The following is a 72,089-nucleotide window of genomic DNA, read 5'->3' on the forward strand; positions in this document are numbered from 1 at the left end:
TGAAATTGGATCGCATCCTCCAAGTTGCGTAAATGGTTGTGATAATTGTACTCCTTGCACACCTACCCTTGTGTCAGGCTCGCCACAAGAAGAATCGTGGAAATGCAAATGCGGTGATAAGTTATATGATCCACCCAAGAAATAATTATCATTATGTATCTTTATCTTTCATTAAAATAAATAATAAAGACCCTTCCTAATAAGTTAAGAGTTTCTCTTTACGATATCTTTGAAATTTGTTTGTTTAAGAATGTTTGGTTATCTACGTTTTTCGTTTATTTTTCTCCTTGGAATAGTTTTATCCTCTTGTGTACCAATAAATAAATCTATCTACTATCTAACTAATACTATTAGATTGACCAATCTGACAAAAATACCCTTTGTTAAAATATTATTTACACAGAAAAAAAGACAATTTAGTAACTAACTAAATCACACTACTACTTTTCTATTGTCCAGTGAAAATCAAGGCTTTTGCCAAGTGTCACACTATTACTAACACAATTTCAAATTTCAAATTTCACTTTTTTCTATTTCCCTCTTTTCAAATTTGTTTTGTGAAAATTGAAATCACAAAAAAACAAACCCTAAACTTCTTTCTCTATCTCTTCCCTTGCTTATCAACTCATTCATCTTCATCTTCTCCCAACCCTAACAGAAAAGAAATTTCCTTCGTTCTCTCCACTTTCAAAACTTTGCCCCTCTTATCTCTCTTTTGATTTCTGCTTCAAGATGACCATACAACAATTCTCTCCCATATTATCTCTCTTTTCCGCCAACAACAACAATCTCTCTTCTCTCTCTCAGGTCTTCAAACCTAGCGCGACTGAAATTCACCGTTAAATGGAAAACAAAATGAAACCCTTTCCATCTGTCATTGCAATCTCTCTTTTCATGTCAAATTAGTCTTTTTTTCATGTCAACGAAGTCTTTTATCTTATGAATTAAGTCTGGGAAATGCACGTACCTCTCGTCGCTTCAAATAGGATAGGAAGTGAGATAATTGAAACTGAGCATGGAAAGAGTGAGATAAAGTTTTATGGAAACTCCTTCATAGCATGTAATATTGGAGGAAATATTGATTGATCCTTCAACTGAGACTGCTGGAGGAGGAAATATTGAAATATGATTGCATTCGAAGTATATTCATCATGTATACATATACCGATTTGGAAGCCTAGAACATTTCTTCTGATTGACATAAGGATTTTGTTCATGAAGTTGCTATAAGTGTTTCTGTATCATATATAAGAATGTTGAAATGTGACAAGAAATATAAGTGAGAGATGGATTGTATGTTTTTTTCAACTTTATAGATAGATAGATATTTGCAAAACAAAGCATGGTGGGAGGATAAGAAAGTGAAGAATGTACAGAGAAATAAGAAGAGAGTTATTTAACATTATTATTGATATGTAGAAATATTTTGTGTATTGAATTATTTATAAAGTTTTAGATTTTAATATATACCTCCATATTGTTCTTATCATACATAATTCATAAAGGAAAATTTCAAAACCACATTTGCATGTGTTCCTTCCAATAATGCTGCAACAACATACACAGTCCAGGACTTAATCACTCACCTTTAAATTTTATGAATGGACTAAAGTGAAATCATTGAACTCCAGCATTTTTCTATAGGAAAAGGATCATTCTCTAAATTTTTATCTACATTCTTCATACAAATTCTTCTTTCCTTACTTTATAATTTAGTGTCAAAATATTGATATAAAGCTTCTCATAGAAAATGGTCCTAATCTATCAACTTTAATTGATATTTTTTTTAGGGTTTATACTGCCCATAATTGGATCACAAACAGTGAGCATAACTTACGACAATAACAAGCAATATTTCAAATTCTAAGGATGCAGCAAGGTTGTATATCTTTTAACACTTAATTTAATAAAATGTTAAAATTCACGGGTCAGAATCATTATCACCATAATAAAAGGTATCTTACAAAATCAAGTGTCCTAAACACAGAGTCTATATTTCACGGGTCACTATCAACATAATATCGTTTTTAATTTAATCAGTTATTATCTTAATTTGAGAGACAAAATTCTTAGTTTTTAAATATTTTTCTCCATTAAGATTATTTAATACACTTAAATCTATACGATTATTGTTCAATTTACAATTAAGTATATTATTTCATATTTTTCATTTATATTTGAAATTTTACATTTGCATTTGTTAAAATTTTATTTTTTTCTCCAACTCACATGTCCTTTATTTAATGGGCCATGTTATAAATTTTTTTTCAACTCACATGTCTTTTACATTTGCATTGGTTGAATTATATAATTGGCCATGTTATCCTCTACTGTTGTTGGATCATAATTATTTAATTCAATATTTGACCCTATTTTGCTATTGTGTTCTTGACATATTTTAAACCTTTTTATGGATCATTATTTTAACTTAGAACCTAATTTTCATACTACTAATATCATATTAGTAAAACTTTTTTTTAATGGTTAATTTCCATTTTACATATGCAATTTAGTCAAACTTGTTTACTTCACATTTTTCATAACTTTCAAAAAATACTACACCAACAAATAATGCACCCAAACGTCAGCACGGGTCTTTTGACTAATTATTAGTTAAAAAAGAACTCATGTTCAATATGAATATACAATATTTAAAGATATAAATTTTTTATTATTTTGCTTAAATTATTATTTATTTAATAATTAATAAGAGTTTTTTGTCTTTTACATTAAAATATATCAAATATTGTATAGACATAAGTTCCTCCAAATTGCATAAATTGTTGTGATAATTGTACTCCTTGCACACCTATCCTTGTGGCAGGGCCTCCACAAGAAGAATAGTGGAAATGAAAATACAATAATAGTTATATGATCTACCCATGAAATAATTATCATCATTATGTATTTTTATATTTATTTAAAATAAATAACAGAGACTCTTCCCAATAAGTTAATAGTTCCTTTTTACGGTACCTTTAAATTTGTTTGTTTAAGAATGTTTGATTATCTAGGCTCTTCGTTTGTTTTTCACCTTAAGACTAGTTTTGGCATCTTGTGTACCAATAAATAAATTATTAATGAAAAAAAAACTCATGTTCAATTTTAATATCCAATATTTAGAGGTGTATATTTTTTTATAGTATTGCTTATACTTATTATTTATTTAATAATTAACGAGAGTTTTTAATCTTTTACATTAAAATATATCAAATATTCAATAGACATCAGTTCTTAATTCTAAGAAAAATACCGATTAGAACCACTATTGAATTGAATCAAAATTAATAAAGTAATATTCTTAACTTAGAACATAATATATTATTGGCTTAATATCCTTTTTAGTCCCGTACCTATGCCTCTGGGTCCATTTTGGTCATCTTCCTTTTAAAATTTTCAAATTGGTCCATTACGTTGTCTAACAGAAACAAAGTGGTCATTTCTGTCAAATAATGGCTAACAACGTTAAAATAGATGACGTGGATTGAGCTCTTGCTTAGTGGAATGTCTAGTCATCACAGTCTTCTCCTTCCATTGTTGCTAAAGCACATTTTATAATTTCCCCCAAATCAACCCTCCCCCAAAATCAACCCTAAATAAAATTGGTTCCCAAAATCCCCAATTGAAACCTAAATCGTTATCTAATTATGAGCTTTATGCGTGGGTCGTCATCATCAAATAGAAACCGAAGTGACTCACATGTATTTAGCAGCTCTAATCTTCCATGGAAGCCTCTATGTCGTTGTGGAGACAATGCTATACATCGTAAGGCAAGAACTGTCAACAATTATGGAAAGCTATTTTGGGGTTGTCAACATAATAAGGTAAGCTTTAGTTTCAGTACTGATAAGTTGAATGTTGTTGAAATGTTTAAGTAATGCATACCAATTTTTATTCTCAATATATACAGGGACATAGTAATGCTGGTTGTGGGTTTTTTCAATGGTTCTATGAAGAAGATAAAGGTGAAATTGAGCAAACCCTGATGAAGGTTCAATGGAAGATTGATGTGCTTAGTCAAGAGATGGAAGAAGCCAAAAAACAGGTTGACATTTTGAGGAGCAATAATATGGAATTAGAGGATGCTTTGAAGAACACCATCAGGTGGAAGAAAGATCTGGAAGTTTATGTTCTATTTTGTTTTATTTGTCTTAGTAATCAAAATATTGTAAGACATCTCAAGTTGTTGTGAGAGTGGGAGAATTTTGAGTTGTATATTATAGTAAAACTTGCATTGTTCAAAATATATTTAAGTTATATTCTTTATTTTAGTGTTTAAGTTATTCAAAATATGTTCAAAATGTGGACAACAAACCATAACAGATTTTTGATAAACCTTGAACAAATTTGATCAACACAAACAATGTTAACATAACACAATTTTTTACATACCAAAACATAATTTGTTAATGACACTTGAAACTTAGGTCTTAAAACAGACAATTCTAAACCATGTTCAAAACGCATCAACATTAATTTTCACAGACAATTCTAAACTAAATAACATAAACACTAGAAAATACCATAACATCAACTATGGTCTTAAAGCAGAAAGTACATAAATCTAATTGGACTTCTTTGTGTTATTCCTTTTTGTTGGAGTGGTCCTCTTTGTTGTAGGTCCAACTGCATTTTGTGATGGACTCAATCTTATGGTTGGTCTCTTTGAAGCAGGAGGAATTGTAACTGATGCTTATCTTGGCTTCTTATAAGGCAACTTCTATGGCCTTGTAACAGATGCAGTTGGTTGACTTTTTTGTGATGCACTTGGTTGAGATGCTTGTGTTGGTGTGGGTGTTGCCCTTGGCTGACTTGCTTGAGTAGGTGTGGGTTGTGCCCTTGGCTGACTTGCTTGTGCTTGTGTTACTTATGTTGGTGGTTGTATCCTCTTACAAGTAGACTTATTGTGTCCAGTGTAACACCCCATACATACATTGCCTAGGATATATGTATATGGCATTATAATGGTACTCGAAAATCATAAACATAAGCAGCAGAATAGGTAATGTTATTAGTACAAATACAAAGCCCAAACTGTCATGGCCAAATACATAAGTTCCCAACAAGTACTAATACATATCCAAGATACAAAAGATGATAGTACAAAAGGTCATGAACTACAAAAGAGCATATCACCAAGAAACACCATCTCGAAGCTAAGCCATCTAATCCTTTCCACGATCCTGCCTTGATCCATCCACATGTAAAAAGAATAATTGGAATGGGGTGAGATTACTAAATCTCAGTGAGTCTCCCTATCCTACGGGTTCACTCAGTTCTATAGGGAACATGCAATAGAACTGATTCATCGAGAATTCGGGTTACGTCACGGCTAGGTACAAGTACAAACAAGGGTACACCATCATTGGAAGTCCCATAACTGTCCAATGCGGCTGCAACAATAAACCGGCTCCAAGCCAAAACAACCATATGCAAACCCGTACTCGTGTACGAGGAATCCAGGAGTAAGTTACAGCCTGCTCATTAAGCTACGCAATCCATACCCTCGGTGAGTTACCTCTTGTGTCTATGCGTCAAAAGACTTGCACATGCACACCGCTAGATGAAACAAATCATTCCTACATGGAATTCCATTCGCGACGAGTAAAAGAAGTGACCTTGCCTATGTGGCATCACGACCCCATTGATCATCTATACGCAGATGTGTAACCACTACTGCAAATACGCCATAATGACTACACAAGCCCACTAGGTGAAAGCCTGATGATTATCTACATGACATCACTAGAGGTGAGTTTACCGAGAAGTGCATCCTATATGGTACCAGTACCTCACCATACCAAGCACGCCGATATGTTACATCAAGGTGGGAAATGCCCTTAAAGACCCTCACCAGCATATCGCAATGGTAGCTCAGGTGCGTAGAACATACCGAGAACGCCGAAGTGTTACATCAAGGTGGGAAATGCCCTTAAAGACCCTCACTAGCGCATCGCAACAGTATTAAGTGTTCTATGCGATTTACCCCCTAATGGCATAGGTCCACTCTGATTCAAGCATATAAATAAGGGTCTTAGTATCAGGATCCAGGGTGTTCATTTTGTACAAATCACTCACAAATCACTCAAGTATCAAGTGTTAAGAGAAAGACTTCGCTGAGAAATGTACGTATGACACCACACATTGAATATGTTTGTATTTCTATTTACAGAATCAAAGCATCTTTAAATTTCCTTTACTTTTTCGCTTAGTCTTTCTTGTAGTTTAAGTCTCTTTATTAATCTTCGATTAATCTTTACATTTCTGCACTTTACAATTATTGCACTTTACGTTCCTGTATTTTACGTTTCTGACAGTTACATTACTTTATCATTTCGTTAAAGTCTTTTTCTTACATTTATAACCAGTTTATGTTTCAGTTGTGCACATTCTATATTAGTTTATTTTGCAAGTACCTTGTATATTCGTACTATAACCAAGTTTCGACGCAAAAGACCTAAAACATGAATCAAATTATCTCAAGAGACAACTATTTGACTATGTCCTAGGATCAATCTAGTCGATCCTGCGAGTAACCAAAGTATATATTTATAGTTTGGATGACTAGCGGTTGTTTATCGGAAATCACCATAAACAAATTGGCACGCCCAGTGGGACAGTGTCAAACAGATTGTCATTAATTTGTTGTTTTGTTTTAGTCTAGAATATATCAAGACCTTGTATGAACCTTAGGAACGGTAAATTAACCAATAGTGCACCACCGATTCCTAAACGAAGGTACAACAAGAAAATGGTCAATTCGACCAGTGGAAGGGGAGATCAAGATCCCCCACAAGGGTCAGGAACAGTAGCAGCAAGTACTACAAATGTTTCGACTTCTATGTCACAAGCGCAGGAAATACCCGCTTCGACAGGGTCTGCGGCTGTAGTTAGTTCTCAAGCTATGCCCGAAAATACATCAGGAACAACAAGAATAGTTCTAGTTTCCAGTTCGACCTCCATGCCTCACTTCGCAGGCACAGCAGAAATACCACATTTTGCGACAAATTTCGCAAATCAACAACAAACCCTAAGACCTTCGTCATCATCATTCGAGGGTTGGAGATCTGGAAACCCATATGGAATGTCGTTCTCATATATGACAGGATTACATGGTGCAGGACCAACATATACTCAACCTGGTGCAACAACATTTTCGCCTAACGCAGGTTTGATAGGTCGAAGCGCACAAAATATAGGCCCATCGGGCCAAATGCCTCCATTAACGACCAGCAGTCAAGCAGTATTTATGCATGAGATGGATGCAAGTAACCATGATATGGTGGGTATTCTCGCTAGAGAAATGGGATCGATTTTTACTCCCTTGGTAGCAAACATTACCAGGACTAACCAGGATAATGAAGAAACATACAAAAAAATATCTTCACAAATAGGTCGAATGGCAGATTTCTTAGGAGTCCCTCAAACTAGGCGAAGAAATAACCAGTCTACCTATCGAGAAGGTGGCCCAGTCTTAGAACAGGTTCAAGATATAGTTCAGCCACCCAGGCAGGTACCCTTCGAAAGAAATCAAGTAATAGATTTAGAAAATCAGAATCGAGGGACCAATACTGGCCAACAAGAAGTTCCCCAGGAACAGCCTAGGCTAGTTGTAGTGGGCAGGAACGAACATCCAGATGAAGTATTACATAGGGTTAGGAGAGACAATTTAACAACAGAAAATAACCTAACTGCCATGATAGAGAGAATTATGGCCAGTAATGGCCTTAATATCGGACTTCGACGTCCAAATTACACTTCCCCTATAGCGGAATATATTATGCAAACGGAGTTACCAAGAGGTACCAAAGTACCCAAATTTACAAAATTTTCAGGGATACTAGCGAATCAACTGTGGAACACATAGCCCGATATTTAACGGAGACTGGTGATTTAGCAGGCAACGAAGACTTGAGAATTAAATATTTCCCTAGTTTATTAACAAAAAATGCTTTCACATGGTTCACTGCCTTACCCCTAAACTCCATAGATGCGTGGGCACACTTGGAGAGATTGTTCCATGAACAATTCTATATGGGCCAAACCAAGATAATTTTGAAAGAGTTGGCTAGCATTAAGAGGAAATTCACGGAACCCATAGATGATTATTTGAACAGGTTCCATTTGCTGAAGTCAAGATGCTTCACAGTCGTTCCAGAACATGAATTGGTCGAAATGGCTGCAGGCGGTTTAGACTATTCAATTAGAAAGAAATTGGATACTCAATATTTGAGAGATATGGCCTAACTAGCAGATAGAGTTCGACAAGTTGAACGATTGAAAGCGGAAAAGGCCAGAGCGAACCAAAATTATAAGAAGGAGAGAGTAGCTTATATCGAGGCTAAAGACGCTGAAGGCGAAGCCTTCGAAGATTCATACAGTTTCGAAGAAGTCGAAATAGACTTATCCGAATTAAAAGAAGCACCACCCTACTCTTGTACTTTTGACAAAAGTGATAAATTCCGAAAGAAAACTTATACTTTTGACGTCACTAAATGTGATGAAATATTTGATTTACTAGTAAATATCATGGTTTTTTAGGCCATAAAACCTCACAGTGCTTTCTTTTCAGGGATCTAATTAAGAATGCTATCAAGGATGGATGTTTGAAGTTCGCAGATAAGACAAAGAATCACATGAAAGTCGATGCTGATCCTTTGAGCGTCGCTGACACAAACTACGCTGAACCAGTTGACATCAATATGGTGGATGTGTCTGAAGGTGACATTGCTGAATGGGAGATGGTTTCAACTATAAAACAGGCTACTAATAGCCTAAATGACAACGTAATCTTCAATACTGATGTTGAAGAGTCCTTCGAGGCAAAAATCACTGAAGATCTGAAGGAGAAAACTAGCGAGGCCACTGAAGACCTCAGGGTGAAACTTCAACAGATACAGATCTCTGAAGCTCCCTCAGCAGGCGTCAACATGGTGAATGATAGGCAACCTTTATCTGAAATAGCGGAACTAGAGAAGTGTCTGCCGAGGGAAAAGGGAAACTATGGAAGTCCACAGACAGGTGGAAGTTTGAAAGATTACCTTTGGAGGTGTCATGAGAAATATGCTGGACGGATGATAATTTATCCTAGGTGCTCGATTATGCGGAATCGAAGGGTCCAAGCTAAGTATGAAAAGGCCCAATGAAATAGGATGCAGCAGCCCTGGAGGGAAGGAAACCAATTGTTGAAGGTTTATCCAAGGCCAGAAGAAAGCTTGGTGAGTTTCTTGGTTAGGTGTCACAAGGAAAAGACAGAGATCGTTATGTGTCCCAGATGTGGGGCAGTCTATGATAACCTTATGGAATAATCATTCGAAATGGTGCTATTCACCATTAGTTGGGAGACTCAAGGACTCCGTCCCAACATGTATGTATTCGACAATCGAACACCATCAAAAAGGCCTGATAGTCCTCATCCTAAAGCTCGAAGGGTGACATTCAAACTCCCTACAGACATACCCATGGATAGATGGACACAAGCTTGTGCAAGAAATAACAAATGGAGAAGTTGGGACCAATGTGGACGAACTGCAATGGCTTATAGAAAGCAGTTCCAGGCATCAAATCGAGAGATGTACAGACTGGAGAATTATAAAGAAAGAAACCCAATGTCTAGATCTCAATGGAGAAGACACCAAAGAATAAAGAAAGCCCAGAGAGAATACAAGGCAAAGGAGGCCGGAGAGTCTAGCAACACTAAAGTCCCAATGCAGGGGGCAAGGTCAAGCAAACCTCCGGTAGAACGCAAGTTATTCAGTTTTGAAAATGAGAAAGAAGAAGAAAGGATGCAGTCTAGTCCTTGGAAAGAAGATGATAGATTGACTAATGATTTCAACTCAGATGGAGTATCATCCATAAACTTCAACTGTAATGTGGTGTCGGTATTTCCCCACGAATTTTACCAAGAGACGGAGGTGGAAGACTGCGAAGAAGCTGATGTAGAAGAAATGGCGAAACACAAACCTGTGTGTTATTATGTGTTGAATAATGGGGCTGTTGAAGAACAAAATGAATTTTTCGAAAGGCCTGACCAAGGTATGAGGAATCATTTGAAACCCCTTTTTATAAGAGCTAAAATTGAAAATGTGGGCATTAACAAAGTCCTAGTTGATGGAGGGGCAGTAGTGAATCTAATTCCCCAATATATGCTGAAGAGGATTGGTATGTTCGATACTGATATAAGGCCTCATAATATGGTTTTGTCCAACTATGAGGGGAAAGTAGGACATACCTTGGGAGTAGTCCAAGTGAACTTAACTGTGGGTTCAGTTACAAGACCTACAATGTTTATGGTTATACCAGCAAAGGCAAATTATAACCTTTTGTTGGGAAGAGAATGGATCCACGGGGTTGCTGCAGTACCTTCGACAATGCATCAGAGGCTAACTATCTGGAGAGAAGATGGTATAGTGGAAAACATAGAAGGTGATCAAAGTTACTATATGGCTGAAGTCAACCAAGTCAACAAAACTAGTTTCGACAGAAACTTAGCCAATATAGGGCCATGCAATGCAGCAGAAGATATATACGCTCCAAATAAAAATGCTATGTATTATCTATCCTTACACCCAAACGGATTCCAGTGGAACAGAGAAATAATGGACGGTCCAGATGACACAGAACCGGTCGAAGGATTACCAGGGATATGGCCAACAGGCTGGGACGAAGATGGTAATTATACCTGAGTCATCTTTCTTCGAAAATATTTCGGCTTATATAGCCAAAAACAAAAGGAAAGCGGTCCTTGAGGCCGAACTAGAAAACATGGTTGTCGAAGCCATTCATGAAGAATCAGAAGTACCAGGCCCGGGGATACACTTTATCCCACAACCACCTGACGATGAAATACATGACGAACAGGTTTCAGGCAAAGAAGCAAGTCAAAGATTAGACGCAATCTATGATGAAGAACCTTTGGGGTTTGAAAAAGATCCAATAGCGCCAAATATAAAGATGTTAGCTCAAGACCAACTCGAAGAAGTAAATCTTGGAGATGATAGTCGAAAAAGGGTGACATACATTAGTGCAAAGTTGGAGCCAACCCTAAAGTCAAAAGTTATTGCATTACTGAAGGAAAATAAAGATTGTTTCGCCTGGGACTATGATGAGATGCCTCGTTTAGGGAGAGATTTAGTCGAACTGAAGTTGCCTATAAAAGAAGGGAAGAAGCCCATCAAGCAAACTCCCAGAAGGTTCGCACCAGAAATCCTCTCAAATATTAAATTAGAGGTCGAAAGACTTCTTCAGTGCAAATTCATTATGACTATGAGGTACGTCGAATGGATTGCTAATATTGTACCTGTTATTAAAAAGAATGGTTCTTTAAGGGTATGTATAGAATTTCGTGATCTAAATGCAACCACCCCTAAAGATGAATATCCTATGCCTGTGGCAGGAATGTTAGTAGACTCAGCCGCAGGCTTCGAATATTTAAGTATGCTAGATGGATATTCAGGATACAATCAAATCTTCATTGCAGAAGAAGATGTGTCCAAAACGGCTTTTCGTTGCCCTGGAGCAATAGGTACCTATGAATGGGTCGTTATGTCGTTTGGCTTGAAAAATGCTGGGGCAACTTATCAAAGAGCAATGAATTCTATATTTCATGATTTTATAGAAACATTCATGTAGGTGTACATGGATGATATTGTTGTAAAGTCTGTTTCAGATGATAGTCATCTTGATCATCTCAGTCAATCATTTGAAAGAATGAGAAAACATGGCTTAAAGATGAATCCCCTTAAGTGTGCTTTCTTTGTGCAGGCTGGAGATTTCCTGGGCTTTGTAGTCCACAAAAAGGGAATAGAAATTAATCAGAATAAAACGAAGGCTATCATGGAAACAAAGCCTCCATCCACGAAGAAAGAATTGCAATCGCTATTGGGAAAGATAAACTTCTTAAGAAGATTTATCTCCAATTTGAGTGGGCGCACGCAAGCTTTTTCCCCCTTACTTCGACTGAAGCAAGGAAGAATTGAATGGCATGCTGAACATCAAGAAGCTTTTGAAAAGATCAAGCAATATTTGATGCACCCACCCATCTTATCCCCCCCGAATGGGAAGAAGCACATGCGCCTGTATATTTTAGCCTCTGATAATACAATAGGTAGCATGTTAGCTCAAGAAGATGAAAATGGTATCAAAAGAGCCATTTATTACTTAAGTAGAGTAATCAATGATGCATAGACTAGATATAGCGCCATAAAAAAACTCAGCCTTTGTTTATATTTCTCTTGTATCAAACTCAAGTATTATATAAAGTCTCACGAAGCTTTCCTGGTTCTTCTTTGGGAGTTAGGTGGGCTAGTCTAGTCCATTCGACTGTTCGATTCCGGATTGCCATATCTTCTTCATCCACAATGCCTTTGTGTGGGAGATAAGTTTCGAAGGTGGCGTTGAGCCATAGCTGTAGTAGCCAGAAGGGTCCAGCGAAGAGAAGAGATCCTGATTTGTAGTCTTTGACGAGATCTGTTGCTTCGCCAAGATTTTCATAAAGGAACCCTAAGATTAATTGGCTTAAATTTAACTTCTTTCCAGCATTTATTTGGTTAGCCATACAAAGGTATCTGTTGGCCACTTGGAGAGATCGAGAACAAAAAACGCATCTCGAAAGCCAGAGTGCCAGAAATGCAATATGTTCTTCATCTATGACCTCAGTAGTCGTTTGGACATGGTGTCTCTGGATGATAGCAGTGTAGGTGGCTTTGATTTCATTAAATTGGATGGTATCAGTATCCATGTAGTTGGGATTGAAAACTTCCCCAGTTGGTCGAAGCCCTGTAATGACGGCTATATCGAAGAGAGTTGGGGTAATCATTCCACAAGGAAGGTGAAAGGTATTGTGAGAAGCATTCCAAAAATATATTGATGCTACTAAAATGGTTTGGTTGTATTCTAAACCTGTTTAGGATAATTGAATTAGATCATAAATCCCTAATTCTTTCCAGAACGAAACCTTTTTGCTTTCTACCTTAGTCAACCAAGCATAATACAGTTCAGGATCCTTTGCTAAAGGGATTGATCTAAATACTTTTAGGAAATTGGTCGCATAATTCAACCTAATTTTCTCTAAGGCTACGGTGGCTTCAGTCGAAGCGGCACCTACATTGGCAGTTTCAGCTAAGATTAGGTTACCATCTTCGTCTATTTTGTTCTTACTAACTAAGGGCCTAGTCTTATAGTAAGCAGGAAAGAATTTACCCAGAGAAGAACTACTACTTCCAGGTAAGGGACCCATAAATGCATGAGTTTTTCTAGAAAGAACAAAAGGGATGATTACCTGAGAAGCGTAAATGGCACGAGTTTCTGATACGTTTGGGTCTGGAATGTATTGTTGGTTACCTATCTGTGTAGGGCGTTGAAACTATTGAATGGGTTGGAGAGCGTTTGAAGTTCCCGACGTGGAGGTTTGAATGGTGGGAGACGCCGTGGATTTGATTGCTTCAAGAATTAGGTTAGAAACCAAAAGGGTTTTTGTGTGTTTAGTCGCAGAAGAATGAAAGACAAGGTTGTGTGAAGGCTAAAAGCTTGAGTATTTAAAGGTTTAGTAAGAACCTTTTCAAACATTTTTGAATAGAGGTCAAAAGGACACGCGGCAAGAGATGATTTAATCTAACGGCGGTTGAACAGTTGTTAGCCTTACTCCTAGTATCTAGGAGCAATGATCACGAGTAATGACAAAACGTGGGGATGCACGTTTTGAAGAGATGTTTTGGAAAATGACAAGACGTTTTGAAAGATAAGTCATAAATAATTATGACGTTAGTCAGATGTCTTGGAAATCTAAAATATGAGTAAAACGAAATCTCATCAAAACATTACACTTGCTCTAGTGGTAGCGAACTATACCTTGGATGATTAATAACCCTGGTTCGAATCCAAGTGTTGGCTAAAGATTTCGTTTAGAAAGAATATCCTTTGAAGAGTTACAATTCGAAGAAAGATGGTTACTGATGACCATTTCTGAGATTAAAAATGGCTACTGATGGCCATGTTTCGAGAATGTTGGTTTGAGTTGGAGTAAAAGATGGTTAGACTTGGAGCTAATTCGAAGAGTATTGTCTTTAAAAGACTTAAACGTTTTTGCGAAATACATAAAGTACTGAAGCTTAACGTGTTTTCGTAGCATTCTCTATTCAGATCACGTTGCCACGCGTCGAAAGAGGATTCAGGCGGGAGGATTTGAATTTTGAAGTAGTTTGTGTAACTGCACAAAGACAGATGGCATCCCAGGGATTCCTGTGGGCAACGTGGCATCAGATTAGTGTAGGACCGTTAGGGTCGAATTTAGTATAAATAAGGGTCTTAATGTTAGGATTCCGTGTGTTCATTTTGTACAAATTACTCATAAATCACTCAAGTATCAAGTGTTTGGAGAACGAGTTCGTTGAGAAATGTACGTATGACACCAACATCAATTTAAATACATTTGTATTTTCCTTTATTCAAGTATCTTTTCATTATTACTACTTTCATTTGCTTTCCGTTATTTATATTCCTGCATTTCTTTCATTGCGTCTAAACTTTCATTTCGAAGCACTTTACATTCCTGCATTTTACATTATTGCATGTTATATTTTTGCACTTTACTTTTTCTGCAATTTACATGCTTTTATTTATGTTTCTTCGAAAGTTATATTAACTTGTGTAACCAGTATTGTTTCAAGTGAACATTCATAAGATCGAATCACAAAACAAGTTTTCTCGAATTCAGAACAGGCAAATATGAATCGAATCATTTCAAAAGACATTTGTTTGACTATGTCCTAGGATCAATCTAGTCGATCCTGCGAGTAACCAAAGTATATTTTATAGTTTGGAGGACTAGCGGTTGTTTACCGGAAATCACCGTAAACACCAGGGTAATAGTTTTTCATGTAATTAATTTATCCATTTCTTTTAACTCACAAATGAACAAAAACTAAACAGCAACGCTTTTAAATTAAATTGTCTATCATGGCAAGGGTTCGATCCCCGTGGTGAACCTTTTAATTTTAAATAAAAGAAAATTTCATCATTCTAGGTCAATGGCAGCGCTTTTAAAGAACATCTTTAGCAGCGCTTTCCAAAAGCGCTTTCTAATGTGTGGCCTCTAGCATCGCTTTTATAAAGCGCTCTTGTACGTGTAACATTTAGCAGCGCTTTTTCTTAATTTAATATATAGTTTTAATTTTTTTTAACTTATAGCAGCGCTTTAGGGTAAAAGCGCTGTCTTTGTTGTGCTGCCTTAAACCAGTGCCTCTTTTAAGGACTTATAGCAGCGCTTTGGGAAAAAAGCGCTGTCTATGGTGTGCTGCCTAAAACCAATTTTGGCGTAGTGTATATTAATCCTTTGTCTCTATCTCGAATGATTCCCTTCTTAATAGTGATGCCTCGTGCAACTTCTGTTGATGATGTATCAGATGGAGGATTTGTATCTGGAGCATCTCTATCTTGTGAGTTTTCTTGTGAGTTTTCTTGATTACTAGCCAGTTGACCTGTTGTTAGCTGGAGATTTCGATTAAAGAAAATGTTTCTTGAAGAGTTGGAGTTCGAAGAAAAAATGGCTTCTGATGGCCATGTCCGAGGATGTTATTTAAGATGAAGATGATTGAAATCGAAGCTGAATCGAGATAAATTGTCTTTGAGACTTAAGCGTTTTCTCGAAATACAAAGAGTACTGAAGCTTGGCGTATTTCGTGGCATTCTCGTTAAAGATCACGTTGCCACGTATCAAAAGATATTCAGGCGGGAGGATTTGAATTTCGAAACGTTCTGTATAACCGAACATGGACAGATGGCGCCCCAGGGATTCGAAGCGTATGCATGTGAGCAATGTGGCGTTTCGTTAGTGTAGGACCGTTAGGGTCGAATTAATATAAATAAGGGTCTTAGTATCAGGATCCAGGGTGTTCATTTTGTACAAATCACTCACAAATCACTCAAGTATCAAGTGTTAAGAAAAGAGTTCGCTGAGAAATGTACGTATGACACCACACATTGAATATGTTTGTATTTCTATTTACAGAATCAAAGTATCTTTAAATTTCCTTTAATTTTTCGCTTAGTATTTCTTGTAGTTTAAGTCTCTTTATTGTTCTTCGATTAATCTTTACATTTATGCACTTTACAATTATTGCACTTTACGTTCCTGTATTTTACGTTTCTGAAAGTTACATTACTTTATCATTTCGTTATGGTCTTTTACTTACATTTATAACCAGTTTATGTTTCAGTTGTGCACATTCTATATTAGTTTATTTCGCAAGTTCCTTGTATATTCGTATTATAACCGAGTTTCGACGCAAAAGACCAACAAACATGAATCAAATTATCTCAAGAGACAACTATTTAACTATGTCCTAGGATCAATCTAGTCGATCCTGCGAGTAACCAAAGTATATATTTATAGTTTGGAGGAGTAGCGGTTGTTTACCGGAAATCACCGCAAACACCTGTGTCAAACAAAGTAAATCACATTAGTACACTATTAATAAGTTAACAATCTACACAAGTCAGATGGATTTCAAAGTAACCATGTACAAGTAAATCGGAATCGAAATCGGTGAAATCAGAATAACTGTCAAAAAAAGAAAGTTGTCGGAATTGAACGAAATTTACATGGCTATGGTAAAACGTCCTCACGGACTCAAAAATGAAGTCGGTTTTCCGAAATTCAGACCATAAGCCTGACTTTTGATTATGGATAGAAGCAAAACCGATAAAAAAACAGTCCCGAAATACAAAGATAAGTGCATGAACAGCTCCGGAATTGTCAAAATAGTATAGTTACATGTAAAGAAGTCAACAAACGGATACATGGTTCAAAAGTTATGTACAAAACAAAAATATGCACCAAAATCGGATGACAAGTATTGTAACAATCGGAATACAAATTGAAAAAACTATACAAATTGAATATATAACAATCGGTACAAATTGAATAAAGCACATTAGTACTTGTGTAAAAAAATAAAGTTGTCGGAATTGAATATATTTACCATTACCTTTTTCACGAACGTCTCTTTCTTTTCTTGGTAGGAATATGTTCTACGCGTCTCTTAACAACGCGGACGGTTGGATTGATCCAAATACCCTCATTATGATCATTTCTAGTACAAGATTCATTCTCATTTTGATTGTTTCTTGTACAAGATTCAATGCCAACACCAATATCACCTTGATCTCCAATGTTGTCATCAATTATTTTGTTAGATAAAAGCACTATAGACAATTTCGTACTTGTCGGATCATTGACATAGAACACTTGTTTAGCTTGAGAGGCTAGAATGAAAGGCTCATCTTTGTATCCCACCCTATTGAGATCCACTTGCAAAAATCCTGACTTATCCATTCGTATGCCATTATTATTTTCAACCCACTTGCAACCAAATACAGGAATCTGAAACTTCCCGTAATCAAACACCCAAATGTGCTCAATAACCCCAAAATATGACAAATTTGCAAATTTCGAATTTAAGTCATTCGCACTTGATATGTGCATTGCTTCAGCTACCAAGGAAACACCACTATTTTGCATAGTACTTTTATCATCCTGTTCTTTTGAATAAAATGTGTATCCATTAATTGCGCATGCGCTATAAGAAAACACAACTATACTTGGACCATATGCTAAACATCTCAACCTTTTTGTTACTGAAGCAGGATCTGAACGATACTTTGAATAAATATGTTCCTTAAACCACGGTATGAAACTCCGATTGTGCTCTCGTACTATCCAATTCTCATTTCTATTCGGATTTAGACCTCGGAGAACAACCTTGTGCATTTGAACATACGGCTCAACCTCATTCTCATTGTGCAGAACATACAAATGCACTTGATCCCGCTCGACCATTGATACTGTCACAACTTTATTTCCAATTAGCCTTTTTCCTTCTTTTTTTTCAACAATATGAGATTTGGGGAGTCCAATTGATTGAACATTTGATAGATATTCAGTACAAAACTCAATCGCTTCTTCAACAACGTATCGTTCAGCAATACAACCCTCCGGACGACTTCTGTTTTTCACGTACCCTTTTTATATTTTCATATAACGTTCAGCAGGGTACATCCATCTCATATAAGCTGGTCCGCACAATTGTGTCTCTTTCACAAGATGAACGACTAGTGTTAGGAGTGAATTAGTAGTGTTTTCATTTATCAAATTAACTACCTTTTGATCTGGAAGTGAATATATCTTGTGCTTTTTAAGGATTTTATAGTTAGAATTGAACTTTAGAGGTTCGGTGCTAATTGTAGAACAACTTGCGTCACTTTGGGTGTTATTTGTGCAGATATTGAAGTTTAGAAGTAAAGACGAAGAAACACGCAGGTGTAGAGCTTCTAGAGAGGAAGAATCACAAAGAAGGAAGGTGAAACAAAGGCCGAGCCGCGCCAATAAGGAGCGAGACGCGCCATCCCTTTTGACTTGGGATCGCGCCGTGCCAATACGTGCCGAGGCGCGATGGTTGCGTTACAAGATTAAATTGTTATAAATAGAAGCCCTAATCCTCATAAGAGGGAGATCTTTGGTGAACGAATTTCAGAGAGCAATCCTATTCTAGAGCAGAAAACAACTTCTGACAGAGAATTCAACATCAATTGAAGACATTCCCTTGATGAAGATGAACCCTTCCATGAAATCTTGTGTGTTCTTCATGGCTATGGAGAGCTAAACCCCATTGTGTTGAGTTTAAGGTAGTAGTAAACCTATGAAGATGCAATTACTTTGATTAATTCCTGTGAACAATTGTTTAAGCTTTATTATCAATGAAAAACCTTGCTTTTATTTTATATCATTGTTGAACTATCAATCGAGAGATAGGGTTTATAGTTTTGCCCCAGGTTTTTACATTGACTTGTTGATTAATACTCAGAGATGATATTTTGAAGAAGTTTTCATAAATCATCGTGGTTAATTTACTTTATCTTTATAGTTATCCTGAGAGATCGAATATCATACTGGTAGAGGTGGTTCTAGATTGATTATTAGACATAATATCAGTTTTGAGGATGAATGAAGATAATAACTTAAATAATGTTCACTCGTGGATTAATTGATTATTGTATGTGAATAGGTTGATGAACCCTAGAACTCAACATATTCATTCACCATTGTTATTCGTCTTTAAGCTTTTTATCAGTCGATTATTATTCTATTATATGAAATTTGAGAACAAACAATCAGAACCACTACTTTTCGCTAACTCATTATAATCCAACTATAGAACGACAACAATATTACTCAGTCTCTGTGGATATGATATATTAGAAAATATTTACCCAAAATACTTTCAACAAATAGATGAGCCATTATGTCAAAAAACGAGGGAGGAAAATACATTTCAAGATCACATAAAGTAACAACTATCTCTTTTTGCAATGTTGGTAAGATCGCGGGATCGATCACCTTACTGCAAATTCACCTGAAGAAAAAACACAGTTTAGTTATTGCGCTTCTTACTTTTTCTGGCAAAATAGAGCGTATACCTATTGGTAGAAAATGTTCCATTATAACATGGCAATTGTCGTGGGAAAAATCAGGATGAGACACCGGATGCCTTCTTTGGGCTCGATGCTCAAGAAAATGATTTTTTGTTTTTGTCACGACCAAACTTTTTATTGTTTCCAAAGCAGGAAAAGGAAAAAAGTTGCACAAACCTTAAAACATATGCAATGCAAATAATACATAATTAAAAGAAATGCAAAAAGGGGGAGAGATTCTGGGTAAGGGGTTGGTTATACGAAGGGAAGGTATTAGCACCCTACGTATCTATAGTACTTTATAGGTTTCTTTGTTATGTTTGTCTGTTTATTTCTTTCTATGCTATCGGGGAGGTTTTCTGTTGTGAGATAGGTGGGACCTAAGGTGTTTGTTTGATTATGCTCGCAAAGATCATCGCAATCTTCTGCATACATATCCCTTAGAGGGATCAGAGCAACTGTAGCTCGAGGTCTACGGGGTGCTAAGGTTTGAGTGGTTTGAGGGAGATAGAAGTTTGCTCGCCAAGGATGAGACCTTGTGCCTACGTATTCTCAAAGGGAGGTTGAGAAAGTCAGAGCAATCGTAGTTCCCACTTATGCTAGTGGAAGCAAAGGATAAGAGACAAATATCATCTTAATGCTCGATGTATCTAATCTATTTCATCACATACATCTGTTTGATTTTTGTTTGAATCTTTTCATTATAAGACCTGGGTTGTGCCACTTATGGTTCTTAGAATGATAAAGATGTTTTGTTTAGCCTGCCTCGTGGCAAAAACAAGTTTGATTAGCCAGCCTTGTGGCAAAAACTTTTGATTAATTAGCCAGCCTTGTGGCAAAAAGAAAGTTTGATTGTGATGATATAAAAGAGATACTCCTATCATAGAGATGATAAATGTCTAATTTCCTAGGGTATTTGATTTGGATATGGGGATGCTTTTAAGAAGCCCGTGGGTCCTTGTACAAAGCCCAATAGGAGGCTATTCAAGGGTCCTTGCATTGTAAGCCCAATAGGAGGTTATGGGAGGGACAATCGAGGGTCCTTGCATTGTAAGCCCAAGAGGAGGCTATGGGAGGCACATTCGTTTGTATGAAGCCCAAGAGGAGGCATGGTATAGTTGGTTTGAGCTCTTAGAGCAATTTCACCGGGAAACCATACTCTATGTCCTAACCTAGCTAAGGGGAGATTCTTTGCACGAAGCCCAATAGGAGGCTATGGGGAACCTAGTGTTGTACTAAGTTGAACAAGTATATATAACATGAACATGTATACGAACAAGTATATGAACAAATATGAACAAGTATATATGATAAAGTGTATGTGTACATTGGAGTTTATGAAGGAAATATACCTTTAAGGATGAACAGTTTTGAAGAAAACCCTAATTTTTACAAAGGGGGTTGGGACTTATACCTTGAGGGAGGCCCAAGAAGATTTTGAAGAAAACCCTAATTTTTGATTTGTTATTCGAGGGTTTAAATCAAATTCATCGAGGTATAAAAAATATAGGCGTATATACAAAGAAATACCTAATTTTATACAAGGGAATAGGACTTATACCTTAAGGGATGCCCATGTTTTATTTTATAAAACATGGTTGATTGATTTGTCAAAAGATGCGAGGTTTCGTTTTGAAAACTTTGATCGTTTGTTTTAATCGAGGATTAAAAACAGTTTGAATTTTGTTTTGAAAAAAAACTGTATAAAGAAAAAGGGATGGGACTTACACTCACTAATATTTGAGAGGCCCATGTTGTTTTAAAAACATGGTTGACTGATCTGATTAATCAAAAAAGAATTAATCAAAAGTTTGAAAAGAAACCAAAGAAAATAGTTTTAACACTTATTTTTTTATTATCTATTTTTATACAAAAATTATGTACAAAAAGGGTTTTGGGACTTACACTCTTTAATATTCAAGAGGCCCATTTGTTTTGGAAATGACTTGATCAATCCAAAAAGATTTAATCAAGAGTTTTTGAAAGAGAAAACCCTAGAAAAAGGCTTTAAAAAAAGTCATAAAAATGACTTGTTTTCAATTAAATGAAAAATAATCAAAAATAAAATATCTTTGGATTTTTTTTGCATAATCATAAAATAGACATATTAAATGACAAGTTTGCAAAAAATGAAGTTAAAATGATGAGTTTTGATTGGTTAAAATAATTGATGAAGTTGTGAAAAAAATGAAATAAAACAAGTGTTAAAAAAAGGTTTTGGTCTCACAAGGGCTTGAACCCGTGACCTTGAGGTCACTACTCAAAACAAAAGCCAACTGAGCCACGCTTGTGGCTTGTAATATACACGCGTTAAATTGATTCTATTTTAAATCAAGAATTTGAATTTTCCAAACCAAATCTGGCGCCAAGAACACAACCTTAACTGATTTTTTAAAATCTTTGAAACTGGATTGTTTTGACCAAGTGAATAGCCTATCTTTCTCGATTTTTCACAAGGAACATGATGGTACCATTTAATTTGATTTATTTTTGCTCTAAGATCATTAATTTTCTGATGAACACGAAGAACCCTAATTCTATGATTCAGTCTGAAATCGTGTATGTGCAAGTTATGATGCAATTGATTGAGGGTTATTGATCCATACATATGCAGAAACAAGATGGAAAAGCAATATTTCATTGATGATGCATGTATGATGGAGTTTGAATTTTGGGACACTTACCTCAAAAGCTTGCAAAACTGGAAATTGAATTCGTGCCTGGAGGTGTTACAGATGTTGCTTCTTGATCTGGACAGCTTCAATGGACCTTATGGAAGGTGTTTGAATGCCTGGAATGATCTGAAAACTCCTGGATCAAGAGGTGGAACCCGATCTGCAGTAGAGCCAAGTGAGGACCGAGCTTGATAATTCTGAGGTTACAGGCTATAAGTGATGGATTTTGCAAAAGGTACCAACTTTGAAGCTCCATATCTCTTAAATGGTTAATCTCTTGCAAAACAATTATATGTGACAAAGTTGTTCATTAGATCAAAATCTACAACTTTCATGTTGGAATTTTTTTTCAGTTTGTAGGTGAAATTTTGAGATATTCCCTTCCAAAGTTTGGAAAAAACCCTTGAAAACACTTAGAAAAATTTTCTAAGTATGAAAAGTCAAACTTTTGACTTTTTGATTCTTGATTGATTTTCTTGATTTTTATTGATCAAGTGACTTCAAATATCATATATTGATGATTTAAAACTTCAAGAGTCATGGTTGACCAAATTTTCCAAAAAGTCAATGGTGATGTTGTACAATTGACTTCTTTAGGCGGATCGCGTTTCTGGAGATTTCAAGTGAATTAAGCTATCCTCACCAAATGAATGGTATGAATGGATCATATTGAGTTACTGGAGGATCTTGATCCATGTTTTGAATTGTGGCACCATGTCTTGATTAAAAATTCAGTTGTTCAGGTGAATTAGGTTAAAAACCCTAATTGTGGGCCAGATGAAATTGATGACTGTAGCTCTTGAATTGAAGTACAATTTCCATTGGATATTGACATAGGGATTATTTGAAGATGATTGAACCCTTTGAGTGATGCCCTGGAGCTTTTTAAGGTTTCCCAAATGTGATCCCTGATTTTAGTCCCTGATAGGTTCAAAACCCTAGTCTGATGACTTGAAATTTCACTGTTGATCAATCTTTGTGTGGGAGATGTCTTGAGCCAATAGATTAGGTCAAGATAATGCATTTGGGTTCTTGAGTTCATGTCCCAAGCCATTAGGTCAAATCATGAACAAAAGTCAGGAGTATGTTGTCTTCAGTCAAAACCCTAATTTGGTTGATTCAAGGCCTTTGAGCTTGTTGAAATGAATCTTTGAGGACCAAATGTTGATTGTTGATGAAGATAGTTCATTTGAGATGAAGGGAGAACAAAACCTTAACTGGTTGTTACTTGTACTGATGAGTGATTTCTTGATTAAACCCTGCTGAGTCACAAGTAGCAAACACAAGCTATGCAATTTGTTAGAGATGCAAATGATGCACATGATATGATATGAGGTGGTATCTTAGGTAAAAAATTGGGGTATGACAGCAATCATGCGTCTTTAAATTCTTTAACTTGAGGTCTTTCATGGACACAAGTCTTCTAATATCTGATGAGTAGCCTTCTGGAACTATAACTTCACTGAGGAACTTACACAATGTTTTCTTCTCCTTTCTAGATAGAGTGTAAACAGCAGACGGCAGATATGTTCGTCTTCCTTTCGTCACGGGTCCCAGTTCAGTTCTCATTCCCATGTTTACCATGTCATTCCTTATGTTAAGGCCATCCTTAGACTTTCCTAGTTTATTGAGTAACGTACCAATAACACTGTCAAATACATTTTTTTCAATATGCATAACATCGAGGAAATGTCTTACGTACAACGAATTCCAATATGGAAGTTCGAAAAAAATTGACCTTTTCTTCCACCCACCCTTGACAAGTAAATGTGCAAAAGGCTTGCCAAACTGAGTGTTCACATCTTTCACCTTTTCAAAAATTTGATCACCTGTCAAAAAAGGCGGGGTTGTACGTTGTTCGGCCTTTCCATTGAATGCTTTTCTCCACCCACGGTAGTGATGATTAGAATTTAAGAATCTACGATGACCGAGAAACACATTCTTCTGACAAGGATCCAATCGTGTCGTATCGGTTTCATCTTCACAAACAGGACACGCTTTTTGACCTTTATTGCTGTACCCTGATAGATTTCCGTATGTTGGAAAATCATTAATTGTTCCAAACAACATCGCCCTCAAGTTGAAACTTTCTTTGCTATACCCATCATAACCTCCACACCATTCTCCCACAAAAACTTTAAATCTTCGATTAAGGGCGCCAAGTATACGTCTATGTCATTCCCTAGTTGTTTAGGCCCAGAAATTAACATAGATAACATCATGTACTTACGCTTCATACATATCCACGGAGGTAGGTTATAAATCATAAGAATCACAGGCCAAATGCTATGCGAGATACTTTAAATACCATGCGGGTTCATTCCATCAGTAGACAATGACAAGCGAAGGTTTCTTGCTTCTTTTCCAAATTCAGGATAATCATTATCAATTTTCATCCACTGTGGTGAGTCTGCCGGATGTCGCAACTTTCCATCAATAATTCTTTCATCTGCATGCCAAGTCAAGTGTCTTGAATCGGTTTCACTACGATACATGCATCTAAATCTCAGAATTATAGGAAAATACCATAAGACTTTTGCCGGAGACAACTTTTTCTTATATCGAGGGGAACCGCATTTAGGACACTCATTCAACGTTGCATACTCGTTTCGAAACAAAACACAATCGTTTGGACAGCCATGTATCTTATCATAGCTCATGCCAATAGAGGACAACATCTTTTTGGCCTCATACGTTCGATTGGGAAGAACATTATCCTCTGGTAGCATATCTTTCATAAGGGCTAATAACTCTGTGAAACTTTTATCCGACCATCCATTGTTTGCCTTTAAGTTGTACAACTTTAACACCACAGACAATCTTGTGAATTTTGTACAACCATCTTACAACGGTTTCTCTACATCGCTTACCAACCTCTTGGACATTTTGGGACAATACTCAAGATCTTCTTCAAGCGCTTCTCCATTCTCTTCGACTCGATCATAGTCGTATTTGTCTGTGCAATCGTCGTTTGAAGCATACGTCGTATTACACCTCGATTCAACATTCCCGTTACTTTTCTCACCATGCAAATTCCAACATGTATAACTTCTATCAATTCCAAACCGTAGTAAATGCAATGTGTCATACCCTAATTTTGACCCCCTTGAGATGTCACACCTCCAGACTTTTCATCAAATTAAAACAAATGCTCATAGCAGTCACCTATTCCTCTAGTACTTAATCGAGGATGTTCAAAGACAAGAGAGCTCAGGCAAAGGGTCAATCAATGAAAGGAGTAGTATCCAATACAATCATAGGATTCAAAAGCTTCATTCTATTCACATGTGATTGATTAGACACCAATCATAGGTTTGCTTAATTCACCAATCTAGGGTTTTGAGCCCATCGGGGACTATAATCAGGGATCACATTTGGGAAACCCTAAAAAGCTCCAGGGCATCTATCAATTGGTTCAAATATCTTCAATTGGTTCATATGACATTATCCATTGGGCATTACACTTCAATTCAAGATCTACAGTCATCAATTCCATCTGGTCGACAATTAGGGTTTTTGACCTAATTCATCTGGGTAGTTGACTTTTAATCAGGACATGAATCCAAAACTCAAAACATGAATTAAGAGCTTCCATCACCTCAATATAATCCATTCATATCACTCATTTGATTCATTACAAAAGACCAAAATTTCACTTCATCTGAAAAAGTCAACTGTACAAGATCACCTTTGACTTTTAGGGTTTTTAGTTAAACCATGACTTTGGAGGATCAATATCATCAATATATGATTGTTAAAGTAATTTGATCAAAGAAAATCAAGAAAATTCATCAAGGATCAAAAAGTCAGGAATTAGTGTTTTTGAGGGCATTGTGGGAACTCAAAATTTCACCTACACAACTCAAAAAACTTCCAACATGAAAGTTGTAGATCTTGCAAAATAAAACAACATCTTACAATGAAACTTTTTTCAAGAAATCAATCATTTAAGAGATTTGGGATTTGGAAGTTATAGGCCTTATAAACTTAAAAAATTTTCTAAGTGTTTTAGACCTAGTTTTCTCCCACCTTTGGGCTCATTTTTCACAATTTTCCCAAATGATTCTGAAGAAACCCCAAACTAATGAATTGAAGTAGATGTTCAGGGCTTTCCAAATTGTGCTCAACCTCCTCCAAATTCATTTTGAGCTAGGAGTTATGCTTGTTCAAAGTTGGCCTCATGGAGAAAAATTATAGGTCATGTACAATTTGAAACTTTGCAATTTTGTGCAAATGGCTTCAATAAATGATGTTACACGAACCATAATACATTTGCAAGCATACCATACATCCATTTTCATCATTGCATAAGGATTGAAGAATATTCCCAAAAACAAAGGCATGCGATTATGTAATGATTACATTTGGGAATTTATGGCAAATGGATGAATCGCCAATTGGAATCTTCTCCCAACCAATTGAAACTCTCCTCTGCATCAGAATTATCCCCTAAGATCAGAAGAGATCAATGGATAGGGAGCTAGATCGAAAATGCAATGGTCACATTTGCAAGATTCCTTGAATTTCTTCATGGCCAAGAAACCAAAATGACTTCACTAAGCAAGCTCACTCGTCTGCAATTACACTGAACTCTTTGCCTATAAATACAAGTTCTCTCCCTCATATTAATCACACCAAAGCAACCAGAATTTCTTGCTTTCTTCATTTCTCCCTCTTGCTTATAGTTTTCAAAAGTTCTTTGGCAAGAAGAATCAAATTCTTCAAACCAGAGCTCTTCTTTTGAAAGTAAGCCTTCTAACATCTTAAGGAGGTTCATTGGAGTTGATCCAACCATCTGGATCACTTCTGTAGGTGGAAGAACACCATTGTTTCTTTCATTTTGGAGCCCGTGCAGTTGGAGGTCCATAGAGCAATTCAGAAGGTGTCAAGCTAGCCAAAGCATCCAGGCACGTTCCTTAGGTGATAGTGAAGCTATCCAGATGCCTGCAGCACATCTGTAACCACAGAATCACCAACCTCCATGATCACTTGAAGCTCAAATAGAAGGTGTCGAGTAAAGAATTTCAGAGGCATTCAGGTCTCAATAAGCATTCAGATAGCTTCATTGGGTTACTAGGAAGCTTTTAAGATCATTCATACAAGTCCAGGAGTTCTCCAAGAGCCTCACGACCTCCATTTTCAGAGTTAAGTTTCTCAGCTCCATCTCTTTAATTCAGGTGCTCTTTTTGTTAAAACTCGATACCATTCTATTCAACATCATCAGAGGATTCAAAACCCTCTATCATTAGTCATTTATACTTCAGCATAGCCATTTAATTTAATTTTCAAATTTTAGGGTTCTTCACGTAACTTGATTAATTCAGTAGATATAATTAATATAAATTCATGTTAGTTATATATCTGGAATCGTGAGTGAATTTAGAACAAGTTTGTTGTTTATACTTTGGTCATTGGTTGAGAATTGAGAGATCTGGAAATTCAAAAATCCAAAAGCTAGAGGTTGAAGACGAAGATGGAGGTTGGCGCGCCATTTTCAAACATCCATGACCAGTTTTAAAATATATTTAGTGTAAGGTATTCCTATAACGAATACATCATTATAGCCCAGTGGTAAAGAGAGTTTGTGTGTTGCGTGTGCCCAAGGTCTGGGGTTCGAATCCCCCTCGCCCCAGACCTTTTGTTTTTTTTCATTTATTTGTGCTATACACTGAATAACCTATATGTTACCTTGGAGCAATTGTTTTGTCACCAAGCACGCGTTGGCTCGGTGGTGTTGTTTTGAGCTAGTGATTTAAGGGGCGTGTGTTCAAGCCTTGGTGGAGACAAACCCATCTTTTTATCACTAATTTCTTTTATTTTCTTCACAACTTCACACAATTGATTCACTTATCAAATTAATTCATTTTAACTTCATTTTTCACACACTTGTCAATTAATATATCTATTTTATCAACAATAAAAAAAATCAATAAAAATATTATTTATTTGATATATTTTTATTAGATTTAAAATGGTATGTTTTTAAGTATTTTAAAATACTTTTAATACATGTTTTCTTTAAAATTTCAAAACCTAAATATCTCATAAGTATTTTAGTAACAAAACCCTAATCATTTAGGTCTTAATTAGGTATAGACTTTGTCTCTACCATAATTAAGTTGACATTTGTCAATTTTCAAAACTATTTTCAATCTTCGATCAAACGGACGATCCATGTTTTCAGACAATAAAACCTTGTATTTCCTCAACTGTTTTTCATAAACAGTAAATCATTTTTAATGGGCCTTTAATAGAGTGTAAGTCCCAACACCTTTTTCTTTTCTTAGTTTGTTTTCAAAAACTGTATTTACAAAATCTTCTTTCTGTTTTCAAAACATTCTTCTGGTATTTGATGGGCATTATTCCCTATGAAACTCTTCAGATACCTATGTGACCTATGTCCATCTCCACTTCTTCTGTTTTCAAAAAGCCTTAACTGTTTACAATAAATATTATACTGTTATCAACAAAGTTGCTGGTGAGGCTTTGTATATACTTCTTCAAAGGCCTCCACTCCATCCAGGTTAGGCTTTACAAGCTTTTCAATTTACAGTCTTTATTTAAATTACTTCCAAAATATAAACTGGTTATATATTGTTTAGAACTATGTCTGAGTAAAAATTTAGGACAGTTAAACTATATATATATATATATATTATAGGACTATGGCCTAGTAATGAGAATGTCTTCCCGGTGAAGGCTCTTTCCTAATTAGAGATCTTTAGTTCAAACCCTCAAGATGAATTATTCCCGGTGAAATATCTTGAAAAAGCCTTAGAACCCAAAATAGGATACATCCACCCAAGAGGAATTATTCCCGGTGAAACCTCTTACCCATTTGCTTAGAGCCAAAATAAGTTCAAAACCACATAGCTTTCTCTTGTGCTATAACAAGGACCCTCGATTAGCCTCCTCTTGGGCTTTTTACAAGGACCCACAGGCTTCTTAAAAGCATTCCCAGCTTCCTCTTGAGCTTGTATACAAGGACCCATCAGGTTTCTTATAAACATAGGAACAGGTCTTTAGTCACCTTTTAGCCTATCCTGGTGAGTTTCTTCCACTCTTCAAACCAGACTTTAAACAAGCCAAGATTGCCTCAATCTCAGTATTGAGCACACCTTTTGGAATGAGAGACATGGACAGTCTCTATCACCCTTATCTTCATTAATTTTCCTTAGCAGAGTCTAGGTTCCTTATCTGTCTATCCTTAGTCTATGTCAGCCTTAATCTTGGGCTTTAAACAAGAAGTCTCAATTAGATAATCTTTCTGTTATCAGTCATAAACCCCTGGAAAGGGTTAACCTCCAAAAATTAAACTTTTAATAGATAAATTCTCCAACAGAGTAAAACCCCTGGAAAGGGTCAGCCTCCATTCATTCTTTAAAAAGATAATCTCACCAGTCCCAGTCAGTAAAAGACATATTTTTTCCAGTTAAGAGTCAGCCACAATTATGGGCTTTATACAGAACACCAAATAAAATCCATCAAATGAATGCTCTACAGCTAGAGTCAGCCTCAATTCTGGGCTTTGTACATGACACAAATACTTCTTAGTTTAAGTTAATTCCCAGTAGAGTTATCTCCCAGAGTCATTAAAATAATAAATCAATCAAAAGCCTCAAGCTTGGGCATTATACAAGCCAGCTAAAGTCAAATCTTTCAAACAGTAGGTAGACATAGCTTATCTCTATAGAAAGATATTTCTCATATCTCACCACATTCAAACAAACAAACATTTCAATTTCAATTTCAATTTCAAACATTCTCCCATTTAGGACTTTGAAAGGCATGCTCTGAGGCAAACAAACCCAAACTTGTACACTTTCCCTAATTTGGATGAGAATCCTTCTTTCATTCAAGAGACACGTGACTGGCATACTTGCAAACATACAAGTAAGGTCCCTCTCTTAATGAAATGAATTTAGCTTTTCTGTCACTCTTTTAAATGTTTGTGGTGGAATAGTAGAAATACCTTTCTATAAAGATGACTTCATGTCTCTTTACTGTAAACAGATATTTAAATCAAGCTTCAACCTTGAGCTTCAAGCAAGGCACCAAAAATCATTAATTTCCCTAATTAGTTCTCCGAACTACAAAAAGCTCTGACTTCCATTAGGGATATCTAGGCATGAGGTTCACAAGGAATCTCAGCGAGCTAATAAAATACCAAAAATAGTCAGTCAGTCTGTCTTTCTTTTAAATTAATTCAATTCCTTTTCCTAACACAAAGGAGAAACTTTCCCAATAATAAGCAACAAACACAAACACATAGACAGAGAGAAGGTTCCTGTAGAGTACTACGGATATGTAGGGTGCTTAAACTCTTCCCTATGTATAACCGACCTCCCGGACTCCAAAATTTCTAGTCTAGGTGAATCCCCACACTTAGCAAACTCCTAGGGTTTATTTGATATCTTTTCCCCCTTCCCTACTCGTAGGATAATTAAAAAGTTCGTGTGATATCGTAGGAAGAACTGAAATAAAATTCATCCCGCCACGGGCGCATTCTCCTTCCAAATGTCGCGTGAAGGGTCTAGCGTGCCGTCCTCCCAAGTGAAACGAGGAGGTAAAGAAAACGACACCACAGAAAAATGGCGACTCTGCTGGGGAAAGTAATAACCTTGGTTTTTCATCCAAACCAATGGTTGACCTGTGCTGGTCCAGCCCCCATTGGGGAATTAGGGATGCCAAATTCCCGCTCAAACAAGAGAGGTCATACCTAACCTCTGTGTCATTTCATGTGTTTGCTGCATTTATATTTGTTTATTTTGTTTTTTCTGTATCGGGAAAGGGCTTGATTCCCCCTTATGGTGAGAAATCATATACCCGGATTTGAGTGCAACATAAGATAGGATGGAGGATGTCTTCTCGGTGAAGGCTCTCTAATCTTGGTTCCCAAATCTACTCTTGGGATTTGCCTGGCTGGTTGTGATTAACTGCGTCAATGCATTCTGAGACTGATTTGTACCAGGAGGACCTAGAAACACATTAACCCCACTTAAAGCCTTTTTTAGGACGTAGAGCGGTGATTACGAAAGTAATTGTCACGCAGATACTACACTCAGAGAAAACTCTCTTACAGATACCAATCAACGTATCTTTAAGATTGAGCAAAAGCTCTGAGACCCCTAGAACCCGTTCTACAGGTACAGAATTCCTTATCCATAGTTTACCCTGGGGCGAGGTTTGCGTTGTGACTTCATGACCACTATACCCTTCTATGCCATGTTTGTTTAAAAACTCTTGTGTGTGCATTCATGCATTCATGCATCATAATAACTAAAAACAAAAGAGTCTTTTTCGAGTCGTTTTTCAAGGAAACTAAATAACGAACGTTTTGAACTTCATCGAAAGAGAGAAATGGAGAAATGACTTGAGGATCTATACCATGGATTATGGAAGAAAGAGAGCTAGGAAATACACCTTCAAAATTCCTAAGGTCGAGGAATTGGAAAAGCTCGGAAAACTGGTGGTCAACCCCCAGGCTTTCAAGGAGAAGTATGGAAAACTTCTGCCTCTTCTCAGCACTAACATTGTGGATGAGATCCTTCCCACATTGGTACAGTTTTACGATCCAACGTATCACTGTTTGACCTTTCCAGATTATCAACTCATGCCTATGTTAGAGTAGTACTCTCGTCTGATTGGAATACCCGTGTACGCACAAGATCCATACTCCAGTTTGGAAAAGAATCCTGACGACATTATCATTGCAGCAACTACTCCCTTGAACGTAGTCGACGTCAAAACTCATATGGTGAGTAAAGGAGGAATTCAAGGATTTCCCTCTAAGTTCATGTTGGATCAAGCTCGGTACTTCGTCAGCATCCAAGATATGAGCGCTTTTGAGAAAATCTTGGCATTGCTTATCTACAGATTGTTTTTGTTTCCTAACATTGACAACTTCTTCAATATCAACGCAATTAAGATCTTCTTAATTGGAAATCCAGTTCCAACTTTGCTTGCGGATGCTTATCACTCTGTGCATTCAAGAAACCTGCAACGAGGAGGATTAATCACATGCTGCATACCGTTGTTATACGAATGGTTTGTCTCGCACATGCCAAAGTCTAGTACTTTCTGGAACATGAGGATTGGGCTTTACTTGTTACAGAAAATCATGTCCCTCACTCATTCGGACATTGATTGGTGTAGTCCTGACAACGACGAAACCAAGATCATCTTCAGTTGCAGAAGTTATCCCAACGTACCCCTTATTGGAACTAAGGGAGGAATCAGTTACAATCCAGCTTTAGCCCGTCGTCAATACGGCTATCCCATGAAAAATATACCAAGTAGTATTCAATTGGAAGGTCTGTTCTTCAAGAACATCGACGATCATGGTAACATGCTGAAGAAGGAAATTGTCCAAGCCTGGCGTCTTGTTCACACGAAAGGGAGAAGATTGTTAGGAAAACATCTTTGCATCTCCCTGGATCCTTACATTCAATGGGTACGCGCCAGAGCATTCAAGCTCAGGATGCCATATCACCATCGAGAACCTATTCCCCAAAGGGAACCAATCTTCCTTTTCTCCACCGATGTTGAGAAATTGCAAGCAGCATTAAACAAGGTATGCCAAGAAAGGAATGCTTGGAGAAACAAGTATCGAATCGTCAACACAGAAAAAATTGAGATTCAGAACATTCTAAGAAGGAAGGATGAGTTACTTGAAGTACTCGATCGACAAGTGACACAATCGTCACTTTCTCATCATATCCCTCCTGCTTCCTGGATCATCGACCAGCTCACGTCAGAGAATGCTCAGCTCAAGAAACAGAAGAAAATGTTAGAACGTGAAGCCGACTCTTCGTCAAAGTTTTAGAGTCCTTTCTCTCTATTTCTCTGTATTTCCCTTTTTCAAAGTGTGTAAAAACGGCGTTTTCGCTTAATTAATAAAAGTTTGATGTTTCATAACGTAATTATGGTGTTTCCTTGGAAAATATTAACTTAATTACACATCATGCATCTCTTTAGTCGTACGCACTGACACGAGAATTTTCGCGGATCTAATCGTCACTTTCCTTTCTCCAGAAAGAGAGGAGGAGGAGGAGGTGAAGAACAAAGGCATTCAAGCTGTCTCATTCATACAACACTCTTTCAAGTCGCAAGAAAAGAATGGAAGACTTTGAACAAGAGAACGGAGAACTCAGAGAAGAGGTTACTACTCTCAAAGATGCTGTTGAAAGGCTCAATAGTATGATAGAAGCCCTGGTGGTTGCGCAAAATCAACCAACGCCAGAAGAACGACAAAGGACTGTGGTTTCCGAGATTGTTTTTACTCCTATTCCTCAGTATACCATGCCGCCCAACCGACCTTGGGGCATGCCGTATAACTTTATTCCAGACGGGTACATGCCCCCAGTTTCTGAAGTTCCAAGAGTTACAATGAATATGCAACCACCAGAGGGTTACAGACCTCTGGAAATTGAAGTTCCAAGAGCAACGACAATGGGTTTCACACAACAAAATGCTGAGATTCCAAGATCTACTGTCATGGCTTCTCCACAGACCATTATGCATACTTTTCCTCCACCGGGCGGACAAGTATATCATCACGCTCCTAGTGAGGATGCTGGCGTGTATGAAAGATTGGACGAGTTCCTGGAACAGTTTCTGCAAATGCAGAAGGAACTCAAGGCTCTCAGAGGACAAGATCTATTTGGAATTAATGCTGCAGACCTCTGTCTAGTTCCAAATGTTAAGATTCCTCACAAATTAAAAGTACCAGATTTCGAGAAGTACAAAGGGAATTCATGCCCACAAAGTCACCTAGTGATGTACGCTCGAAAGATGTCAACTCAGACTGATAATCAACAATTGCTCATTCATTATTTTCAAGACAGCCTGACTGGTGCTGCACTCGAATGGTACATGAACTTGGATAGTTCAGAGATTCATACTTTTTGAGACCTCGGAGAGGCCTTCGCCAAACAGTATAAGTACAATCTGGATATTGCTCCCGACAGAGATCAACTCCGGGCCATGACTCAAAAGGATAGAGAAAGCTTCAAGGAATACGCTCAAAGATGGCGTGAAGTTGCTGCTCAGATCTGTCCACCACTTGAAGAGAAAGAAATGACAAAAATCTATCTCAAGACTTTGAGTCCATTTTACTACGGACGAATGGTCGCCAGCGCCCCAAGTGACTTAACCGAGATGGTAAACATGGGCGTGCGTTTAGAAGAAGCAGTTCGAGAAGGACGCTTGAACAAAGAACCAGAATCTTCTACTGGTCCTAGAAAGTACGGAAGTTCTTTCCAAAAGAAAAAGGATAAAGATGTCAGCAATGTCTTGCACAAAGCAAAGAAAAAGTTTTCACCTCAAGTTGCTACAATAACTCCGGTTGTTAACTCAGCGCTAACTTATCAACCTGAGGTTTCGCAACAACCATTTCAACAAAGGTCAAAACAACCTCAGCAGCAGGTTCGACCTCCAAATTACAACAATCGGGTTTCAAGGTATCCTCCTTTTGACCCCGTGCCAATGCCTTATGCGGATTTGTTTCCAACACTACTAGCGAAAGGACTCATTCAGACAAAGAATCCTCCAAATCCTGCATACGAATCATCACATTGGTTCAAGGCTGACCAATCTTGTCCTTATTATAAAGGGGCACCAGGTCACAGCATTGAGAACTGTTTCAGTTTCAAGGCCGACGTTCAAAGATTAGTGAAGAATTGAATGCTATCCTTCAAAGATACTAATCCTAATGTCCAGGAAAATCCTTTGCCGCAGCATAAGGAAGCTTCAGTAAATCTGATATATCAACACCCCAACGTCATTCAAATCTACGACACTCATCAGATAGGGGAAAATCTCGTCAAAATGCACGCTAGACAAGCTGGGTACGACCACGTACCACCTCACAACTACTTCACATGTGAAATTTGTCCAAAGAACAATCAAGGATGTGCTGTAGTTCAAGCTGCATTACAAGAACAAATGGACTTAGGATAGATTCAACACATCCGAGTCAAAACTGAGTACGGCATCAACATGGTTCAAGGATGTCTAGGAGAATACAAAATCTACAAAGTTGAAGATCTCGAAGGATCGGTAGTCAGGTTCCATAAGACTTTAAATGGACTTGCCTACTTCGGAACGGATTTCCATCCTTACAGTAGATGCAGAACTTGTCGAAGAAATTCACGAGGATGTTTGCGCGTTCGTAACGACATTCAGAAACTAATGGACGAAAACACCATTACAGTTCTTGCCACCAGAGAAGATGACGAAGTCTTTACCGTGTCTTCTCAAATTAATCAAGTTGAACCAATGCAAGTCAAGTATGACAGCGGGAAGACAACAATTACTCCGTTAATCATCTACTTACCAGGTCCTGTACCGGATGAGTCCAGCAAGGCTATACCATTCAAGTACAACGCTACATTCATTGAAAATGGTAAGGAAATACCATTACCATCTATTGTCAACATTGCTGACGTTAGTCGAGTCACCAGAAGTTCGACCAATGCAAGACAATCGTCCGACCAATGTTGTTCAAGCGAAAGAAAATGATGAGATCTTGAAATTAATCCAGAGGAGTGAGTACAACATTGTAGAGCAGCTGCTACATACTCCGTCTAGGATATCTGTTCTTTCCCTACTATTGAGTTCTGAGGCTCATAGGGAAGCTCTACAGAAAGTTTTGGAACAAGCTTTCGTAGAACCAAGTGTTACTGTAGGACAATTCAACAGTATTATTGCCAACATCTCCGCAGGAACCAACCTGAGTTTCTGTGACGAAGATCTTCCTCAAGAAGGAGTGGACCATAATCTTCCACTTCACATCTCAGTTAGTTGCATGGGTGATGTTCTCAAAGGTGTCCTAATAGACAATGGATCCTCTCTCAACGTCATGCCCAAATCAACATTGTCAAGATTATCCTTCAAAGATTACCCACTAAGGGAAAGTCAAGTCATCGTCAAAGCATTTGATGGATCAAGAAAGTCAGTTTTTGGAGAAGTAGATCTTCCCATAACTATTGGATCTCAGACGTTCAAAATCACTTTCCAAGTTATGGATATCCCGGCATAATACAGTTGCTTGCTAGGTCGCCCATGGATTCATGAGGCTGGGGCAATTACTTCAACACTTCATCAGAAACTGAAGTTCATTAGAAATGACAAACTGGTAACCGTATATGGAGAACGAGCTCTGATTGTCAGCAACCTGTCATCATTCTCTGACATAGAACCAAAAGAAGTCACTGGAACTAAATTCCAAGCACTTTCCTTGGACAAGGAAAAAGGAAAGGAGAAAGCACCGTCTATTTCTTCCTACAAAGATGCAGCCCAGGTTGTAAAGGATGGCACTACCAGTGGTTGGGGGAACGTTAATATTCCTACCAACAACAAGAACAGAACGGGAGTTGGATTCTTTCCAACATCATCAAAGGCTATTCCAGGAATTGAGGTAGTTCTTCCAATTCAAGAAACTTTCCGCAGTGGAGGTTTTCTTCATCCTGTTCAACAAACAGTCAATACCATCGGTACGGAAAGCACCGATGAGAATTTTGAAGTGGAATGTATGTCCTACCTTCTCGGGGCAGGATACATATCGCTAATAGAGTCTGATTCACCTTGCTGTTATCCGACTAAAGGATCTGAAAGTAAGACTCAACCAAGCAATGAAGAAGGTACAAACAGCTTCACCACCAGAAGTCACGGTTCATCAGAAGAAGTTCCTCCTATCCCCGAAGAAACCTGGGACACATTAGGAGAACCAAGCGGAAAATTCGATTACATGGTGAAATACTCCGCTCCTGAAAGTTCAAAAATCTCTCTTGAAGACATTGTTCCAACTGGATGGAACATTGATTATGAGTACCTCACTCAACCAAAAGAGATATATAACCCTTGCTATTCATCATCATTGACTGGTGAAGTCATCATTGAGGATTATATCCCCAAGTCACCCTCCGAGGCTACGGATTTAGAGTTCACATACCTAGTCAATGCCATCTTGGGAGAAGAACAAGACCAAAATACAGAAGAGGATGATCTCGAAAGTGTCTCCGACAACGAGTCTCTCCATTCAGAAGATTGGAAGTTTCCTCAAAAGAAAGTCCGACATACTCCACTTGGAAATGGGTATGCTCACACCGCTTAATCTGCTGAAGTAGAAGAAGATCGTCTGAGTGTTGCAAAGACAGTGGTTGGTAAATCAAGACCTACCACAGGCTAGCTTAAGCCTAAGAAGCCAGATTACATAGTGCACAATGGGGTTCGCAATTATTGGACGGCTGTTGAAGTTTCAACTGTTGTTCGTACTCCTAAGTAGGAACTTTCATTGTTATTTTGTCCTCTCACCATAGCCCAGGGTGAAGAGATGTTTCATAGGGCTTTGCATTTTACTATTTCTTAGGATAATGTCCCTCTTTGCTTCGCCCAAAGCAATAGAGTTTTGTTTTATAGGGTCTTTGTTTCAAGAAGTGACTGTCGATAAATAAAAATGTCATTTTGTTCCTTCGTTAGTTTTTCCTTTTTCTTTTTTTCGGAAATTGGTAATCCTAAAAAAACACCCCTAAAAAACATCAAATTATTCTATTAACTGCATACACCAAGTCTTCCCTCGTTGTCTAAATAAAATAATCACACATATGCAGATTAATCATAAATCACCCGTTGAAACGTGCGACCGTATGACTTCTCCAAGCTTTGGGTTTCCTGTATTCAAGGCAGCGGAAGAAGAAGACGAAGAAGTATCAAAGGAAATTTCACGGTTACTTCAATAAAAGGAAGAGGCCATTCAGCCATACAATGAGCCTCTAGAGATCATTAACCTTGCTTCCGATGGAAACAGAAAAGAGGTTAAGATTGGAGCTTCGCTCAATTCACAGATCAGAGAGAGTTTGATACACCTGCTCAGAGAATTCTCAGATGTCTTCGCTTGGTCTTATCAAGATATGCCAGGGTTGGATACCAATATAGTGGAGCATCATTTACCATTGAAACCAGAATGCCCTCCGGTCAAGCAAAAATTGAGAAGAACTCATCCGGAGATGGCCATGAAAATCAAAGAGGAAGTTCAAAAGCAAATCAACGTTGGTTTCCTCGTCATTTCAGAATACCCTCAGTGGTTAGCTAACATTGTTCCTGTTCCTAAGAATGACAGAAAAGTCCGCATGTGCGTCGACTACAGAGATTTGAACAAAGCCAGCCCTAAGGATGACTTTCCGTTACCACATATTGACATGTTGGTTGACAGTACAGCAAAATCCAAAGTTTTCTCATTCATGGACGGATTTTCGGGATACAACCAGATCAAGATGGCACCTGAAGACATGGAGAAAACAGCTTTCATCACCCCCTGGGGAACGTTCTGCTACCGCGTTATGCCTTTTGGACTAAAAAATGCAGGGGCAACATATCAAAGAGCCATGACTACACTTTTCCACGACATGATGCATAAGGAAGTGGAAGTCTATGTGGATGACATGATTTCCAAATCTGAAAATGAGGAAGATCACATACTGAATCTGACAAAGTTATTTCAACGCTTACGGAAGTTTCAGCTTCGCCTGAATCCCAACAAGTGTACCTTTGGTGTCTACTCAGGAAAACTCCTTGGTTTCATCATCAGGAAACGAGGAATTGAAGTAGATCCAGACAAAGTCAAGGCAATTCAAGAAATGCCTTCGCCCAGAACCGAGAAACAAGTTAGAGGATTTCTTGGACATCTGAATTACATCTCAAGATTCATATATCTCATGACTGCAACTTGTGCTCCAATTTTCAAACTTCTACGGAAAAATCAAAGTTGCGTCTGGACAGACGATTGTCAGAAAGCGTTCGACAACATTAAGGAATATCTGCTCGAACCACCCATCTTGTCTCCTCCAGTGGAAGGAAGACCTTTGATAATGTACTTGACTGTCTTAGAAGATTCCATGGGTTGTGTCCTTGGACAGCAAGACGAGACAAAGAGAAAAGAGCATGCCATCTACTACTTGAGCAAGAAATTCACTGATTGTGAATCCCGCTACTCCATGCTCGAGAAAACCTGTTGTGCTTTGGCCTGGGCTGCCAAGCGTCTCCGCCAGTACATGATCCGACATACTACTTGTTTGATCTCCCATATGGATCCAATCAAGTACATCTCTGAGAACCCTGCCTTAACCGGGAGAATTGCCCATTGGCAGATGCTGTTATCAGAATATGACATTGAGTATCACGCACAGAAAGCCGTGAAAGGAAACATCCTAGCTGAGCACCTGGCTCACCACCCACTCAATGGTCATGAATCAACCAGTTTTGACTTTTCGGACGAGGACGTTATGTACCTCAAGATGAAAGATTACGACGAGCCACTACCAGACGAAGGACCTGAGATAGGATCCCAGTGGGGCTTGATCTTTGATGGAGATGTCAATGCTTATGGGCGAGAATTGGGGCAATCATTGTTACCTCTCGAGGTACCCATATTCCATTTACCGCCAGATTAACTTTCAAATGCACAAACAATGAGGCCGAATATGAAGCTTGCATCATGGGTCTCGAGGAAACCGTAGATCTAAGAATCAAACACTTGGATGTATACGAAGATTCTGCTTTGGCCATCAATCAAATCAAAGGAGAATGGGAAACAGGCCAACCTGGGCTAATCCCTTACAAAGACTACGCGAGAAGATTGTTACCATTCATCGACAGAGTAGATTTTCATCACATTCCTCGTGAAGAAAATAACTTGGCTGATGCATTAGCCACACTCTCTTCCATGATTAGGATAAATCATTGGAATGATATTCCTCGGATCGATGTTTTGCGCCTGGATAGGCCCACTCATGTTTTCACAGTAGAAGCAATCATCAATGACAAACCATGGTATCATGTCATCAAAAACTTTCTTCAAAAGCAAGAGTACCCTCTCGGGGCATCAAAGAATAATAGAAAAACTTTGAGAAAGTTAGCCGGCAGATTCTTCCTGAATGAAGATGTTTTGTACAAGAGAAATTTCGACATGGTTCTGCTCAAATGCGTTGACAAGAAAGAAACAGAAATACTCATGAGAGAGATACATGAAGGCTCCTTGTGTACTCACACCAACGGACACACCATGACAAGGAAAATACTGAGAGCAGGATATTATTGGCTGACGATGGAGTCAGATTGCTACGAGTATGCAAAGAGGTGTCACAAATGTCAGATCTACGCCGATAGAATTCATGTGCCACCGTCTCTTCTCAACATACTCTCTTCCCCTTTGCCTTTCTCCATGTGGGGAATCGACATGATCGAAATGATCGAGCCGAAAGCGTCCAACGGACATCGCTTCATCTTGGTAGCCATAGACTATTTCACCAAGTGGGTCGAAGCAGCTTCATATGCGAACGTCATAAGACAAGTTGTCGTCAGGTTTATCAAGAATCACATCATCAGTCGCTACGGCATTCTTAGCAAGATAATCACTGACAATGGGTCAAATTTGAATAACAAAATGATGAAGGAGCTTTGTGAAGAATTCAAGATTGAACATCACAACTCATCTCCTTACAGACCAAAGATGAATGGAGCTGTAGAAGCAGCTAACAAAAACATCATGAAAATCATTCAGAAAATGGTCATCACTTACAAAGATTGGCATGAAATGCTCCCGTTTGCTCTTCATGGTTACCGTACATCTGTACGTACTTCGACTGGAGCAACTCCTTTCTCCCTTGTATATGGCATGGAGGCAGTCCTACCCATAGAGGTTGAGATCCCATCAATGAGAGTCTTGATGGAGGCAAAATTAACAGAAGCCGAGTGGTGTCAAAGCAGATTTGATGAATTGAACTTAATCGAAGAAAAGCGCATGACAGCTTTATGCCACGAACAGCTATATCAACAAAGAATTAAGAAAGCTTTCGACAAAAAGGTTCGACCTCGCACAATCAAAGAAGGCGACCTTGTACTAAAAAAGATTCAATCTTTTCTCACAGATTCGAGAGGCAAATGGACTCCCAATTATGACGACCCATACGTGGTCAAGAGAGTTTTCTCAGGAGGAGCCTTGATACTCACGACTATGGATGGAGAAGAATTCACCCGTCCCATGAACGTCGACGCAGTCAAGAAATACTTGGCCTAAATAAACAAAAGAACAGCTCACTAAGTTGAAAACTCGCAAAGAGCGACTTAGGCAAAAAAGAGCGTCTCGGTGGGTCGAAAACTCGAAAGGGCGATTCAGTCAAAAATTAGAGACATACAAAAAAAAATATAAATCCCGGTAGACTTAAAACCCGAAAGGGGTAGTTTACGCAAAAGTTAGGGATATATGGCAAGTAACTATGTTCAGGACAAACCTGATCATTCGAAAATCCATAGCGGAGTATTCATCGTCAGTAGGTCATCTTCTACGAAGCACAAATACAGAACAACTCAGAGTGGAAGAGAAAGATAACGGTCGTCACGTTTCATCGTAGCCCTTTTTCCGAAAATTACCAATTTCTAACTTTGTAAATACTCAATGGAATCAAGCATTTGGCTGATTACCATTCCATAAATAATAATTTGAGCAATATGCCTTTTCTTTGCCATCGAGTCTTATTCAATTTCTTAAAATTGCATTTTTTTAAAGTCTGGCAGTCATTTTTCTTGAGCAAATGTTTTCATAAAATAAAATGAATTTACTTGCAAAAATAAAGGTGAAATTTCTTTCTAAGGTTTACAAACAATAGGAAGAATGCAAACAGTTGCTCCAAGAACGGTTGAGACTCCGGGAACCAAAATTTCCCCATAAGGTCGCTTTGCGAACATCTCCCGATGACGGATCTTCAGTTCAAATCATATCACTCACTATATGATGTGTATTGGAGCTTTTGATCCATTGATTTTTCCTCAGAACAACAAAACCCTAGTTCTTGAACCTTGTTTAGGAGAGGGTGTCTTTGAGCTTTGTACCTTGATTTGAATTTTGAATAGGAGAAATAGTATGGGCAAGTTTTGGGGTATGACAGCAACTTTTTTCAAGAAATAAATCATTTAAGAGATTTGGGATTTGGAAGTTATAGGCCTTAAAAACTTAGAAATTTTTCTAAGTGTTTTTGACCTAGTTTTCTTCCAACTTTGGGCTCATTTTTCCCAATTTTCCCAAATGATTCTGAAGAAACCCCAAACTAATGAATTGAAGTAGATGTTTAGGGCTTTCCAAATTGTGCTCAACCTCCTCCAAATTCATTTTGAGCTAGGAGTTATACTTGTTCAAAGTTGGCCTCATGGAGTAAAATTATAGGTCATGTACAATTTGAAACTTTGCAATTTTGTGCAAATGGCTTCACTAAATGATGTTACACGACCCATAATACATCTGCAAGCATACCATACATCCATTTTCATCATTGCATAAGGATTGAAGAATATTCCCAAAAACGAAGGCATGTGATTATGTAATTATTACATTTGGGAATATATGGCAAATGGATGAATCACCAATTGGAATCTTCTCCCAACCAATTGAAACTCTCCTCTGCATCAGAATTGTCCCCTAAGATCAGAAGAGATCAATGGATAGGGATCTAGCTCGAAAATGCAATGATCACATTTGTAAGATTCCTTGAATTTCTTCATGGCCAAGAAACCAAAATGACTTCACTAAGCAAGCTCACTCCTCTGCAATTACACTGAACTCTTTGCCTATAAATACAAGTGCTCTCCTTCATATTAATCACACCAAAGCAACCAGAATTCTTGCTTTCTTCATTTCTCCCTCTTGCTTATAGTTTTCAAAAGTTCTTTAGAAAGAAGAATCGAATTCTTCAAACCAGAGCTCTTCTTTTGAAAGTAAGCCTTCTAACATCTTAAGGAGGTTCAGTGGAGTTGATCCAAACATCTGGATCACTTCTGTAGGTGGGAGAACACCATTGTTGCTTTCATTTTGGAGCCAGTGCAGTTGGAGGTCCATAGAGCAATTCAGAAGGTGTCAAGCTAGCCAAAGCATCCAGGCACGTTCCTTAGGTGATAGTGAAGCTATCCAAATGCCTACAGCACATCTGTAACCACAGAATCACCAACCTCCATGATCACTTGAAGCTCAAATAGAAGGTGTCGAGTAAAGAATTTCAGAGGCATTCATGTCTCAATAAGCATTCAGATAGCTTCATTGGGTTACTAGGAAGCTTATAAGATCATTCATACAAGCCTAGGAATTCTCCAAGAGCCTCACGACCTCCATTTTCAGAGGTAAGTTTCTCAGCTCGATCTCTTTAATTCAGGTGCTCTTTTTGTTAAAACTCGATACCATTCTATTCAGCATCATCTATGGATTAAAAACCCTCTATCATTAGTCATTTATACTTCAGCATAGCCATTTAATTTAATTTTCAAATTTTAGGGTTCTTCACATAGCTTGATTAATTCAGTAGATATAGTTAATATAAATTCATGTTAGTTATATATCTGGAATCGTGAGTGAATATAGAACAAGTTTGCTATTTACACTTTGGTCATTGGTTGAGAATTGAGAGATCTGGAAATTCAAAAATCCAAAAGCTAGAGGTTGAAGACGAAGATGGAGGTTGGCGCGCCATTTTCAAACATCCATGACCAGTTTTAAAATATATTTAGTGTAAGGTATTCCTATAACGAATACATCGTTATAGCCCAGTGGTAAAGAGAGTTTGTGTGTTGCGTGTGCCCAAGGTCTGGGGTTCGAATCCCCCTCGCCCCAGACCTTTTGTTTTTTTTTCATTTATTTGTGCTATACACTGGATAACCTATATGTTACCTTGGAGCCATTGTTTTGTCACCAAGCGCGCGTTGGCTCGGTGGTGTTGTTTTGAGCTAGTGATTTAAGGGGCGTGTGTTCAAGCCTTGGTGGAGACAGACCCATCTTTTTATCACCAATTTCTTTTATTTTCTTCACAACTTCACACAATTGATTCACTTATCAAATTAATTCATTTTAACTTCATTTTTCACACACTTGTCAATTAATATATCTATTTTATCAAAAATAAAAAAAAATCACAAAAAATATTATTTATTTGATATATTTTTATTAGGTTTAAAATGGTATGTTTTTAAGTATTTTAAAATACTTTTAATACATGTTTTCTTTAAAATTTCAAAACCTAAATATCTCATAAGTATTTTAGTAACAAAACCCTAATCATTTAGGTCTTAATTAGGTATAGACTTTGTCTCTACCATAATTAAGTTGACATTTGTCAATTTTCAAAACTATTTTCAATCTCCGATCAAACGGACGATCCAGGTTTTCAGACAACAAAACCTTGTATTTCCTCAACTGTTTTTCATAAACAGTAAATCATTTTTAATGGGGCTCTAATAGAGTGTAAGTCCCAACACCTTTTTCTTTTCTTAGTTTGTTTTCAAAAACTGTATTTACAAAATCTTCTTTCTGTTTTCAAAACATTCTTCTGGTATTTGAAGGGCATTATTCCCAGTGAAACTCTTCAGATACCTATGTGACCTATGTCCATCTTCACTTCTTCTGTTTTCAAAAACCCTTAACTGTTTACAATAAATATTATACTGTTATCAACAAAGGTGCTGGTGAGGCTTTGTATATACTTCTTCAAAGGCCTCCATTCCTTCCAGGTTAGGCTTTACAAGCTTTTCAATTTACAGTATTTATTTAAATTACTGTCAAAATATAAACTGGTTATATATTGTTTAGAACTACGTCTGAGTAAAACTTTAGGACAGTTAAACTATATATATATATATATATATATATATATATATATATATATATATATTATAGGACTATGGCCTAGGATTGAGAATGTCTTCCCGGTGAAGGCTCTTTCCTAATTAGAGATCTTTAGTTCAAACCCTCAAGATGAATTATTCTCGGTGAAACATCTTGAAAAATCCTTAGAACCCAAAATAGGATACATCCACCCAAGAGGAATTATTCCCGGTGAAACCTCTTACCCATTTGCTTAGAGCCAAAATAAGTTCAAAACCATATAGCTTTCTCTTGTGCTATAAGAAGGACCCTCAATGACCCTCGATTAGCCTTCTCTTGGGCTTTGTACAAGGACCCACAGGCTTCTTAAAAGCATTCCCAGCTTCCTCTTGAGCTTGTATACAAGGACCTATCAGGTTTCTTATAAACATAGGAACAGGTCTTTAGTCACCTTTTAGCCTATCCTGGTGAGTTTCTTCCACTCTTCAAACCAGACTTTAAACAAGCCAAGATTTCCTCAATCTTAGTATTGAGCACACCTTTTGGAATGAGAGACATGGACAGTCTCTGTCACCCTTATCTTTATTAATTTTCCTTAGCATTGTCTAGGTTCCTTATTTGTCTATCCTTAGTCTATGTCAGCCTTAATCTTGGGCTTTAAACAAGAAGTCTCAATTAGATAATCTTTCTGCTATCATTCATAAACCCCTGGAAAGGGTTAGCCTCCAAAAATTTAACTTTTAATAGATAAATTCTCCAGCAGAGTAAAACCCCTGGAAAGGGTCTGCCTCCACTCATTCTTTAAAAAGATAATCTCACCAGTCTCAGTCAGTAAAAGACATATTTTTTTTCAGTTAAGAGTCAGCCAGAATTCTGGGCTTTGTACAGAACACCAAATAAAATCCATCAAATGAATACTCTCCAGCTAGAGTCAGCCTCAATTCTGGGCTTTGTACAAGACACAAATACTTCTTAGTTTAAGTTAATTCCCAGTAGAGTTATCTCCCAGAGTCAATAAAATAATAAATCAATCAAAAGCCTCAAGCTTGGGCATTATACAAACCAGCTAAAGTCAAATCTTTCAAACAGTAGGTAGACATAGCTTATCTCTATAGAAAGATATTTCTCCTATCTCACCACATTCAAACAAACAAACATTTCAATTTCAATTTCAAACATTCTCCCATTTAGGACTTTGAAAGGCATGCTTTGAGGCAAACAAACCCAGACTTGTACACTTTCCCTAATTTGGATGAGAATCCTTCTTTCATTCAAGAGACGTGTGACTGGCATACTTGCAAACATACAAGTAAGGTCCCTCTCTTAATGAAATGAATTTAGCTTTTCTGTCACTCTTTTAAATGTTTGTGGTGGAACAGTAGAAATACCTCTCTATAAAGATGACTTCATGTCTCTTTACTGTAAACAAAGATTTAATTCAAGCTTCAACCTTGAGCTTCAAGCAAGGCACCAAAAATCATTAATTTCCCTAATTAGTTCTCCGAACTACAAAAAGCTCTGACTTCCATTAGGGATATGTAGGCATGAGGTTCACAAGGAATCTCAATGAGCTAATAAAATACCAAAAATAGTCATTCAGTTTGTCTTTCTTTTAAATCAATTCAATTCCTTCTCCTAACACAAAGGAGAAAATTTCCCAATAATAAGCAACAAACACAAACACATAGACAGAGAGAAGGTTCCCATAGAGTACTACGGATATGTAGGGTGCTTAAACTCTTCCCTATGTATAACCGACCTCCCGGACTCCAAAATTTCTAGTCTAGGTGAATCCCCACACTTAGCAAACTCCAAGGGTTTATTTGAGATCTTTTTCCCCTTTCCTACTTGTAGGATAATAAAAAAGTTCGTGTGATATCGTAGGAAGAACTGAAATAAAATTCATCCCGCCACGGGCGCATTCTCCTTCCAAATTTCGCGTGAAGGGTCTAGCGTGCCGTCCTCCCAAGTGAAACGGGGAGGTAAAGAAAACGACACCACAGAAAAATGGGGACTCTGCTGGGGAAAGTAATAACCTTGGTTTTTCATCCAAACCAATGGTTGACCTTTGCTGGTCCAGCCCCCAATGAGGAATTAGGGATGCCAAATTCCCCCTCAAACAAGAGAGGTCATGCCTAACCTCTGTGTTATTTCATGTGTTTGCTGCATTTATATTTGTTTATTTTGTTTTTTCTGTATCGAGAAAGGGCTTGATTCCCCCTTATGGTGAGAAATCCTATACCCGGATTTGACTGCAACATAAGATAGGATGGAGGATATCTTCTCGGTAAAAGCCCTCTAATCTTGGTTCCCAAATCTACTCTTGGGATTTGCCTGGCTGGTTGTGATTAACTGCGCCAATGCATTCCGAGACTGATTTGTACCAGGAGGACCTAGAAACACATTAACCCCACTTAAAGCCTTTTTAGGACGTAGAGCGGTGATTACGAAAGTAATTGTCACGCAGATACTATACTCAGAGAAAACTCTCTTACAGATACCAGTCAACGTATCTTTAAGATTGAGCAAAAGCTCTGAGACCCCTAGAACCCGTTCTACAGGTACAGAAATCCTTATCCATAGTATACCTGTAAGAACAAGCATACACTCACAAATGAGTTTTTGATTCATGGCAAACACCACAAGCAACCAAATACAAGAGCACAAGTGAATGACTCAAAGAAAATGAAGTTTTGACCACCTTTGCATCTGCCAGGTCGACCTAGTTCACAATCAGGTCGACCCAAACTGAAGCAAAAATTGCATACTTCTGTTAGGTCGACCCAGAGCTTCAGCAGGTCGACTCAAAGTGAAGCAAAAACAACATGTCTCTGTTAGGTCGACTCACCCTCAATCCTAGGTCGACCTAAATTGAAGAAAAGTCTCAAGAATGCAATTTAACTGACTTTAGGTCGACCTAAGCTACCAACAGGTCGACTCAACTGGAAGAAATTACAACTTGGCCAAATCTACCTCTGTTAGGTCGACCTAACCAACAAGTAGGTCAACCTATCTGCTCAAAAACTGCCAAAACTAGTGTGTTTTTCTGATACTCAGATCCTGCTCCTTTATATATTCTTTCATATCATTTATTGCAAATTAACACCAACAACTGAAAGATACACAAAGGCTTCTCATCTTCGATCTTCGTCACAACTCCAACACAACTATACACAATCATTTTTGCGTTGAGGGTTTGCGTTCAAGATCGATAACGTCCATGGAACGGAATTGAAGATTCCTAGTGGGTGAAGATTTGTGGGGTTTTGGTGAATAAAATCTGCGTATTTTGTCCTCCAAGATTGGTGAATTTTGGGGGTTTTTATCAAGAGGCTTTATCAAAGATTCAGCTGAGTGTGAAGATTGAAGAACAAGGGTTCAAGGAATTCAATACACTGCAGCAAGGAAATCAAAGTGAAGCTCTTGGAAGACCTTGATCTGGCTCAAGATTAAGGGGGAAGAAGATTCAAAGGATCAACATAATTGGTTTATCGTTTATCGCTTTGTTATCTTCTTTGTATAAATTGTTTTCAATAATAATGAAAGACATCCCAATTCCCGTTTGGAATTGGGGGCAGATGTAGTCGTAGCGAGGACGATCGACGAACTGCCTGAACAAATATCGTGTTGTTATCGCTTTTATCTTTTCATTTACGTTTTGTTCGTATTTGGTTATAATTGTAAATTGATCAACGATTCAAGTGTTAAAATTGTGTATTAAGAACTTTCGTAAACATCACAATTCACCACACATTGAATCACAATCAATTTGGATATTATCACCAAGTGTTTGTGTTTTCTTCATCCATTATCAAAGCATTGCAAACAAAGTTTATCAAATTAGAAGTTAATCGTTTTTCATTAGCGTAACGAATTGATTCAATAACCTATCCTTTCATTGTTAATCCCAATTATTTTGTGGTTTTATCACATATACAACCTTTTCAATAGTGGTCCGGAATAGACGCAAATTGATCCTGAACCGCTTTCGCTTAAGTTTGAAATAATTCCGAAAAACTCTGAGAGATCTATTCACCCCCCTCTAGATCCTTAAGCCTAGCATCTAACAAGTGGCATCAAGAGCTCTGGTTTATTTCATGCTACGTGAAACACTTATTGGAAAGATGGCTTCTGGACCTAAAGGGGCTCACAATAGAGCTCCAGTTTTCAACGGTGAAAACTATGGCTATTGGAAGGATTGTATGTGCGATCATATCAATGCCATTGATAGGACCATCTGGACAGCAATTGTCAATGGTCCCTTTCAGATCACTATGACAAATGCAGCTGGTGCCGTTGTTCCAAAACCAGAAAATACTTGGGATGCTGAAGATGAAAAGAGATATGGATACGATTGGAAAGCGAGAAACATTCTAATCTCAGCTCTAGGAGTTGATGAATACTATCGCATTTCCCATTGTAGATCCGCTAAAGCTATGTGGGACACATTGCATGTTTCCCACGAGGGAACGGATGATGTCAAACTAGCTAGAATCAATACGTTAACTCAAGAGTTTGAACTCTTTCACATGGAAGATGGTGAATCCATCGAAACCATGCAAAAGAGATTCGTACATTTGAAAAATCGTTTAAATTCTCTTGATAGACCTGTTTCCAATGCAGTTGCTACTAACAAAATCTTGAGATGTTTGAACAGGGAATGGCAACCCAAGGTTACGGCGATAAATGAAGCAAATGATCTAAATACCTTAGACATCACCACTCTCTTTGGTAAACTAGAAGAACATGAAAAACATCTTAAATGCCTTGACATGCATGAGAAAAGGGCAAAGAAAGATAAGAACATGGAGAAAGAGGTAGAGAAGAAGTCAATAGCTCTAAAAGCTTCAAGCTCCAAGACCTCAAAGCAAGAGCTAGAGGATAGTGATACAAGTGATGATGAAGACTCCGATGATGAGGAAATGGGACTGTTTGTGCGAAGATACAACAAATACCTAAAGAAAAATGGAGCAAAACATTCCGACAAAGGCTTGATCAACTATAGAAAGCAATCAAACAAGTTCAAACAAGATGAGAATAACAAAGGAAAAATCAAAGGTCCTTGTTTCAATTGTGGCAAAGTCGGTCATTACAAACCGGATTGTCCATACCTTAAAAAGGAGAAAGAGAAGAACCAAAGCAAAGGTTACAACAAATCTAGAAGAGCCTACATAGCATGGGAAAGTGATTCATCTAGTGAAAGCTCATCAAGCGATGAAGAAGAATCGGCAAACTTATGTCTTATGGCTCATCAACACAAGCAAAAGAAACGTGTAAGTCATCTTAAACCTGAACTTGTAGATAAAGTATCTCATTCTCAATTAAAACTTGCTTTTGAAGAATTACATAGAGACGCAATTGAAGCTTTCAAACTTTTGGCCTCAAATAAGAAAATCTTTTCATATCTTGAATCAAAAGTTGAGAAAACTGAAAAGGATATGGAAGCTTTAAAACAATCTATGCTAGATATTCAAAAAGAGAAAGTTGAGATAGACCCTACATCATGGTTTGGTTGTGAGACATGTCATATTTTGCAAAAAGAAGTAAGAGATCTAAAAGCCAAATTAGACAAGGCTCTACAACCAAAAGTGACGTTTGCGGTTGATCTGAATAAGTTCAAAAGATCGTATACTCCTTTATATAGTAAATACACTTTTGTACCAAAAGTATCAACTAGCAAAACAGCATATTCTCATCATATTACCTGTCACTATTGTTGCAAAAAGGGTCATATCATTGAAAAATGCAAATTTAGGAGGATTTTGGTTCCTAAAGGAGTATATCAATGGCTGCCCAAGTGCAACAATTTATGTACTCACTACCAAGGACCCAATGAAAATTGGGGACCTCCCTCTCTAAATTAATTTTGCAGGAAAAGTGTCTTGACATTGCCGAAAGGTTGTGGTTCCTTGATAGCGGATGCTCAAGACACATGACGGGAGACATATCACTTTTTGTTGAGTTTCACGCAAAGAAAAAGGGGTATGTCACCTATGGAGACAACAATCGGGGAGCTATACTTGGTAAAGGAAGTGTAGGTAACCCCTCTACCACAACTATAACTGATGTATTGCTAGTAGAAGGTCTTAAACATAACCTCTTAAGTATAAGTTAATTGTGCGACAAAGACTTTAAAGTAACTTTTACAAATTCTGGTTGCACAATAGAACATATTAAGAAAAGAGACATTATGTTTAATGGCTTAAGAGTAAACAACATCTATATGCTAAACTTGGACGAAGTATCTAAGTCAAGTACCAAGTGTTTAATTGCTCTAGGCGAAGACTCATGGCTTTGGCATAGACGCCTCGCTCACATTAAATTTGACTTACTTAACAAGGTTGTCACAGAAGACTTAGTAATCGGCTTACCGAAAATAAAGTTTTCAAAGGATCATCTATGTGATGCTTGTCAAAAGGGAAAGCAAACAAAAACCTCTTTTAAATCAAAGAACGTTGTTTCAACATCACGCCCTCTTGAACTCCTTCACATGGATCTCTTTGGCCCTTCAAGGACTAAAAGCATAGGTGGAAACATCTATGGTTTTGTCATTGTCGATGATTACTCTAGATTTTGCTGGACAATCTTTCTACCTAGTAAGGATCAAACTTTTCCAGCTTTCACTCAATTTGCAAGGTTATGTCAAAATAAAATGAACACCAAAATAGTTGCAATTCGAAGTGATCACGGTGGAGAATTTGAAAACTATCTTTTTGAAAAATATTGTGATAAACATGGAATTGAACATAACTTTTCAGCTCCTAGAACACCACAACAAAACGGAGTGGTTGAACGTAAAAATCGTGTTCTAGAGGAGTTGGCAAGAACAATGCTCAATGAGGGTAATCTACCCAAATATTTCTGGGCCGATGCTATTAGCACTGCATGTTATGTTTTGAATAGGATACTAATACGTCCTATACTAAACAAAACACCATATGAACTATTAAAGGATAGAAAACCAAATGTGTCACATCTCCACGTATTCGGTTGCAAATTTTTTGTGCTAAATAACGGTAAGGATAACCTTGGGAAATTCGATGCTAAAGCTGACGAAGGCATCTTTCTTGGTTACTCTCAATCTAGTAAAGCATATAGGATTTACAACAAAAGGTTACTTATATTAGAAGAGTCAGTTCATGTGTCCTTTGATGAATCTTATGCAAAATATGTCAAGAAAGGTATATCTTTTGATATTGCAGGCCCATCTACTGAAGATATTGTCAAAGATAAGGAAGACGAGAGTGAAAGTGTTGTGAAGAAAGGTGTTGAGAAAGAGAAAGATGAGTCTCATGATAATGTTGAAAAAGAAAGCATCTCAAACAATGAAGAACTTCCTAAGGCCTGGACAAACATAAAAGATCATCCAATTGACAACATAATAGGGGACATCTCAAAGGGCGTTACAACACGCTCCAAGATAAGTAACTTTTGTCATCATTTTGCTTTGTTTCACAAGTTGAGCCGAAAAACGCTAAGGACGCATTACTTGATGAGCATTGGCTAATGGCCATGCAAGAAGAATTAAACCAATTTGAACGGAATGACATTTGGGACCTTGTCCCTCGTCTGGGAGATCATCAAGTAATCGGCACTAGATGGGTTTTTCGTAACAAACTTGATGAAAACGGAGTTATTACTAGAAACAAAGCTAGATTAGTTGCTCAAGGTTACAATCAAGAGGAAGGTATTGATTATGAAGAGACATACGCTCCCGTAGCACGTCTCGAAGCTATTCGTCTCTTACTTGCTTATGCTTGTTCAAAAGACTTTAAACTATTTCAAATGGATGTTAAAAGTGCCTTTCTTAATGGCTATATAAATGAAGAGGTCTACGTCGCTCAGCCACCCGGCTTTGAGAAATACATGTATCCAACTCATGGTTATAAGTTGAAACGTGCTTTATACGGTCTCAAACAAGCCCCTAGGGCTTGGTATGAACGTTTGAGCAAATTTCTACTTAGTCAAGGATAATTTAGGGGTAAAGTTGACACTACTCTCTTCATTAAAAGAAAAGATAAAGATATACTCTTGGTTCAAGTTTATGTAGATGATATTATATTTGGGTCGACTAATGCAAAACTTGTCAAAGAATTTTCTAAACTCATGCAGAGTGAATTTGAGATGAGTCTCATGGGAGAGCTGAATTTCTTCCTTGGCCTACAAATCAAGCAACTTAGTCATGGAACATTCGTAAGTCAAACCAAGTATTGTATAGAGTTGCTTAAAAGATTTGGAATGAGTGAGGCAAAGGAGATTGACACACCTATGGCAACAAATAGTAACCTAGACAAAGATGAGAAAGGTAAAGAGGTTGATGTGAAATTATACCGAGGCATGATAGGTTCACTATTGTATCTCACAGCTTCAAGACCGGACATCATGTTTAGTGTATGTATGTGTGCAAGATACCAATCTTGTCCAAAGGAATCACACTTAAAAGCTGTAAAAAGAATTCTGCGATATCTACGTGGAACTACTACATATGGCCTATGGTATCCTAAAGATAATGAATGTTATTTGGTGGGATTCTCCGACTCAGACTTTGCTGGATGCAAATCCGACAGAAAGAGCACCAGTGGGACATGTAATCTATTCTCAAATTCATTGATAAGCTGGCATAGCAAGAAACAAGTATCAGTTGCATTATCTACCGCTGAGGCAGAATACGTAGCTGCCGGAAGCTGATGTGCTTAGATATTATGGCTCAAGCAACAACTCATTGACTTTGGTATTAAGCTTGATCGCATACCTATCATGTGCGACAACACAAGTGCCATAAACTTGAGCAAGAATCCTGTTTTACACTCACGAACCAAGCATATTGAAATAAGGCATCACTTCCTAAGAGATCATGTAGAAAAAGGAGAAGTTATATTTGAACATGTAGAGAGCAAGAAGCAACTAGCTGACATCTTCACCAAACCTCTTGCAACGGAGCAGTTCTTCAACATTCGTAGGGAATTAGGGATATTAGATATCTCTAATTTGAGCTAAATGCGTTTGTTTTCTTAATTTTATTCCTTTACTCTATATATATTGATTATGCTCAAGATAACATCTCTCTTAGTATAAAGGTAGTTCATCGTCAAATCAAGCATCATTCCACATTGACTAGAGGATTACACCTCATTCTACGAAATGATGATGAGATACCTACAATTGAAAAAGTGGTAACATGTTTATTGTTCACTTCCAAAAAATTTATTGATACTATAATATGCTATCAATTGACATGCTTATAGTGACGTTATATATGCTTTTCCATATCTCATTTGCACACATATGTTGATCATTATTCTTCATAACATATCAGGTTTTGGATATACAAGCATGTAGAATAAGCCTATCACCAACATTCATAAGCATATCACTGCATTTCTAACATTTGAGGCAATTTAGGTCGATCTAATTCGTCTCTGCGTCGACCTATAGAAAATTTTTTCCCATTTAACAAAATCATGCTCAGTTACGTCGACCTACACCTCTTTTAGGTCGACCTAATCTGAATTTTTTTTAAGGTCCTTCTGCTAGGTCGACCCAGCCTCCCTTTAGGTCGACCTACTGATACAAAATTTCCCAAATTGGGCCTGTTGGTCGACCCAGCCCATCTCCATTCATCATTATGCATATCTTTCTCATTCTTCCTCATACCAAACCCTTGTGTACGGCCAACCCTAACTCTCCCACATCAAAACTCCTCTCAAGGGGGAGATGAATTGAGAGTACGGGGAGCTTAGTACGGGGGAGCTAACACATACAAGATAAGAGATGTGAGTACGGGGGAGCGTTCGTCATTCAAGCAAATGTTTGCCATCATCAAAAAGGGGGAGTTTGTAAGAACAAGCATACACTCACAAATGAGTTTTTGATTCATGGCAAACATCACAAGAAACCAAATACAAGAGCACAAGTGAATGACTCAAAGAAAATGAAGTTTTGACCACCTTTGCATCTGCCAGGTCGACCTAGTTCACAATCAGGTCGACCCAAACTGAAGCAAAAATTGCACACTTCTGTTAGGTCGACCCAGAGCTTCAGCAGGTCGACTCAAAGTGAAGCAAAAACGACATGTCTCTGTTAGGTCGACTCACCCTCATTCCTAGGTCGACCTAAATTGAAGAACAAGTAGGTCGACCTATCTGCTCAAAACCTGCCAAAACTAGTGTGTTTTTCTGATACTCAGATCCTGCTCCTTTATATATTCTTTCATATCATTTATTGCAAATTAACACCAACAACTGAAAGATACACAAAGGCTTCTCATCTTCGATCTTCGTCACAACTCCAACACAACTATACACAATCATTTTTGCATTGAGGGTTTGCGTTCAAGATCGATAACGTCCATGGAACGAAATTGAAGATTCCTAGTGGGTGAAGATTTGTGGGGTTTTGGTGAATAAAATATGCGTATTTTGTCCTCCAAGATTGGTGAATTTTGGGGGTTTTTATCAAGAGGCTTTATCAAAGATTCAGCTGAGTGTGAAGATTGAAGAACAAGGGTTCAAGGAATTCAATACACTGCAGCAAGGAAATCAAAGTGAAGCTCTTGGAAGACCTTGATCTGGCTCAAGAATAAGGGGGAAGAAGATTCAAAGGATCAACATAATTGGTTTATCGTTTATCGCTTTGTTATCTTCTTTGTATAAACTGTTTTCAATAATAATGAAAGACATCCCAATTCCCGTTTGGAATTGGGGGCAGATGTAGTCGTAGCGAGGACGATCGACGAACTGCCTGAACAAATATCGTGTTGTTATCGCTTTTATCTTTTCATTTACGTTTTGTTCGTATTTGGTTATAATTGCAAATTGATCAACGATTCAAGTGTTAAAATTGTGTATTAAGAACTTTCGTAAACATCACAATTCACCACACATTGAATCACAATCAATTTGGATATTATCACCAAGTGTTTGTGTTTTCTTCATCCATTATCAAAGCATTGCAAACAAAGTTTATCAAATTAGAAGTTAATCGTTTTTCATTAGCACAACGAATTGATTCAATAACCTATCCTTTCATTGTTAATCCCAATTATTTTGTGGTTTTATCACATATACAACCTTTTCAATAGTGGTCCGGAATAGACGCAAGTCGATCCCGAACCGCTTTCGCTTAAGTTTGAAATAATTCCGAAAAACTCTGAGAGATCTATTCACCCCCCTCTAGATCCTTAAGCCTAGCATCTAACAAGTGGCATCAAGAGCTCTGGTTTATTTCGTGCTACGTGAAACACTTATTGGAAAGATGGCTTCCGGACCTAAAGGGGCTCACAATAGAGCTCCAGTTTTCAACGGTGAAAACTATGGCTATTGGAAGGATTGTATGTGCGATCATATCAATGCCATTGATAGGACCATCTGGACAGGAATTGTCAATGGTCCCTTTCAGATCACTATGACAAATGCAGCTGGTGCCGTTGTTCCAAAACCAGAAAATACTTGGGATGCTGAAGATGAAAAGAGATATGGATACGATTGGAATGCGAGAAACATTCTAATCTCAGCTCTAGGAGTTGATGAATACTATCGCATTTCCCATTGTAGATCCGCTAAAGCTATGTGGGACACATTGCAAGTTTCCCATGAGGGGACGGATGATGTCAAACTAGCTAGAATCAATACGTTAACTCAAAAGTTTGAACTCTTTCACATGGAAGATGGTGAATCCATCGAAAACATGCAAAAGAGATTCGTACATTTGAAAAATCGTTTAAATTCTCTTGATAGACCTGTTTCCAATGCAGTTTCTACTAACAAAATCTTGAGATGTTTGAACAGGGAATGGCAACCCAAGGTTACGGCGATAAAGGAAGCAAATGATCTAAATACCTTAGACATTACCACTCTCTTTGGTAAACTAGAAGAACATGAAAAACATCTTAAATGCCTTGACATGCATGAGAAAAGGGCAAAGAAAGATAAGAACATGGAGAAAGAGGTAGAAAAGAAGTCAATAGCTCTAAAAGCTTCAAGCTCCAAGACCTCAAAGCAAGAGCTAGAGGATAGTGATACAAGTGATGATGAAGACTCCGATGATGAGGAAATGGGACTGTTTGTGCGAAGATACAACAAATACCTAAAGAAAAATGGAGCAAAACATTCCGACAAAGGCTTGATCAACTATAGAAAGCAATCAAACAATTTCAAACAAGATGAGAATAACAAAGGAAAAATCAAAGGTCCTTGTTTCAATTGTGGCAAAGTCGGTCATTACAAACCGGATTGTCCATACCTTAAAAAGGAGAAAGAGAAGAACCAAAGCAAAGGTTACAACAAATCTAGAAGAGCCTACATAGCATGGGAAAGTGATTCATCTAGTGAAAGCTCATCAAGCGATGAAGAAGAATCGGAAAACTTATGTCTTATGGCTCATCAACACAAGAAAAAGAAACGTGTAAGTCATCTTAAACCTGAACTTGTAGATAAAGTATCTCATTCTCAATTAAAACTTGCTTTTGAAGAATTAGATAGAGACGCAATTGAAGCTTTCAAACTTTTAGCCTCAAATAAGAAAATCTTTTCATATCTTGAATCAAAAGTTGAGAAAACTGAAAAGGATATGGAAGCTTTAAAACAATCTATGCTAGATATTCAAAAAGATAAAGTTGAGATAGATCCTACATCATGGTTTGGTTGTGAGACATGTCATATTTGGCAAAAACAAGTAAGAGATCTAAAAGCCAAATTAGACAAGGCTCTACAACCAAAAGTGACGTTTGAGGTTGATCTGAATAAGTTCAAAAGATCGTATACTCCTTTATATAGTAAATACACTTTTGTACCAAAAGTATTAACTAGCAAAACAGCATATTCTCATCATATTACCTGTCACTATTGTTGCAAAAAGGGTCATACCATTGAAAAATGCAAATTTAGGAGGATTTTGGTTCCTAAAGGAGTATTTCAATGGCTGCCCAAGTGCAACAATTTATGTACTCACTACCAAGGACCCAATGAAAATTGGGGACCTCCCTCTCTAAATTAATTTTGCAGGAAAAGTGTCTTGACATTGCCGAAAGGTTGTGGTTCCTTGATAGCGGATGCTCAAGACACATGACGGGAGACATATCACTTTTTGTTGAGTTTCACGCAAAGAAAAAGGGGTATGTCACCTATGGAGACAACAATCGGGGAGCTATACTTGGTAAAGGAAGTGTAGGTAACCCCTCTACCACAACTATAACTGATGTATTGCTAGTAGAAGGTCTTAAACATAACCTTTTAAGTATAAGTTAATTGTGCGACAAAGACTTTAAAGTAACTTTTACAAATTCTGGTTGCACAATAGAACATATTAAGAAAAGAGACATTATGTTTAATGGCTTAAGAGTAAACAACATCTATATGCTAAACTTGGACGAAGTATCTACGTCAAGTACCAAGTGTTTAATTGCTCTAGGCGAAGACTCATGGCTTTGGCATAGACGCCTCGCTCACATTAAATTTGACTTACTTAACAAGGTTGTCACAAAAGACTTAGTAATCGGCTTACCAAAAATAAAGTTTTTAAAGGATCATCTATATGATGCTTGTCAAAAGGGAAAGCAAACAAAAACCTCTTTTAAATCAAAGAACGTGGTTTCAACATCACGCCCTCTTGAACTCTTTCACATGGATCTCTTTGGCCCTTCAAGGACTAAAAGCATAGGTGGAAACATCTATGGTTTTGTCATTGTCGATGATTACTCTAGATTTTGCTGGACAATCTTTCTACCTAGTAAGGATCAAACTTTTCCAGCTTTCACTCAATTTGCAAGGTTATGTCAAAATAAAATGAACACCAAAATAGTTGCAATTCGAAGTGATCACGGTGGAGAATTTGAAAACTATCTTTTTGAAAAATACTGTGATAAACATGGAATTGAACATAACTTTTCAGCTCCTAGAACACCACAACAAAACGGAGTGGTTGAACGTAAAAATCGTGTTCTAGAGGAGTTGGCAAGAACAATGCTCAATGAGGGTAATCTACCCAAATATTTCTGGGCCGATGCTATTAGCACTGCATGTTATGTTTTGAATAGGATACTAATACGTCCTATACTAAACAAAACACCATATGAACTATTAAAGGATAGAAAACCAAATGTGTCACATCTCCACGTATTCGGTTGCAAATTTTTTGTGCTAAATAACGGTAAGGATAACCTTGGGAAATTCGATGCTAAAGCTGACGAAGGCATCTTTCTTGGTTACTCTCAATCTAGTAAAGCATATAGGATTTACAACAAAAGGTTACTTATATTAGAAGAGTCAGTTCATGTGTCCTTTGATGAATCTTATGCAAAATATGTCAAGAAAGGTATATCTTTTGATATTGCAGGCCCATCTACTGAAGATATTGTCAAAGATAAGGAAGACGAGAGTGAAAGTGTTGTGAAGAAAGGTGTTGAGAAAGAGAAAGATGAGTCTCATGATAATGTTGAAAAAGAAAGCATCTCAAACAATAAAGAACTTCCTAAGGCCTGGACAAACATAAAAGATCATCCAATTGACAACATAATAGGGGACATCTCAAAGGGCGTTACAACACGCTCCAAGATAAGTAACTTTTGTCATCATTTTGCTTTTGTTTCACAAGTTGAGCCGAAAAACGCTAAGGACGCATTACTTGATGAGCATTGGCTAATGGCCATGCAAGAAGAATTAAACCAATTTAAACGGAATGACATTTGGGACCTTGTCCCTCGTCTGGGAGATCATCAAGTAATCGGCACTAGATGGGTTTTTCGTAACAAACTTGATGAAAACGGAGTTATTACTAGAAACAAAGCTAGATTAGTTGCTCAAGGTTACAATCAAGAGGAAGGTATTGGTTATGAAGAGACATACGCTCCCGTAGCACGTCTCGAAGCTATTCGTCTCTTACTTGCTTATGCTTGTTCAAAAGACTTTAAACTATTTCAAATGGATGTTAAAAGTGCCTTTCTTAATGGCTATATAAATGAAGAGGTCTACGTCGCTCAGCCACCCGGCTTTGAGAAATACATGTATCCAACTCATGGTTATAAGTTGAAACGTGCTTTATACGGTCTCAAACAAGCCCCTAGGGCTTGGTATGAACGTTTGAGCAAATTTCTACTTAGTCAAGGATAATTTAGGGGTAAAGTTGACACTACTCTCTTCATTAAAAGAAAAGATAAAGATATACTCTTGGTTCAAGTTTATGTAGATGATATTATATTTGGGTCGACTAATGCTAAACTTGTCAAAGAATTTTCTAAACTCATGCAGAGTGAATTTGAGATGAGTCTCATGGGAGAGCTGAATTTCTTCCTTGGCCTACAAATCAAGCAACTTAGTCATGGAACATTCGTAAGTCAAACCAAGTATTGTATAGAGTTGCTTAAAAGATTTGGAATGAGTGAGGCAAAGGAGATTGACACACCTATGGCAACAAATAGTAACCTAGACAAAGATGAGAAAGGTAAAGAGGTTGATATGAAATTATACCGAGGCATGATAGGTTCACTATTGTATCTCACAGCTTCAAGACCGGACATCATGTTTAGTGTATGTATGTGTGCAAGATACCAATCTTGTCCAAAGGAATCACACTTAAAAGCTGTAAAAAGAATTCTGCGATATCTACGTGGAACTACTACATATGGCCTATGGTATCCTAAAGATAATGAATGTTATTTGGTGGGATTCTCCGACTCAGACTTTGCTGGATGCAAATCCGACAGAAAGAGCACCAGTGGGACATGTAATCTATTCTCAAATTCATTGATAAGCTGGCATAGCAAGAAACAAGTATCAGTTGCATTATCTACCGCTGAGGCAGAATACGTAGCTGCCGGAAGCTGATGTGCTTAGATATTATGGCTCAAGCAACAACTCATTGACTTTGGTATTAAGCTTGATCGCATACCTATCATGTGCGACAACACAAGTGCCACAAACTTGAGCAAGAATCCTGTTTTACACTCACGAACCAAGCATATTGAAATAAGGCATCACTTCCTAAGAGATCATGTAGAAAAAGGAGAAGTTATATTTGAACATGTAGAGAGCAAGAAGCAACTAGCTGACATCTTCACCAAACCTCTTGCAACGGAGCAGTTCTTCAACATTCGTAGGGAATTAGGGATATTAGATATCTCTAATTTGAGCTAAATGCGTTTGTTTTCTTAATTTTATTCCTTTACTCTATATATATTGATTATGCTCAAGATAACATCTCTCTTAGTATAAAGGTAGTTCATCATCAAATCAAGCATCATTCCACATTGACTAGAGGATTACACCTCATTCTACGAAATGATGATGAGATACCTACAATTGAAAAAGTGGTAACATGTTTATTGTTCACTTCCAAAAAATTTATTGATACTATAATATGCTATCAATTGACATGCTTATAGTGACGTTATATATGCTTTTCCATATCTCATTTGCACACATATGTTGATCATTATTCTTCATAACATATCAGGTTTTGGATATACAAGCATGTAGAATAAGCCTATCACCAACATTCATAAGCATATCACTGCATTTCTAACATTTGAGGCAATTTAGGTCGATCTAATTCGTCTCTGCGTCGACCTATAGAAAATTTTTTCCCATTTAACAAAATCATGCTCAGTTACGTCGACCTACACCTCTTTTAGGTCGACCTAATCTGAATTTTTTTTAAGGTCCTTCTGCTAGGTCGACCCAGCCTCCCTTTAGGTCGACCTACTGATACAAAATTTCCCAAATTGGGCCTGTTGGTCGACCCAGCCCATCTCCATTCATCATTATGCATATCTTTCTCATTCTTCCTCATACCAAACCCTTGTGTACGGCCAACCCTAACTCTCCCACATCAAAACTCCTCTCAAGGGGGAGATGAATTGAGAGTACGGGGAGCTTAGTACGGGGGAGCTAACACATACAAGATAAGAGATGTGAGTACGGGGGAGCGTTCGTCATTCAAGCAAATGTTTGCCATCATCAAAAAGGGGGAGTTTGTAAGAACAAGCATACACTCACAAATGAGTTTTTGATTCATGGCAAACATCACAAGAAACCAAATACAAGAGCACAAGTGAATGACTCAAAGAAAATGAAGTTTTGACCACCTTTGCATCTGCCAGGTCGACCTAGTTCACAATCAGGTCGACCCAAACTGAAGCAAAAATTGCACACTTCTGTTAGGTCGACCCAGAGCTTCAGCAGGTCGACTCAAAGTGAAGCAAAAACGACATGTCTCTGTTAGGTCGACTCACCCTCATTCCTAGGTCGACCTAAATTGAAGAACAAGTAGGTCGACCTATCTGCTCAAAACCTGCCAAAACTAGTGTGTTTTTCTGATACTCAGATCCTGCTCCTTTATATATTCTTTCATATCATTTATTGCAAATTAACACCAACAACTGAAAGATACACAAAGGCTTCTCATCTTCGATCTTCGTCACAACTCCAACACAACTATACACAATCATTTTTGCATTGAGGGTTTGCGTTCAAGATCGATAACGTCCATGGAACGAAATTGAAGATTCCTAGTGGGTGAAGATTTGTGGGGTTTTGGTGAATAAAATATGCGTATTTTGTCCTCCAAGATTGGTGAATTTTGGGGGTTTTTATCAAGAGGCTTTATCAAAGATTCAGCTGAGTGTGAAGATTGAAGAACAAGGGTTCAAGGAATTCAATACACTGCAGCAAGGAAATCAAAGTGAAGCTCTTGGAAGACCTTGATCTGGCTCAAGAATAAGGGGGAAGAAGATTCAAAGGATCAACATAATTGGTTTATCGTTTATCGCTTTGTTATCTTCTTTGTATAAACTGTTTTCAATAATAATGGAAGACATCCCAATTCCCGTTTGGAATTGGGGGCAGATGTAGTCGTAGCGAGGACGATCGACGAACTGCCTGAACAAATATCGTGTTGTTATCGCTTTTATCTTTTCATTTACGTTTTGTTCGTATTTGGTTATAATTGCAAATTGATCAACGATTCAAGTGTTAAAATTGTGTATTAAGAACTTTCGTAAACATCACAATTCACCACACATTGAATCACAATCAATTTGGATATTATCACCAAGTGTTTGTGTTTTCTTCATCCATTATCAAAGCATTGCAAACAAAGTTTATCAAATTAGAAGTTAATCGTTTTTCATTAGCACAACGAATTGATTCAATAACCTATCCTTTCATTGTTAATCCCAATTATTTTGTGGTTTTATCACATATACAACCTTTTCAATAGTGGTCCGGAATAGACGCAAGTCGATCCTGAACCGCTTTCGCTTAAGTTTGAAATAATTCCGAAAAACTCTGAGAGATCTATTCACCCCCCTCTAGATCCTTAAGCCTAGCATCTAACAAGTGGCATCAAGAGCTCTGGTTTATTTCGTGCTACGTGAAACACTTATTGGAAAGATGGCTTCCGGACCTAAAGGGGCTCACAATAGAGCTCCAGTTCTCAACGGTGAAAACTATGGCTATTGGAAGGATTGTATGTGCGATCATATCAATGCCATTGATAGGACCATCTGGACAGGAATTGTCAATGGTCCCTTTCAGATCACTATGACAAATGCAGCTGGTGCCGTTGTTCCAAAACCAGAAAATACTTGGGATGCTGAAGATGAAAAGAGATATGGATACGATTGGAATGCGAGAAACATTCTAATCTCAGCTCTAGGAGTTGATGAATACTATCGCATTTCCCATTGTAGATCCGCTAAAGCTATGTGGGACACATTGCAAGTTTCCCATGAGGGGACGGATGATGTCAAACTAGCTAGAATCAATACGTTAACTCAAAAGTTTGAACTCTTTCACATGGAAGATGGTGAATCCATCGAAAACATGCAAAAGAGATTCGTACATTTGAAAAATCGTTTAAATTCTCTTGATAGACCTGTTTCCAATGCAGTTTCTACTAACAAAATCTTGAGATGTTTGAACAGGGAATGGCAACCCAAGGTTACGGCGATAAAGGAAGCAAATGATCTAAATACCTTAGACATTACCACTCTCTTTGGTAAACTAGAAGAACATGAAAAACATCTTAAATGCCTTGACATGCATGAGAAAAGGGCAAAGAAAGATAAGAACATGGAGAAAGAGGTAGAAAAGAAGTCAATAGCTCTAAAAGCTTCAAGCTCCAAGACCTCAAAGCAAGAGCTAGAGGATAGTGATACAAGTGATGATGAAGACTCCGATGATGAGGAAATGGGACTGTTTGTGCGAAGATACAACAAATACCTAAAGAAAAATGGAGCAAAACATTCCGACAAAGGCTTGATCAACTATAGAAAGCAATCAAACAAGTTCAAACAAGATGAGAATAACAAAGGAAAAATCAAAGGTCCTTGTTTCAATTGTGGCAAAGTCGGTCATTACAAACCGGATTGTCCATACCTTAAAAAGGAGAAAGAGAAGAACCAAAGCAAAGGTTACAACAAATCTAGAAGAGCCTACATAGCATGGGAAAGTGATTCATCTAGTGAAAGCTCATCAAGCGATGAAGAAGAATCGGAAAACTTATGTCTTATGGCTCATCAACACAAGAAAAAGAAACGTGTAAGTCATCTTAAACCTGAACTTGTAGATAAAGTATCTCATTCTCAATTAAAACTTGCTTTTGAAGAATTAGATAGAGACGCAATTGAAGCTTTCAAACTTTTGGCCTCAAATAAGAAAATCTTTTCATATCTTGAATCAAAAGTTGAGAAAACTGAAAAGGATATGGAAGCTTTAAAACAATCTATGCTAGATATTCAAAAAGATAAAGTTGAGATAGATCCTACATCATGGTTTGGTTGTGAGACATGTCATATTTGGCAAAAACAAGTAAGAGATCTAAAAGCCAAATTAGACAAGGCTCTACAACCAAAAGTGACGTTTGAGGTTGATCTGAATAAGTTCAAAAGATCGTATACTCCTTTATATAGTAAATACACTTTTGTACCAAAAGTATTAACTAGCAAAACAGCATATTCTCATCATATTACCTGTCACTATTGTTGCAAAAAGGGTCATACCATTGAAAAATGCAAATTTAGGAGGATTTTGGTTCCTAAAGGAGTATTTCAATGGCTGCCCAAGTGCAACAATTTATGTACTCACTACCAAGGACCCAATGAAAATTGGGGACCTCCCTCTCTAAATTAATTTTGCAGGAAAAGTGTCTTGACATTGCCGAAAGGTTGTGGTTCCTTGATAGCGGATGCTCAAGACACATGACGGGAGACATATCACTTTTTGTTGAGTTTCACGCAAAGAAAAAGGGGTATGTCACCTATGGAGACAACAATCGGGGAGCTATACTTGGTAAAGGAAGTGTAGGTAACCCCTCTACCACAACTATAACTGATGTATTGCTAGTAGAAGGTCTTAAACATAACCTCTTAAGTATAAGTTAATTGTGCGACAAAGACTTTAAAGTAACTTTTACAAATTCTGGTTGCACAATAGAACATATTAAGAAAAGAGACATTATGTTTAATAGCTTAAGAGTAAACAACATCTATATGCTAAACTTGGACGAAGTATCTACGTCAAGTACCAAGTGTTTAATTGCTCTAGGCGAAGACTCATGGCTTTGGCATAGACGCCTCGCTCACATTAAATTTGACTTACTTAACAAGGTTGTCACAAAAGACTTAGTAATCGGCTTACCAAAAATAAAGTTTTCAAAGGATCATCTATATGATGCTTGTCAAAAGGGAAAGCAAACAAAAACCTCTTTTAAATCAAAGAACGTGGTTTCAACATCATGCCCTCTTGAACTCTTTCACATGGATCTCTTTGGCCCTTCAAGGACTAAAAGCATAGGTGGAAACATCTATGGTTTTGTCATTGTCGATGATTACTCTAGATTTTGCTGGACAATCTTTCTACCTAGTAAGGATCAAACTTTTCCAGCTTTCACTCAATTTGCAAGGTTATGTCAAAATAAAATGAACACCAAAATAGTTGCAATTCGAAGTGATCACGGTGGAGAATTTGAAAACTATCTTTTTGAAAAATACTGTGATAAACATGGAATTGAACATAACTTTTCAGCTCCTAGAACACCACAACAAAACGGAGTGGTTGAACGTAAAAATCGTGTTCTAGAGGAGTTGGCAAGAACAATGCTCAATGAGGGTAATCTACCCAAATATTTCTGGGCCGATGCTATTAGCACTGCATGTTATGTTTTGAATAGGATACTAATACGTCCTATACTAAACAAAACACCATATGAACTATTAAAGGATAGAAAACCAAATGTGTCACATCTCCACGTATTCGGTTGCAAATTTTTTGTGCTAAATAACGGTAAGGATAACCTTGGGAAATTCGATGCTAAAGCTGACGAAGGCATCTTTCTTGGTTACTCTCAATCTAGTAAAGCATATAGGATTTACAACAAAAGGTTACTTATATTAGAAGAGTCAGTTCATGTGTCCTTTGATGAATCTTATGCAAAATATGTCAAGAAAGGTATATCTTTTGATATTGCAGGCCCATCTACTGAAGATATTGTCAAAGATAAGGAAGACGAGAGTGAAAGTGTTGTGAAGAAAGGTGTTGAGAAAGAGAAAGATGAGTCTCATGATAATGTTGAAAAAGAAAGCATCTCAAACAATAAAGAACTTCCTAAGGCCTGGACAAACATAAAAGATCATCCAATTGACAACATAATAGGGGACATCTCAAAGGGCGTTACAACACGCTCCAAGATAAGTAACTTTTGTCATCATTTTGCTTTTGTTTCACAAGTTGAGCCGAAAAACGCTAAGGACGCATTACTTGATGAGCATTGGCTAATGGCCATGCAAGAAGAATTAAACCAATTTAAACGGAATGACATTTGGGACCTTGTCCCTCGTCTGGGAGATCATCAAGTAATCGGCACTAGATGGGTTTTTCGTAACAAACTTGATGAAAACAGAGTTATTACTAGAAACAAAGCTAGATTAGTTGCTCAAGGTTACAATCAAGAGGAAGGTATTGGTTATGAAGAGACATACGCTCCCGTAGCACGTCTCGAAGCTATTCGTCTCTTACTTGCTTATGCTTGTTCAAAAGACTTTAAACTATTTCAAATGGATGTTAAAAGTGCCTTTCTTAATGGCTATATAAATGAAGAGGTCTACGTCGCTCAGCCACCCGGCTTTGAGAAATACATGTATCCAACTCATGGTTATAAGTTGAAACGTGCTTTATACGGTCTCAAACAAGCCCCTAGGGCTTGGTATGAACGTTTGAGCAAATTTCTACTTAGTCAAGGATAATTTAGGGGTAAAGTTGACACTACTCTCTTCATTAAAAGAAAAGATAAAGATATACTCTTGGTTCAAGTTTATGTAGATGATATTATATTTGGGTCGACTAATGCAAAACTTGTCAAAGAATTTTCTAAGCTCATGCAGAGTGAATTTGAGATGAGTCTCATGGGAGAGCTGAATTTCTTCCTTGGCCTACAAATCAAGCAACTTAGTCATGGAACATTCGTAATTCAAACCAAGTATTGTATAGAGTTGCTTAAAAGATTTGGAATGAGTGAGGCAAAGGAGATTGACACACCTATGGCAACAAATAGTAACCTAGACAAAGATGAGAAAGGTAAAGAGGTTGATGTGAAATTATACCGAGGCATGATAGGTTCATTATTGTATCTCACAGCTTCAAGACCGGACATCATGTTTAGTGTATGTATGTGTGCAAGATACCAATCTTGTCCAAAGGAATCACACTTAAAAGCTGTAAAAAGAATTCTGCGATATCTACGTGGAACTACTACATATGGCCTATGGTATCCTAAAGATAATGAATGTTATTTGGTGGGATTCTCCGACTCAGACTTTGCTAGATGCAAATCCGACAGAAAGAGCACCAGTGGGACATGTCATTTATTCTCAAATTCATTGATAAGCTGGCAAAGCAAGAAACAAGTATCAGTTGCATTATCTACCGCTGAGGCAGAATACGTAGCTGCCGGAAGCTGATGTGCTTAGATATTATGGCTCATGCAACAACTCATTGACTGTGGTATTAAACTTGATCGCATACCTATCATGTGCGACAACATAAGTGCCATAAACTTGAGCAAGAATCCTGTTTTACACTCACGAACCAAGCATATTGAAATAAGGCATCACTTCCTAAGAGATCATGTAGAAAAAGGAGAAGTTATATTTGAACATGTAGAGAGCAAGAAGCAACTAGCTGACATCTTCACCATACCTCTTGCAACAGAGTAGTTCTTCAACATCCGTAGGGAATTAGGGATTTTAGATATCTCTAATTTGAGCTAAATGCGTTTGTTTTCTTAATTTTATTCCTTTACTCTATATATATTGATTATGCTCAAGATAACATCTCTCTTAGTATAAAGGTAGTTCATCATCAAATCAAGCATCATTCCACATTGACTAGAGGATTACACCTCATTCTACGAAATGATGATGAGATACCTACAATTGAGAAAGTTGTAACATGTTTATTGTTCACTTCCAAAAAATTTATTGATACTATAATATGCTATCAATTGACATGCTTATAGTGACGTTATATATGCTTTTCCATATCTCATTTGCACACATATGTTGATCATTATTCTTCATAACATATCAGGTTTTGGATATACAAGCATGTAGAATAAGCCTATCACCAACATTCATAAGCATATCACTGCATTTCTAACATTTGAGGCAATTTAGGTCGACCTAATTCGTCTCTGCGTCGACCTATAGAAATTTTTTTCCCATTTAACAAAATCATGCTCAGTTACGTCGACCTACACCTCTTTTAGGTCGACCTAATCTGAATTTTTTTTAAGGTCCTTCTGCTAGGTCGACCCAGCCTCCCTTTAGGTCGACCTACTGATACAAAATTTCCCAAATTGGGCCTGTTGGTCGACCCAGCCCATCTCCATTCATCATTATGCATATCTTTCTCATTCTTCCTCATTCCAAACCCTTGTGTACGGCCAACCGTAACTCTCCCACATCAAAACTCCTCTAAAGGGGGAGATGAATTGAGAGTACGGGGAGCTTAGTACGGGGGAGCTAACACATACAAGATAAGAGATGTGAGTACGGGGGAGCGTTCGTCATTCAAGCAAATGTTTGCCATCATCAAAAAGGGGGAGTTTGTAAGAACAAGCATACACTCACAAATGAGTTTTTGATTCATGGCAAACATCACAAGAAACCGAATACAAGAGCACAAGTGAATGACTCAAAGAAAATGAAGTTTTGACCACCTTTGCATCTGCCAGGTCGACCTAGTTCACAACCAGGTCAACCCAAACTGAAGCAAAAATTGCATACTTCTGTTAGGTCGACCCAGAGCTTCAGCAGGTCGACTCAAAGTGAAGCAAAAACAACATGTCTCTGTTAGGTCGACTCACCCTCTATCCTAGGTCGACCTAAACTGAAGAAAAGTCTCAAGAATGCAATTTAACTGACTTTAGGTCGACCTAAGCTACCAACAGGTCGACTAAACTGGAAGCAATTACAACTTGGCCAAATCTACCTCTGTTAGGTCGACCTAACCAACAAGTAGGTTGACCTATCTGCTCAAAACCGGCCAAAATTAGTGTGTTTTTCTGATACTCGGATCCTGCTCCTTTATATATTCTTTCATATCATTTATTGCAAATTAACACCAACAACTGAAAGATACACAAAGGCTTCTCATCTTCGATCTTTGTCACAACTCCAACACAACTATACACAATCATTTTTGCGTTGAGGGTTTGTGTTCAAGATCGATAACGTCCATGGAACGGAATTGAAGATTCCTAGTGGGTGAAGATTTGTGGGGTTTTGGTGAATAAAATCTGCGGATTTTGTCGTCCATGATTGGTGAATTTTGGGGGTTTTTATCAAGAGGCTTTATCAAAGATTCAGCTGAGTGTGAAGATTGATGAACAAGGGTTCAAGGAATTCAATACACTGCAGAAAGGAAATCAAAGTGAAGCTCTTGGAAGACCTTGATCTGGCTCAAGATTAAGGGGGAAGAAGATTCAAAGGATCAACATAATTGGTTTATCATTTATCGCTTTGTTATCTTCTTTGTATAAACTGTTTTCAATAATCGTGTTGTTATCGCTTTGGAATTGGGGGCAGATGTAGCCGTAGCGAGGACGATCGACGAACTGCCTGAACAAATATCGTGTTGTTATCGCTTTTATCTTTTCATTTACGTTTTGTTCGTATTTGGTTATAATTTCAAATTGATCAACGATTCAAGTGTTAAAATTGTGTATTAAGAACTTGCGTAAACATTACAATTCACCACACATCGAATCACAATCAATTTGGATATTATCACCAAGTGTTTGTGTTTTTGCTTCATCCATTATCAAAGCATTGCAAACAAAGTTTATCAAATTAGAAGTTAATCGTTTTTCATTAGAGCAACGAATTGATTCAATAACCTATCCTTTCATTGTTAATCCCAATTGTTTTGTGGTTTTATCACATATACAACCTTTTCAATAGCGGTCCGGAATAGACGCAAGTCGAACCTGAACTGCTTTCGCTTAAGTTTGAAATAATTCCTAAAAACTCTGAGAGATCTATTCACCCCCTATCTAGATCCTTAAGCCTAGCGTCTAACATTACCCCGGGGCGAGGTTTGCGTTGTGACTTCATGACCACTATGCCCTTCTACGCCATGTTTGTTTAAAAACTCTTGTGTGTGCATTCATGCATTCATGCATTATATTAACTAAAAACAAAAGAGTCTTTTTCGAGTCGTTTTTCAAGGAAACTAAATAACGAACGTTTTGAACTTCATAGAAAGAGAGAAACGGAGAAAGAACTTGAGGATCTATACCATGGATTACGGAAGAAAGAGAGCTAGGAAATACACCTTCAAAATTCCTAAGGTCGAGGAATTGGAAAAGCTCGGAAAACTGGTGGTCAACCCCTAGGCTTTCAAGGAGAAGTATGGAAAACTGGTGGTCACAAAAAATCATGTCCCTCACTCATTTGGACATTGATTGGTGTAGTCCTGACAACGACGAAACCAAGATCATCTTCAGTTGCGGAAGTTATCCCAACGTACCCCTTATTGGAACTAAGGGAGGAATCAGTTACAATCCAGCTTTATCCCGTCGTCAATACGGCTATCCCATGAAAAATATACCAAGTAGTATTCAATTGGAAGGTCTTTTCTTCAAGAACATCGACGATCATGGTAACATGCTGAAGAAGGAAATTGTCCAAGCCTGGCGTCTTGTTCACACGAAAGGGAGAAGATTGTTAGGAAAACATCTTTGCATCTCCCTGGATCCTTACCTTCAATGGGTACGCGTCAGAGCATTCAAGCTCAGGATGCCATATCAGCATCAAGAACCTATTCCCCTAAGGGAACCAATCTTTCTTTTCACCACCGATGTTGAGAAATTGCAAGCAGCATTAAACAAGGTATGCCAAGAAAGGAATGCTTGGAGAAACAAGTATCGAATCGTCAACACGGAAAACGTTGAGATTCAGAACATTCTAAGAAGGAAGGATGAGTTACTTGAAGTACTCGATCGACAAGTGACACAATCGTCACTTTCTCATCATATCCCTCCTGCTTCCTGGATCATCGACCAGCTCACGTCAGAGAATGCTCAGCTCAAGAAACAGAAGAAAATGTTAGAACGTGAAGTCGGCTCTTCGTCAAAGTTTTAGAGTCCTTTCTCTCTGTTTCTCTGTATTTCCCTTTTTCAAAGTGTGTAAAAATGGCATTTTCGCTTAATTAATAAAAGTTTGATGTTTCGTAATGTAATTATGGTGTTTCCTTGAAAAATATTAACTTAATTACACATCATGCATCACTTTAGTCGTACGCACTGACACGAGAATTGTCGCGGATCTAATTGTCACTTTCCTTTCTCCATAAAGAGAGGAGGAGAAGGAGGTGAAGAACAAAGGCATTCAAGTTGTCTCACTCATACAACACTCATTCAAGTCGCAAGAAAAGAATGGAAGACTTTGAACAAGAGAATGGATAACTCAGAGAAGAGGTTACTACTCTCAAAGATGTTGCTGAAAGGCTCAATAGTATGATAGAAGCCCTGGTGGTTGCGCATAATCAACCAACGCCAGAAGAACCACAAAGGACTGTGGTTTCCGAGATTGTTTCTACTCATATTCCTCAATATACCATGCCGCCCAACCGACCTTGGGGCATGCCGTATAACTTTATTCCAGACGGGTACATGCCCCCAGTTTTTGAAGTTTCAAGAGTTACAATGAATATGCAACCACCGGAGAGTTACAGACCTCTGGAAATTGATGTTCCAAGAGCAACGGCAATGGGTTTCACACAACAAAATGCTGAGATTCCAAGATCTGCTGTCATGGC

This window comes from Vicia villosa, unplaced genomic scaffold (genome assembly GCF_029867415.1).
Source record: "Vicia villosa cultivar HV-30 ecotype Madison, WI unplaced genomic scaffold, Vvil1.0 ctg.001518F_1_1_3, whole genome shotgun sequence".
Lineage (NCBI taxonomy): Eukaryota > Viridiplantae > Streptophyta > Magnoliopsida > Fabales > Fabaceae > Vicia > Vicia villosa.